At 38.6% G+C, this 72,089-nt stretch overlaps 3 protein-coding genes and 1 long non-coding RNA gene across 10 annotated transcripts in view; 2 read left to right on the top strand and 2 right to left on the bottom strand.

Annotated features, from left to right (window-relative positions):
• Positions 1–19,456: 19,456 nt before the first annotated feature.
• On the bottom strand, positions 19,457–41,758 carry CRY1 (cryptochrome circadian regulator 1). The gene is made up of 13 exons (XM_014053731.2): positions 41,107–41,758; positions 29,700–29,808; positions 28,694–28,836; positions 26,013–26,197; positions 24,919–25,007; positions 24,372–24,512; positions 23,972–24,283; positions 22,725–22,876; positions 22,423–22,625; positions 22,160–22,267; positions 20,902–20,997; positions 19,928–20,002; positions 19,457–19,836 (listed from the first exon to the last, which is right to left on the bottom strand). Exons 1-13 carry the CDS (start codon positions 41,262–41,264, stop codon positions 19,733–19,735), a joined length of 1,875 nt encoding a protein of 624 aa, XP_013909206.2. The 5' UTR covers positions 41,265–41,758; the 3' UTR covers positions 19,457–19,732.
• Positions 41,759–44,371: 2,613 nt separating this feature from the next.
• Positions 44,372–55,113, top strand: MTERF2 (mitochondrial transcription termination factor 2). 3 transcript variants are annotated; one of them, XM_087723102.1, is made up of 2 exons: positions 44,372–44,556; positions 53,789–55,113. In XM_087723102.1, the coding sequence occupies exon 2, from the start codon at positions 53,824–53,826 to the stop codon at positions 55,003–55,005; it is 1,182 nt and encodes a 393-aa protein (XP_087579228.1). In that variant the 5' UTR covers positions 44,372–44,556; positions 53,789–53,823; the 3' UTR covers positions 55,006–55,113. The 3 variants fall into 3 exon arrangements, with proteins under 3 accessions (XP_087579228.1, XP_013909197.2, XP_013909198.2); XM_014053722.2 differs by lacking the exon at positions 44,372–44,556 and adding an exon at positions 51,313–51,426; XM_014053723.2 differs by lacking the exon at positions 44,372–44,556 and adding an exon at positions 52,141–52,220.
• A 3,686-nt stretch (positions 55,114–58,799) lies between these two features.
• On the bottom strand, positions 58,800–71,078 carry TMEM263 (transmembrane protein 263). 5 transcript variants are annotated; one of them, XM_087723101.1, is made up of 4 exons: positions 70,972–71,078; positions 67,860–67,896; positions 63,273–63,342; positions 58,800–60,665 (listed from the first exon to the last, which is right to left on the bottom strand). In XM_087723101.1, exons 3-4 carry the CDS (start codon positions 63,334–63,336, stop codon positions 60,379–60,381), a joined length of 351 nt encoding a protein of 116 aa, XP_087579227.1. In that variant the 5' UTR covers positions 63,337–63,342; positions 67,860–67,896; positions 70,972–71,078; the 3' UTR covers positions 58,800–60,378. The 5 variants fall into 5 exon arrangements, with proteins under 5 accessions (XP_087579227.1, XP_013909201.2, XP_013909202.2 ...); XM_014053726.2 differs by lacking the exon at positions 70,972–71,078 and adding an exon at positions 70,607–70,758; XM_014053727.2 differs by lacking the exon at positions 70,972–71,078 and adding an exon at positions 70,389–70,497.
• Positions 70,565–72,089, top strand: part of LOC148044066 (uncharacterized) — a 9,453-nt gene continuing 7,928 nt past the window's right edge. Inside the window, exon 1 of the long non-coding RNA XR_015697711.1 lies at positions 70,565–70,658. This is a non-coding gene — a long non-coding RNA (uncharacterized LOC148044066). The remainder of the gene's footprint in view (positions 70,659–72,089) is intronic.

Genomic DNA, 72,089 nt, shown 5'->3' with positions numbered 1-72,089 from the left:
CAGGTGGCCTGTATGACTTTTGATGCCCTCCCAGCAAGATAAGGAGCAGAAGAAGAGATTCTAAGGGAGCTTGGGAGAAGACCTGAGGAAATACCTGGAGGGAAAACTACTGTCTGACTGAGGAAAATGGTGCCAGGAAAGGGTTCAGAGGCAACGATAAAGCAAATCGCTCTTTTTCTGGATCAAAGGAATCAAGAGGCTCAGAATCAATCTTAGCTCAATTATAGAGGACGTGGCATTTTCATTCCAAATGAAATGAAGAGATTTCATGAAGGCCCAATGGTCTAAAAAGCCAATAGTTTGACTCTGTAAATGTCAAGAGGAAATATTTTATTTTACCTATCTATATTGTAACACATAGCAGATTAATCTTAACACTGAAGGCTAATCCAACTTTATAGCCCACTGTAATGTTTCTCACGATGGCCACACATCCCTATGCCTGTACTGATGTCTCATGTCATATTCCATACAGATAGACCTCAACTTGCAAACGTTCATTTAGTGACCATTCAAAGTTACAACAGCACTGAAAAAAGTGACTTCTGACCATTTTTCACAATTACAGCCTTTACAGCCTCCCCATGATCATGTGACCAAAATTCATATGCTTGACAACTGGTTCATGCTTATGACTTTTGCAGTGTCCCAGGGTCACGTGATCCTCTTTTCTGACCTCCTGACAAGCAATGTCAATGGGGAAGCCAGATTCACTTACCAACCAGGTAACTAACTTGTCAACTGCAGTGATTCTCTCAACAACGGTGGCAAGAAATGTCGTAAAATGGGGCAAAACTCACTTGACAACATAAATGTTGGGCTCAACTGTGGTCGTAAGTTGAAGACTTCCTTTATAGAGGTTATTTCTAGTAGTTTCACTCAGATCCTAAATTAAATCTATAGTTTCCCAAAATTCATAACTGGAATGTACTATGAAATCTTGGAGAGAAAATATATCAACAAGGGATATTGAAATTAAATTTTCATTTAATTTCTGCTTCTTTTCTCAGTTTTTCTTGCAATCAAATGTGTGTGTGAATCTGCCAAATTTTCTTTTTCAAGGGACTCTTTTGCCCCCAAAGAGCTATGAAAATCCTTTTGTGTCAGAATATTTGAAGGTTTATTCCCGATGCACAGAGAGATCGTACAGGCCATCTTATACCTCCATATATGAATTAGTAAGTCAACCCTATATCTTTGAAAAAGACATACAAAAACTTGTAAACCAGGGGTGTAAAACTCACGTTGTCAGATTGTCACATGACATATAGCAACTTTTCCCCCCTTCACTAAACTGGGAGTGGCCATGGCCAGCAGGTGACACATCCAGCCTGTCGGGTGCGAGTTTGACACCCCCCTGATGTAGACTATTTTTTTGGTAAAGGTATCTGTCACATTTGTGCTTTGACAGAGCAACTCCTGGGTCCTTCATAACACAGTTTGGAAATCACCAAAGTAAAAGAACAACTGGTTTAACTGCCTCTCCTGACTTTCTCTAAAAGGTCATTAGGAAAGTTTCTACAAATTGGCAGTGTGCCTAAGTACAGCGGGAACTGCTGTGAGGGGAATAGGAAGGTAGAGTCAGAATATTTCTATTTCTTTTATATTTCCAGCTGCCCGGGATGTTCCCAGAAGCTATGGACCATCAGACACAAGCAGGTGCAACGTAAACGATCCTTTAATTTATACTAGAGAGTGAATAGCTCTCCAGAGAATTGTCACATTCCAGTATTTCTGTGTGCAGGTTTTTTTTTTCATTTTGCTCACCTTTGAACACCACTTAAAGCAACTCAGTCTTATAATGACAGAAGCTGAAAGTATAGACTCACTTTAGCAATACTACAACTGTCTCTTTAATCATAATGCACATATACCAGTCTTTCTTGGTTGCTACGACAAACAGATAAATGAGTTTTATAGACTGAACCTCATCCCTCTAGGTAAGATGTTCAAGATTTATTCCACACTTTGCATTACGTGTGAGCCTAAAAATGTGGATGCGACAACAAAGAACAAAATAAACTACTGGCGATTAACAAGGGAGCTAAGACCGGCCTTTCTAGGGCATATGTAATTGCAAACCCGTTTTAATTTCACTCTCATGGAAGTTCTTCATTAGAGTAAGGAGAAAAGAACATCTTTTCAACAGAAGGCTGAAACTAACAAGGGCAATATATCAGCAATGCCCAACTTTTTTGGCATCAGGGACTATTTATGTGGAAGTCCATTTTTCCATGGACCGGAGTAGTGGTGGGATTCAAAATTTTTACTACCGGTTCTGTGGGCATGGCTTGGTGGGCGTGACATTACTTGATGGGCGTGGTTTGGTGGGCGTGGCAGGGGAAGGATACTGTAAAGTCTCCATTCCCACCCCACTCCAGGGGAAGGATACTGTAGAGTCTCCATTCTCTCCCCACTCAAGGGGAAGGTTACTGCAAAATCCCCCTCCCCTCCCAATCAGCTAGGACTCAGGAGGCAAAGAATAGATGGGGGCAGGGCCAGTCAGAGGTGGTATTACCGATTCTACAAACTACTCAAAATTTCTGCTGCTGGTTCTCCAGAATTGGTCAGAACCTGCTGAATAGCACCTCTGGACCAGAGTAGTGGTTGTTTCAGTTTTACCTGCTCATCTGCTGCTCACCTTCAGATGTGTAGCTCTGTTGCTAACAGGCCTTGGACTGGTACTAGTTTGTGATCCAGAGGTCGGGGACCCCTGCTCTATACATTCAGAGTCAACCTAAACATTACTCCCTCGTCCATCTGTCCCCCATGTTGAATAGGTCTGCATGCTTGCTGTGGTCAGCTTCTTGGAATTATCTCAGATATATCTTTATGAATGATTGTCTCTGTTGGATATTTTAATCTATCCATCTAATTAAAACTGGGTGAGGAGGATAAGTCAGAATTTCCTTGTAATTAAGCTCTTGGACATTGCACTCTCATCTTTGCTTGGAAACATTTAAAAAAAATCCAGAGAAACTCAACCAATGATTGACTGCTCATGAGTTATTGTCCTAGGGCCATGATGGCGACCCTATTGCATGTATGCATGCCTCTATAAAAAAGCAGGATATTCGGAAGAGTTTTAATATTTTGAACTTTGTGTTCAGCAAAACTGTTGCGAATACTGTGGACAACCAACCCACCCACCCCAAACGATTGGAACCTTGAACAAACCAACTTAGAGTTCCCACTCAAAGCACAAATAACTAGCCTCAAATTATTCTACTTTAAACACCTTAACCAAAGACCTAGCTCCTTGGAGTTAGGTAAGCTCCAATGCTTGGTACAAAAGGAAAGAAAGAGAAATAAGAAAAGAAAGAAAGAGAAAACGATGGCTAGCAACAATGATATATTTAGTTAAAGTGGTAATAAGTGTGCCATTGGAAAACCTGAAAATCTGAAAGATTAGGTTTAGGGACTGATTGTCATCAAGAAAATCTATATGTTTGCTTAGAATTGACAGAGACATGGTGGCACATAATCAATAAAATCATTTACAAGGAAAATAAAGTTTTTGCTCATATTATTGCATTCTAATCTAGCTAGCTTGTGTTATACACTTTCAATAATTTAGTACTCCTAAGTGTTGGGAAACTAATGTGAATATGCCCTTCCATGTGGAATATGGTAAGCTACAGATCTCAAGATTCTTCATTTACTATTTAATACATATGTTTACTCAGAAGCAAATTAACTGTGGCTTTTTTTTTTAGGCAAATGATCTACAAATCTATATTGCCTTAATTGAAAAAAGCCCATCAAACTCTGACTTGATCTTGATTATGGTGTTATTGATATGCAATAAACAGAGACAGAAAGAAATACAGGTGAAGGGATTTTGTAATATTATATCCCAATTTTCAGTGTGAGTGTCTTTTCAGGACAAATGCTCAGCATCAGCATTTAAACCAATCGTCACTTGGGACATTGAATTGCTTTTTTGCTAGATGTAAAAATAACAAAATAAACATTTAGTGAGTCTTCCTAGTAAAATATGTTATAAATGGGCCATTTTCACTCAGAAGGGTCTTTCTCCAGCTACAAATGCCTTATTTAAACTTTTTTTAAAAACTGAAACTTGTAATTTAAGCTGATGGCTGCCTGGAGTAGTCCCTGAAGAACTGGTAGAAGTAAAAATATTAGTCTTTTAATATCAACTGCATGGTTTCTTCACTACTGTGTACTGTAGGGTTTCTGTTATTGCCATATTCACCTCAAATTCTTTAGTTCTCACTGGACTGAGGCTATTGACTTCCTCCAATTTTTTACAAGGGAAAGTTTATGGTTTTATTTTATTTATAGACCCATAAAACCCGCCATCCTGGGCCCAACTTTTGGGAAGCCAGGCTCTGCCTGTCACAAGCCAGGACAAAGGGTATGTGATGGAGGAGTAATACCTCCTTAAAAAACCTTGGTCCAGCTGGCCTGGCTGGTAGCTCCTCGTAAGGGCCCTTTCTAGGGTTATAGGAGAAGACAGTCAACAGTTTTGAAGGTGGAAGAGGGCTTTATGCCCCAATGGCAGATAAAGCGGCAGAACCATCTTCTAGGAGAAGGGAAACTCTGATTACAAACCTCCACTGCCTTGTAGCTATATCCACTACTGAAAAAAGCTTCAGGAGTCAACCTCGAGGCAAAATCCAGAGCTGGAATCCCGGAAGCAGTTTGTGACTGTGTACAATCATGTTCTGGTAACTCCTGCAATGCAGCTGGAACCAATTGTATTGACTCTGCTGGTCCATTGGACTATTTCAGCAACGTGGAGAGGGGAGATCTGCTGCTTGGCTAACAGTCTATCCTCCATATTAATCTACCCAGGCCTCGTGCTCTGGAGATGACACTCCAGCTTTGCATACAGCCAGAGCACAATACCATAGTCTTTTGAGACTGAAGGATGCCAATGAAGACCCCATATTATTGGCAATGCCAGTATTAAATGAAATTATCCTAACTGGCTTTTTTTCAATTATTACATTTCAGTAACATTTAACTATACTTCTTAAAGCTTTAGGCTTTATTGCCTATCCTTTTCAGCCAGAATATAAATTACAGTATTTGTTTAAAGATACTTTAGAACCACAATAGTTCAGCAAAGAGAAAGTAGAACTGTATTTGGATTTCAGGTGATATTCATAAGTGTTCCAACAATTTATTCTAGGCTTAATCAAGGTTTGTACATCTTTGTCTGGATCTTTTCTTCTAAGCCTGTTATTGGCTTGTTTTATTCAAGTTTTTGACTCAAGATCTTAACTTTGGGAATCCCCACACAGGCAAATCCTTGAGGGTAGGATCACAGACTTGATTTCCAGATATTGCATCTCATCCTACAATATGTGTAACTTTTGAATGCACTGTTTACAGTCAGCAGCTGCACAAGTGATGGACATTCCATTCAAGACTTTAGTGCAGTGTTTCTCAACCTTGGCAACTTGAAGATGTCCGGACTTCAACTCCCAGAATTCCCCAGCCAGCATTCGCTGGCTGGGGAATTCTGGGAGTTGAAGTCCGGACATCTTCAAGTTGCCAAGGTTGAGAAACACTGCTTTAGCGGCACTAAAAAAAAGTGCTTCAGAGTTTCCAAGTAATTTAACCTGAAGAAATGAAATGTACCAGAAATCTAAAAATGCTTTTTCTATTCAGCGTTTTGGACTTTTTCATCATCATTTTGTTCTGTCCTGTTTCTGATTGCTGACATAGAAATGTCCCAGTTTGCCAATCTATTTCAGTAATAAAGCTTTTCTTCTAAAGAAGCCCAGGTTTCATTTGCTCGTTATTTATTTGAAGATTTTTGTCCTGCTTTTGACTAAAACGGTTTTGCAATATGACCTAGAAATGTGAATAAGACAACCATTCCTTAGAATCTTGCGGTTACAAAACAAACGGAAAAAGGATTGGAAAGGAGAAAAAAAAACCCACCAAAGCTTTATCTCTTGGTTATGAAGTTCCTACATAAATCAGTTTTCCTGATACAATGTATAGCTGTGCAAGTTGGACCAGAAGAAAGGCTGAGCACCAAAGAATTGAGGCCTTTGAACTATGGTGCTGGAGAAGACTCCTGAGAGTCCCTTGGACTGCAAGGCAATCAAACCGGTTAGTCCTAGAAAAGATCAACCCTGACTGCTCTTTAAAAGGCCAGATTCTGAAGATGAAACTCAAATACTCATTAGGCCACCTAATGAGAAGGAAGGACTCACTGGAGAAGAGCTTAATGCTGGGAAAGATTGAGGGCAAAAGAAGAACAGGACGACGGAGAAGGAGGTGGCTGGCTGGAGTCACCAAAACAGTAGGCGTGAGCTTAAATGGACTCCAGAGGATGGTAGAGGACAGGAAGGCCTGGAGGAACATTGTCCATGGAATCACGATGGGTTGGACACAACTTTGCAACTAACAACAAAGGAATCAGATAAAATGAAAAGTACTTCAAGAAGAGAAGGATCCAAACACTGCAGTTCCTTTAGCACAGCCATCAGTAAGTTTTCCTCTCTTTTTCTTTATAACCCAAATGGTAAGGGTATTTCAAACTACAGGTATTTAATTTTGACAAAGAAATAATTAAACAGTAGCAAGAAGGCTTCCTAGCCTCCAATTTTCAGTCATGAATTGGGTGTAATTTAATGGTGCCACACTTGCTTTTCATGCAGGAAGCCCCAGGGTGAGTTTTTAAGATCTCTTACGTACCATCAAGATGGGAATACAGAGGACTCAGTGTGGACAAAACTAGCAAGGACAGTCCAAGACTTTACTGCCTGATGCTACAGCAAATAGCTCTCCCTCTTTCTCCAGACAAATCATTTGAAGATACGAAAGCAATTTCCACACACATTTTCCCCAGTTTTGAGTAAAGATGTAATAACATAAAAAAAGAGTGCCAATTTGCTTGCTTTATTATTACTAAACTTTGCTCCTTACGGCCCTAGATGAGTGTTTTTCAACCTTGTCAACTTGAAAATATTTGAACTTCAATTTCCACAATTCTGTTTGGGGAGCATGCTGACAAGGGGATTCTGAGTGTTGAAGTCCACTCAAATCTTCAAGTTGACAAGGTTGCAAAATACTGTTTTTTAGCCAGATGAACAGATAGAACATGGTGGAGGAATTGGCCCCTCTGTTTATTCCAATAAACTGAACTTGATGCATCTCATCTTAACAAAGCCACTGGCACCAGTGGTGGGATGCAAATAATTTAACAACCGGTTCTCTGCCCTAATGACCAGCTGGGTAGGTGTGGCTCGATGATCATGTGACTGTATGGGCGTGGCCAATTCAATGTCTCTTAGGTCGATGGGCGCTTCACCTTAGCTGTTATAATGTAATAACCAGAGAGGCAATTTCCGTAAGCAGGGCAATAAAGATTACACTAGAAACAACACCAGACTGTTTCCTTCCTGCCTTCCTTACAGGATTAGCCTTATAAAGTGGGGGGAAAACAAAAGGAGATTTCTTCCAAGAACTGGTTCTCCGAACTGCTTGGAAAGTTAATAAGCAGTTCTCCCGATAGGTGCAAACTGGCTGAATTCCACCACTGACTGGCACCAACTGCCTTGTCAAGGAGCTGGCTTCTTTCTCTGGGTATCATCTGGTTTCCTACCAATGGTTAGAGAAGGAAACAAACAGATCCAATGAGGACCTAGAAGACCCAGGCTCCATTTGGTTTTCCCTGTGTCAAGGTGACATTTCTTGCTGCAAGAAGTTAAATCCTTAGTGAAATCTAGTCTGCTTTGATTAAAAATTGATCACCTTTTTTCCTGGGAGAGTGTTAGAGGGACAATGTGTTTCTTATTGATCTGCAAGCCTCAAGTAAATGATACTTATGGCTCTCCCTCTCTCTTAAACACACAGACATTAATTTTCAGCTGTCATTATTTTTCAATCCATATTCTAATTTCACTGCTCAATTATATTTCTATATTTTCAAAAGAATTACTAGAGCTTCATCACCTTCCCGAAAGTCCTCTAATTAGCAAAATGAAAGTAATACTTTGCTGTGGAGAAACTGATAAGCAATAAGATCAGAAACTCTAGAGTCACAATTGTTTTTACGTATTTGGAGATGAGTTTTTTGGCATTAAAACTTTTGAGGATTCTGTAATTAACGACATCTGCATTGCTTTTAAGTAGGCTCTTAAAGATTTTGTTTTGGCCAGAGGGGCCCATAAGGATTATTCAGTCTCCTTCATCTAAATTAAAGAGTAATTTAGCACTTGCTACAGATAATGATGGAAGAAAGATGGCCAGGGACTTCTCTATATAAGTGCTTATTCACTGGTTCTTTTCTATGAGCATTAGCCAATAACTATATTCCCAAGGTGCTGACACATGTAGGGAGATATCTGTGGTTGGGGGTTTCATTTTAGGAGCTGCTACCAATAAATATACATGTACATAAATACATGAAAGAGGCCAATATAGATTTCTATGCATCTGTGCATCTACACACATACACACGTGTGTGTGTGTGTGTGTGTATGTATGTATGTATGTATATACATACATACACACACACACACACACACACACATACATAAAGACTGAACATTAAACTATTATACTAGTACATTTTAATGAGATAGCTAAACTCTGATTCCAAGTCTGCTTTGAAAGCATAACTTGCCTATAGCTTTGTTTGCTTCAAGAACTAGTGTTTTTTTTTTCTTTGCCAAAGATGCACATTGTATCCTGGGAAGCAGGTGAAAAGCCACAGCTTTAATAGAACCCTTCAATATAAGGGAAGATTAAAACAAAATATCCATTATTCCAAACTTGACATATGTTGGTTTCATGGGACAGTTCTGCAACAATATAGAACAGGCTTCCCATTATCTTCTGCCAGGAAGCCCCTACTCCCCATCCCACCTTCCAGTCTAGCATACAGCTCTGGGATTTCCCATCCAAGTACTAACCAAATCCAGATTGTTTAGCAGTTAGAAATCAAAGTTGGCTGGCTGCTGCCACCTAGCATGTTCCAAGAGGAAAAACCCTGTCTGCTGAGTAATCACTGCAAAAAGGAGATCAATCTAGCAGACTTGACATTCTAAGTACCATATTTTTTGTACTATAAGATGCGTTCCCCCCCATACAAAAAAGTGGGTGGAAATGTCTGTGCATCTTATGGAGTGAATATTGTCTATCGCTGCCACCACCTATTGCTGCTCGCCGCCACCACTGCTCGCCGCCACCCATTTGCCGCCTCCTATCACCTTGGATTGGCCTCCTGAAACATTGCTGATCAGCTGTTTCAGGCAGCAGGGATTGCCACCGCCTATCACCTATCTTGTTTTCCTCCCTAAAAACTAGGTGCGTCTTATGGTACAGAGTGTCTTATGGAGCAAAAAATGCGGTCATTTTCCCCAAGTGATTTATAATTGCCTTCTTTCTAGAGTTGAGTGCGACTGCTCAGTTAGGTTTTGTGTCCAGAACAGGACTACATCTCTGTCTCTCATATTCTAACCCAGTGCTTTAAACCACCATAACCAACTGTCACTCAGGCCTCTTTTTTATGAACATAAAATAATTGAATTGGGAATCTTTTAGATCATCCAGGCTGATCCTCAGGAAGGGAAGGAGGGAGGGAGGAGGGGAAGCAAGGTAGGACTAATCTAGTTCACGAATTTACTTACTTTGGCATTGTGTAGAAAGTCAGGGACACAGATAGGAACTTTATTACAATTACTGACCAATAAAGCACATTTACTAAAATGAACAACACAAAACTACCCTCTAAAAGATGTCTGTTTGTCTGTCTGAGTCAGGAATATGGCCATGAAGCAAATATTCATTATTGGTTATGTGAACAAAAAAGGGGATAGTATTCCATAAATTCTGGGGAGAGAGAAACTAGGCTGACTCCTCCCTGCCAAAGAAAAAGAAATTTTCAAGATTCTGCTACTAGAGCTTATCTCAATAAAATATAGTTACAGTCTTCCGGGAGAGTTAATTTCCTGGCCCAGCCCAACACATAGGGATGACAGATTATCATTATTTGCATCATTTAGACACTACAAACTGACCTGCTGAAGAAATGTTGGGATTCTGGTTTCCTTACTCATACCGTTATTCCAGCAAATAAATCCATATAAAGAAATAAAATGTTTCACAAAACTCAACTTACAAATAAGCAATGCTTTGGACTTCAGTTTTATCTTGATGTTCTTACTAAATCTGCATAAGTTGACTTCTACAACTGACACCAATCCATATTAAATGGTCATTTGCCCTCTAATAAAAGTTCAGATTTAAGAAATAGTTTTCCAAACATTGTTGACTAGAAATATAGCATACTCAGACGGAATTGAAAAAAAGAACCATAATTACCATGTTTCCCTGAAAATAAGACCTCCCTAGATAATAAGCCCAATTGGACTTTTGAGGGCATGTGCTAAAATAAGCCCTCCCCGAAAATATTGCAACACAGCAGCAGCCATGAGGTGACCACGCTTGCTGCCTCCTGCACCTCAAAAATAATAAGGCTGCCCAAAAAATAAGGCCAGGTGCTTATTTGGGGGGGAGGAGAAAGAAAATAAGACCCTGTCTTATTTTGGGGAAACACGGTACAGAGAAAACAATAGTTACAAAAGTGCTTAGAGAAAGAGGTCATTCACTAATGTTTCCTAGATGGATCAGTTTCTATTGTACGCTGGTCTCTAATGTTCAACCACAAGTATGTTCCATACTGCTTTCAATCAACTTAAGTAAAGTATCAAAATTGGTTTTTTACTTATAAAAATATTCTGTCTATAATTTAGAATACATTTCCTAAACTGAATACAGTAGCTCATTCAGAAAAGTGGATAATCAGAAATGTTAATTTTTTTAACTTTGTATTTGTTCAAGAAGCACAAATGTGAGTATGTTCATTTTCAGCATGGATTGTCCCATATCCTTTGCACTAAGCTGGTGTCCAAGCCTCATTAAATACTGTGGCAACTGGAAATTAGCATACACTAATTATATTAACTATACTAGTCTTGAAACAGTATCATACAACAGAGACCTGTACTGTGCTTCAGCTTTAGAAGTATTCCAGATTAAGGTAGTAGGATAGTACTCTAATTCCCAATTAGAACAGATGTGATTATTAAACATGAGTCCATCCTGTTGCAGTGACTGAGGTATATATACAAACTTTGGATTATATATTGAATTTATATATACTTCTATCTGCAGTGTACTAGATAAACAGGGTACAACAGCCTCTTGAAGTTTTAAAGAAGCCTCATCCTCTGGAAAGCTTGCATGTGACTTCAAAGGCAATTCAACTACTCTAATTCTTTAAAGACAGGTTCATTTTACTGTTAAACACCTCTTCAAAATACTTGTATAGTCCTAATAAAGAAGAGCAACACTGACTCTCCGAAAATTGAATTATGAATTTACACAAATGCCAGGTAACATTTGTGTGCAGCTGCTAAACTCATCATTTTTAGGATCTTAAAAGCATTTTAGTACCCCTTTTTATATATGATTGCTCACTATCACTAAATCTTGTTTATTTATTTATTTATTTATTTATTTATTTATTTATTTATTTATTTAGTTAGTTAGTTTGTATACCGCCCACTCTCAAAGAGACTCAGGGCGGCTTACAGGTAAAAAAAGGGAGGGGGGGATATACACAAAATAAAAAAAAACATTAAAAATTCCACAACATTCATAACTTAGGATGGGGCTGGATAAATCAACAGCCCCAGGCCTGCCTGAATAGCCAGGTCTTGGTCGCTTTGCGGAAGGCCGGAAGGGTAGTAAGGATCCGGATAATAATCCAGAATAATCCAGAATAATCCAGAATTACAACAATGGAAGAATAACTTTGAGATATAAGTAGGTAAAATCCGCATGATCATTTACTGTCATAACAAAAATAACTAGTTGATTACATGTCATAACTGTAGATTTGTAATTCTTCTGTCAGAAGAATGTAGAATTGCGAAAGAATAAATTAATGCATTAATCAGGATTTTCTCCAGGTATGCTATTTTCAAATATTTAGGCTATATTTAAGGAAAGTGTGACAGAAAAAAAAGATCACCACCTACAGGCCAAATAGTTGTCAGCAAGTTTCTTCTTTCATAATACTTGGAATAAGAAGTTGAAGCGCTTTATGTTTGAAATACTGCATGTCCTTTCCAAAATAATGCATCTGCAGTATATGGGTGGTTTTGAGCATTTTGAGCAACTTCAAGCTTGAAACAGCTCTGTTCAGAGTGCAAGACTCTTTACACTTAAAAACATTTACAAATGCTGAGAGGTTTTGCATTCCAAAAAACTGTATCATGTTCAAGAAATTTAAAGTTCAAAACCATTCATTCTTAATTGTTTGTGTATTATGTGGGCGTGTTTTTATCACTCTATTCTGTAGATTTATAGGGTTAGGAATTAATGTTAGAGTACTTTCACATAAGCATTTTTTTGTAGCCAACATTGGTGTGTTTGTGTATGTGTGTATGTTGGAAAATACAAACAAAACTGCAACACAATTCAGTCCCAGTGCTTCCTTTTCTGTCCTTAATCTTAAAAGCCTTACAGCAAGCTTTGTAGCTGTAGCTCCAGACTTTCACACATGGTGTGGTGAAGCACCACTTTCTGTAGAGCTGTCTATCCATCCCCCAAAACTGCTTGCCACACATTTCCTGGTAGCAGTATCATCTTATGCATCCCACCACATTGCAGCTGTTTAATGTCATACATCAACTATTTAAGCACAATATAGGCTCCTCCATTACATAGCATAAACCTGTCCTAGATTGATGTGTCCATAATCCTCAATAAATTCAAATTCTGACTTTTCCCCTTGAAATTCAAAGAGAATCTGTCAATTCTTATGTTAAACGTATATGTACTTAACAACTATTACATTTTTCACATGACTGCTATAGAAAGGACACTGTCCATTTCAACTATTCCTGTGGAAATAAACATTATAGGATTGTGTTGCAACTACAGTATATAATACCATAGTATGGTTTTTTGATTAGCATAATTTTTGGGCATTATTAGGGGGCTATTATGCATGAAGATAGGAATCTAAAAGTAATGTTGTAGAAAACTTCAGCAACAGGTGGAAGAAATAAACTTCGAAGCGTTTACTGGGACTTTATCTCTAGAAGTCACATTGCGTGTGTGTACATAATATATAGGAATATGGCAAAAATATGTGTGACATAAGCAGTAAAAATAATTACCATGTGAGATTTTATTTCAGAGAATAGTATGGACCTACCTAACCAACCTAATAGAAGCTGATTCTCCTTATAGCATGGTATAAGAAATAATAGTTATTCACACAAGAAAATAAGTGGTGTTAGTTCTGTTGATTAAGCCAGAACGATTCTGCTGCAAATGTCTGGAAATCTGTTTTATGCGAATGCACTCTATGCGCTCTACATGGGGCTACCCTTGAAAAGCGGAGACTGCAGTTAGTTCAGAATGCGGCCGCGCGAGCGATATTGGGTGTGCCGAGGTACACCCACGTTACACCTGTCCTCCGTGAGCTGCACTGGCTACCAATTGGTCTCCGGACTCAATTCAAGGTGTTGGTTATCACCTTTAAAAACCTACATGCCTTAGGGCAGTGGTCCCCAACCTTTTTATCGCCGCGGACCAGTCAGCCTTTGATAATTTTACCGTGGCCCGCTGAGCGCGCGCAGGGGTGGGGGGGCGTTGTTCACGACGACACATTGATTGTCGTGGGGGAAATAGGGGGTGGGAGTATTAGGTATCTTCACTACCATATATAAAAGGAGATACTATCTTAAATAACAAAGTGGGCCCCCACCTCCAAAATATACTAAAAGAAAAAAGATTCCATGTGCTCAACTAATTTTTTTTTAAATCATCACTATATTATGGACTACAGACATATATATATATATATATATATATATATATATATATATATATATATATATATATATATATATATATATATATATATATATACATACATGTATATATACATACATGTATATATACATACCGTACGTATGTACGTACGTATATATATAATGTCCAAATAACAGGAAAAGCGCTTCAAGGACCAAAGTATATTCCTTTTTTGCAGCCTTAAGAGAACTCTCGTTTTTTGAGGCTCAGAACCAGGCATTCTCGTGGGCTGCAAAAAGGAAACGCGACCCGGGAGCGCAGCCTCCAAGAGTCCATATCGCCAATAACTACGCGTGGGGGGAAAGGAAATGTGTTTTGTGAGGAAGAGAAAGAGCGCCCTTCACCGATGCCCGTTGGCGAAATTTTGGAAGAGAGGCAAGAGACTTCAGGCACCGAGCCCCCACCCCTGGCTGCGGCAACTGGAGTGGGCGGGAGGCAGGGAAGGGGTGGGCAAGACCGCCGCTTTTCCACCGTGCGCTGCCCCCCATCTCCCCTCAAAAGACCCCCACCGCCCTCGGCTGCCCGACGTTCTCTCTCTCTCTTTCTCTCTACCTCTCCCGACGTTCCTTCTCACAAGCCAAGGCCGGGCGGGGAAGCCGCCAGGGCCTCCAAGGGCTCCGCTTCCAGCGCATGGTCCGCCCCCTCCTCGCCTCGCTTCCAGGCGAGCCGACTGAGGCGAGAAAGGAGAAAGAGGCGGAGGCGTTCACTGAGGGGACGGCTGACTCGGGGAGGGGGCGGAGGTGGTGTAGTAGCGGGGGATTCTTCCTCCTTGCCTCACTTGCTCCTGTGCTTCCGCGCAACTCCCCCCCTCCGGCGACAGCGCTGCATGAGTGAAGAGTCGGCCGTTGCATGGCCCCCGGCCGCTGCGCGGCCCGGTGCCAGGTACTCCACGGCCCGGCACCGGTCCGTGGACCGGGGGTTGGGGACCACTGCCTTAGGGCCAGGTTACCTTCAAGACCGCCTGCTGCCACATACCTCCCAGCGGCCAGTAAGATCCCACAGATTGGGCCTCCTTCAGATGCCATCAGCCAAACAGTGTCGGCTGGCGGGCCCTCAGAGGAGAGCCTTCTCTGTGGCTGCTCCAACTCTCTGGAACCAGCTACCCCCGGAGATCCGGACCATACCCACTCTCATGGCCTTCAGGAAAGCTGTAAAAACTTGGCTGTTCCGGCAGGCCTGGGGCTGTTGACCTCACTGTTGAGGTCCAGCCCCAATTAGAATGAATGTATCAGGGTGTTTGCTGTTTTTAAACTGTTTTCTTTTATTGTTATGTGGTTTTTTTATATTTTTTGTAAGCCGCCCGGAGTCCTCCGGGATTGGGCAGCATATAAATATTAAAAAAAAAAAAAACTATTTCAAGAATGTAAGAAAAGATAAATTTAACAAAATGGAGGTGGCATCCTTTTTCTTCTTTTGGAAACGATATGGCTCTTGGCTCTTCTCTTTACCAACTGGATCTTCCCTGCCCACTTCCCCCAAAGCTCCTTGCCATCCCATCTAAACCACAGAAACTTCCTCACTAGCTCACAGTACAGCCAGAGAGCAGCTCTAGTAAGAGAATAGCAGCATAGTAACAAGATGAGAATCCATCAGCCTAATTATCTCAACATTGTATCTCAACAGAGGAGTTCAATTTCCCCAGCTCTGCTGCCATCTGCTAAAGGGCCACTCTACCGAACAATAGGAATAACCCAGGTCAAAGACAAGGAAACTGGCCAGTAAATCAGATCCTCAGGGGATCCCCATACAGTCCTCTCAGCCTTCAACTTCTGTATAAATCTTTGCCTTAGCACTGTTCAGCATCGGTCTTTCTTGTAAAGCAGGCACCGTTATTGAAATTGTTGCAAACAACATGGGTCCTAGTCCCAAGTGTTGTGCTCTGTACTTCTGAATTTTCCATGATGGAAAATTCAAATCATAAGCATTGTGTCAGGTCAACTCGAGCAGGCCAGGAATGCTTTGCGAATTGACACACTGCTTAGAGTTCAGCCTTTTTTAAAGTAACAAAGGCTGTAAAGAAATCCACTGTACAAGCTCCTTTTATAAAAACAATTGATTCAGACAATGACTCTACTCTCTAACATGAGGGTATAGGTGAAATAATCTGTATATATACATTTTTTTATTAATCAGAGCAGTGGGAAACACAAGGATGGAATACATTTCATGACCATTTTGTTCTTTTAACAAAAATATTGGCATAAAAGGTTTTATATACAGATGGTTTTCAAAAAGTAAAATCTTTACTATATTTTATACACTGGGAAATAAAACATTTGAAAAACGAGAGCCTGGAGCATGAAGTAGTCAAAAATTCTGTTCCAGGTTTTAAAAACTAATGTAAAGAGGACCAACATTGTAGTTCAGACATATTCTATTTTCTATCCAGCCATGTAATTTTGAAATCCGTACATGAAATATCAAAAATAGATGAATATCACTAATCGTGAATGCTTGCATTTACACCGCAACTAAACTAATTATTAACTCTTTTATTTACAAATCTCTATTTTTTTCTCCTTGGTGAACATCATTTAAAATTTTAAAAACCATAGAAAGGTCAGTTAGAAACCACACAGTCCAAAAATACTAGTTTAGAACCATTCAGATTGTGTGAAAATAAATGTATGAAAATGCATATTTCAATACAAGCACTCACAAAAACTGAAACTTTTTAGGGTGCGGATCCTTCTTTTCAGCAATGTTGTAAGACAAAAATAAATAAATCCATTAGAAAATAATTTAAGAAACCTTTTAATATATTTTGCTAATTAGTACTGAAACTCATTGCTATTCTTGTTGAGTGGGAAAGGTTATCCAGTAGTTAGCAAAGTGTATTTTTATTTTTAATTATATACTTTTAACTAAAAATATGAACACTCTTTGGAATAATACCTGACTGGCAGATGGTAAAAGTGGCTTGTAAGGTACTACAAGACTCTAAAACATAGTATCTTTAACAATGAAAAATCCAAAGATGGCAGGGAGAAAGGGGGAAGCAGAAGACAAAAAGAAGCAGAAAACAGGCATAGGAAATAGATTCAGGGATTTCAGTAAGCAGTTAACAGAATGTTAAATAGAAACAAAAGGCAAGAATGAAAAGGAGCCCAAACACAATCCCGCGTTAAAAATATCATAATTCTATGTACATCTATACATAAACTCACAATGAGTTTAACTACATTTACGTATATTAAGTATGAGTAAGATTGCAGCTGAATATTTGCTATGAAAGCTGAGCACAGGAAAAATTTGGGGATAAACTTATCAGTTATAAGTAGGAAAAGAAACTGTTTCTAAAAAGGCATTAACGTCAAGTACTTGAACTTTCAACTTAAAATTTACTGGTTTCATGCAATGCTGAATCAAAATAATTTCCGTAACTAAACTTTTAAAATCTGTATGTTTGCAGCAACCAAAAGATTAATCTTTTTGGCTTAAAAAAATGCAAATACTAATGTATTTCAAATACAGAAACCAAAGATTAAGTATATCCACAGGTAAGGGGGAAAAGAGAAATAGCAATGGACAAGTGGATGCTATTGACTGGATAACGGGGAGTAAACATGAGAACCTGAATTTGTAGAAGCAATGATCAGTGACGTCTGATGACATATTAAACCACTAATATTTGGTTCATGGTACATTACAGGTAATACTCAACTTACATCAATTCATTTAGTGACCGTTCAAAGTTATGACGGCACTGAACAAAGGGAGATGATCGGTACCTGAACATATGGCTTTTGCAGTGTCCCCCTCCCCAAGTCACACAATCCAAATTTAGATTCACTTGCACTCAAATGCAAGGGCACTTCAACTGTCCCACCCACCTCCTCCCATCTGTGCGCTTTTGGGTGCTCTACATTCTATCACATATCCCTACTGTCCCCCCCCCCTCCCGATCAGAGGTGACCATTGCTGTCTCCTTCCTCTCCCTGGTGGCCAAGACCCAGGCACAAGGCAAGGGTATATCCCTGGATGTGTGCAGTGAGGGCGGCAGGAGGGTGGAGCTTCATTTGCTGGTCAGGCCCAAGCAGGACCAGCTGGGGAGGAGGAAGCTGGACAGCAAGGCACAGCACTCTCTATACCCAAATGAGTCATGAGAGTCAGCGGCAGTTCCCCAGGGGAAGGTGGAGGCTATAGGGGAATTGCTGTTTGCGGCAGCTGCAGAACTGGAACAAGGGTAGGGAGGCAGGCTTCTAAGAACTATAGCATGCAGTTTACAGTTCATGGTACAGGTGAAGCTGGAAAGGGGGCTTGTGGGCTTCAGGGATGGAGGAAAAGTCCAGAATTGACAGAATCTATTTTCAGGTCCTCTCTTCTCTTAGACCAGCCTTCTTATGGCAAAGGCAGCGACATTTGTAGGATAGGGGGAATGCCTGCCTAATCAGCATTTGCAGACATTCCGACCAATTAGTTACAATTATAGTATGGTAATCAGAAGGTATCCATATACCAAAAAGTAACGAAGCAATGCATTGTAGCCATCGATTATTTTATTGGTGAAGCATGCCTTTGTATATCAAGCAGACACAGAAATTATGCTTGAAGGTGTTGTTCTGCAACATGCGTCTCCCGCGCCCCCCCCCTTTATTTATGTTTTAATTAGATGGTATGCTTTGTAGGCATCTTGCACCCTGCTGAGGACCTAGAAAATAGGTTACTCCATCATTGCGTGCCACAGGGTAAAAAAAAAACCTCAACAATAAATATTTCATTAATTTTTCTTGATATTTATCCAAAAGAGGAAGCTCTTCAATAATCTAAGTCAGGGGTGTCAAACTCTATTTCATTGAGGGCCGCATTAGGATTTTGTTTGACCTCAAAGGAGGGGCATGGCCAGCTCGAAATCACTCGTGTCAGGGGTGCCTGTGGTAGCCAGAGCCAGAGCGGGCTTCGCAAGCTCCATTTTCAGCTGTGATGGCCTCTTGTAAACCTCTGCCAGTAAGCAGGCAGAGGCACCTTAGGCCAGTCCTTCATATTTCCAGATTGGCCCTGCAGGCTGGATCCAACCCCAGAGTTTGACAGCCCTGATCTAAGTTCTTCATCTTTTCTAAGATGCTGTTAGTTCAAAATGCTTTAGGAATCACATGCCTTCCCAAGCTTTAAGAAGGAAAGGGTAGCCTACGTTTTTTCTGAGCAAAATATGTTTGGGAATATGCATGGCTAATTATTATAAACCGATTGGTAAGTCTGCTGCTGATGCACAGAAGAAGGAATACAAGAATTTAAAAGTCCTAAGAGAAAAATGTTCCAAGTTACATGGGCAAATCCATGTGCTACGCATACATTAGCCTGAATGCATCTGGACAGTCTATTTTAAAGAGGGGGGGGGGGTTTGAATATAAAATGGAAAAATATTAAGCTGCTTAGGGAAAAGTATCTGTAGAAAATGACAACAGATGAAATTTCTTTTTTAAACTTCCCACTATAAAAATAAATTGGGATGCATAAAAATTAACAAATAATTTCAAGAAAAAATAAATACTGCCCATTACCCAAGATGATACGCAAATGACTGGTGGGTTTCAAGTGAATATTTTTACCTCGCAACAAATTCAAAGAAACAAAACCATATTAATTCACAATTTAATGGAAAAATAGAAACTAGGTGTAGTTAAATGACAAGACAAGTCACACTTAGGATAAGATTATGACCGCTCAAAGTATGAAATTAATGTCAGGGCGTTCTTGACCACCGCCAAATAGGATTTTAGATGCAATGGTGTTTGGTCCACTTCTTCCAAGAAAGTTATGCTCCAAAAATATGCAGCAGGCACGCTTAGTTTCCTCTTTGTGAGACTAGAATGTAGTTTATCAATCATTTTCTTCACAACTCAGTTTTACCCCATTAATTACTGCTCTGTCGCTGGACTTTTGGACCAATGCTTTGAATTCTTTCTTCTGGATTTGGCCGCTTCCCAGGGCACACTCCATTGTTAAGTGATGTTCTTCCTAGATTGAAGACAATTGAAAACAAACATGTAATTTAATGTTGTCTTTGAGTTTCACTTAACTCAAAATCACAAATGTGCAGAAATCATACCTTGTTGCCCTAAGTGTGTTTTTTTACTGTCCCCATGAGCATAATGTAAAATTCCACTGTTCCCTTGAGCGTAACCTGTAAAAAAAAGTGTATTAATTTCTGAACAAAAGTATTTAGAAATCAACATTAAACTTTCCCCCATAGATGTAATAAGTATTAATAAGTAATATTTACAGTAAGCATTACTAATTTTTCTGTTGGACATAGTTTGAAATATTGTACTGAATTTATTAGAGGTCACATTTTCTGTCACAAACACCATCCTCAAATTATGACATCTTTGAATGTGAAATCTAACCTTATCCCTAATCATAAGTACAAATAAAACAACAATTATCTGAAAGGGCACCAATAAGATATTCACTATAATTTCTTTTTTTTGTTTCCTTGCTTAATAATGCCCCATTCTGTATCTTTATTTAATATTGTTAGAAAGCAAAGGCTCCCCACTTTGTATACTTAAGCTTAGTTTTTACTTGATTTATCACATATCCTCTACAGACAATAAGTAAATCCTAGTATAAAAATCAGAGTGTATTAAGCGCTACTATCTGGATACTGTTTCTATTTTTTAAAACAAGTACCTCTTTGAATGATTCAGTTACCCAATAAACATTCCTCTTGGCTGCCATAAAACAATAAAGAGCAATTAATTAATTAATTAAACTGCCTAACTAGTTCTTCCTTAACTCCTTTATTTGGGGGTCCATTTAGAGGTCATAGTAAAGAGTTGTTGTCATGCCTACTTCACTTCCATGGAGATCAGTTGGACTTTAGTGTTTTAGGTATATTAGTTATTTAGTCTATACTATTAATATAATGGTTTCCCCAGAGCAATTCCTATTTTTAACTCACTATCCTTAAACACACGTATGCAGAAACTACATTGCTGAAATCAATATATCTTGATTTGAGTATCACACTTTATTATTTAAGAATGAAGGAATAGTGAATGGAGTTTTGAGTTATCCCACCTTGCTGATGAATTCCACTTTTTCCTTTATGAGTCTCTCCATGGGTACATGATTGAACATTCCCTGTATGTCCTTCACTGGTTCCCATTTGAGTGCCTGAAAGAAAGCAAATCTGAATTGTTTTTGGGATTTAGAATTACACAAAAGTGATATATTTAATATCATGCACAATTTATATGGTATAATATAAATAAATCTAAATGAGAAATTTCATATGTGGAAAAAGTAAGTACACCCCTACGTTTATCACTACCTCAAATACCTATAATTAAAAACAGGTGTACCAGATCAGATGCAAATGTTTACTACATTGTTAGAGAGGATCTGGGAGGTACCTGTGTTATTACCTATTTAGTTGGCTGGCAGCATCACTATACCTGGATTGAAAGAGCTCCCTGAGGCCTGCATAAAGATGATTTTAAAAGATTGCCAATCATTTGGACATCAATCCACTGTCCAGATTATCTACAAGTGAAGACTGCCAACCTGTCCAGTCCATCCCAGCAAGTTTAGCCTCAGAACAGAAAGGAAACTGCTGAAAAAAATCCCTAAGAACGCCAGAATTTCATCACATGACCTAAGCATAGCTCTCATGAGTGATGTCAAAGTATATGGATCTAACATTGGAAAGGAATTGTACCAGGAGGAAACCTTTGATGTTCAGAAAGAACATCAGGGCAAGAACCTAAGTTTGCTCATTAACATCCAGATAAACACTAGGACAGTGATGGCAAACCTTTTGGGCATCCAGTGCCCAAACTGTAACGTGTGCATGTGTGTGAATGTGCGCATGCCAGAGCACTGGAAATATGAAGACCAGCTGGCCATCAGGCGCATGCTGGAAACCAGAAGAGCAGCTGGCAATGGTGCACGTGCCCACAGAGAGGGCTCTGTATTCCACCTTTGGCATGCATGCCATAGGTTCGTCATCACAGCACTAGGACTTCTGGAACAATGTGCACAGGACAGAAGAGGCAGCGTTATTTGAACACAGCACCAGAAAACATGCACTGTCAAACAATTAGACCCTTGTCCCTCCTGGCTGGTGAAAGCTTCCAAGATGGTGACCATCAGATGAGCTCATGCAGTGATAAATTCCTCATTGCAAGAGAAGCCATACCTAGGACCTTTTAAGGAGGCCTTGGTTTTTCCTCTCCTTAAAAAACCATCACTTGTCTTTGGCTTATTATTATAATGTTGGTAGACAAATAGATTGTTATTTATGCTTCTTATTTTTTCTAACATAGGAGCAACTTACCATTTGTACCAACACAACCAAAGAGATTTTCGTTTGAAGAATATCCCATTAGGCCACCATTTCCGTTTCCATTTCCATTTCCATTAGAAGGCACTGAAGCAAGGAGACCTAATCAAAATAAAATGCAGTGGCGTCAAAAACAGAGTTAATTTTCTCAATAAGAATTAGAGCATTATTTTTAAAGAATCAATCCCATGCAAACACAGACTAACGTCTGTGAAAGTCATGAAAGTAAAAAGTGAAATCAAAGCTTTCCATCATACCTAATCCTCTGTATCGGGATAATTGTTGGTAGATTTGTTTCATCCTTTCTATATTCAATCGACTCGCCTCAGCATGATTTACCATTGGCTTGGGGTAATTTACTCCTATTATACATTTTGCAGCTTTCTGGACTCCCTCGGGGGCATTCCAAGGATCATATATATACTTTGCAGGAAAACCTCTGAGTATAGGTAGATACCGTCTTAATTAAAGAAAAAGAAAAGAAATTTTCTATCATTTTTATGGTTCATCATAATAATCCAGTATAATGTTTCATTTTAAACTGATAATGGTTTTTTACCTGATGTAGTCCCCGTTAGGATCAGTTCTCCTGCCAAAACCCACAGGACAGTAACAGTGGAAAAATTGCTGGAAAAATGAGCTACAAGACAGCCACATCCAACTGCCTGCATTCACACTCCAGTCTGCATCAAGAAGCAATTCTTCAAATACCTACCCAAAAAAACAAAACAAAACCACTGAATTAATATAACCCTGTATTTACTCTTCCTCCCCCCCCCCCTGGAATACAGTTTTAAGTGGCAATTTGTTGGCATGCTTGCTTTTAAAATGTCCATATCTAAGCACATAAGGAGAAATTGGAGGAGAAATACATACTCTATACAGTAAACTTTTGAAATGTGCAAAGTCAGCAGACAACTCATTTATCTGCAGAAAGGACTCAAGGTAGCTTACAAATTTATAAAAACAGATAGCAATAGCAATAGCAGTTAGACTTATATACCGCTTCATAGGGCTTTCAGCCCTCTCTAAGCGGTTTACAGAGTCAGCATATTGCCCCCACAATCTGGGTCCTCATTTCACCCACCTCGGAAGGATGGAAGGCTGAGTCAACCTTGAGCCGGTGAGATTTGAACTGCTGAACTGCAGATAACAGTCAGCTGAAGTGGCCTGCAGTACTGCACCCTAACCACTGCACCACCTCGGCTCTTGATAATGCACATACACTGCTGGAAACAGAATATTTAAAACCACTAGCATAAGCAATTAGTCACAGTACTACAGGACACTCTAATCCCCCAGATCAGCCTGTTTGTATTCTATCTAACACTATCTAACACATGTTTTAATGTGTTAAAGAGTGAGTATGGGACAGATGAGAGAAAACAAGGACATATTCTGAATGCTCATTATAATGCATAAAGTGTTGACTTACCACTAGGAGTTGCTACTGAGCTAAATTACTTTATATTATACAACATTTATAATGGTGACATCAGTTATATGCATTTACCCCACTGGTTCTGCATTAACTACGCAGCATACTACAAAACTATATTTTCTGACGACAAGTCTTCAATGTGGCTTCAGAATTGCAAGTAAAGGATAGTAGGGTTTTTTTTAATAAAGAGGCAAATATGTCAAGACTTTAATAATAATTAAAAAAAATTACATACATTATGTTCTGCAAAAGAATCAATCACAAACTGGGTATGCAATACAACTTTTCTTAACATTATTTAGAAACAAACTGGAATAACAAATCCTAAGAACAGTATCAACGTGTTGATTAGAAGAAAACTGTACCTTCATTCCTTCTTCCCAGCTAATCCACAGATCACCTCGCGTTAGGAAGCAAGCCACAGCATGTCTGGCAAGATGATGAATCCAGCCTTCCTGACGCAGCTGGGTCATAATAGCATCAATCCAAGGGAACCCTGTCCGACCCTCTGCCCACTTGGCCAAAGCCTCCGGATTTTTGTCCCAAGGAATCTGCACACATATGGGATTGCCTTCCATTTTATCAAATCGTGGATTACTAGTGGCTGCCGTGTAAAAGAATTCACGCCACAACAATTGGCCATAGAGGGAAAGAGGAGGAGAACTGTTCTTTTTCACCTGTAAATCATAAGATAGGGTTTAAAAACTCACTTTTTAAATACATGTCTTAAATACATGCAGATAAATCCCAGTGATCAATTCGTACCTTTTTGTACAAATCTGTTAATTTGAAGTAAAATAGACGGCATGATAAACAGCCAAAACGCAGATAAGGACTAAGTCCTGTTGGACTTGCAAGAAGGGAATTTGCATTCATTCGAGGTCGTTCAAAGTTTGCAACCCAAGCCTTAAAAAGAAAAAGGAAAAAAAAGGGGGGGGGGAGACTTATATTTATTATTTATTGATATTTTCTTAACAGCATTTTAAAAACCAAGCTTGCAATGGCTTTGTATCAGCTTCTCAAAATCTTATGCATATCATTTTTAACTCATTGAGTGTCACATTGCAAGACCGGGCTAAAGCGGCTGTGACTTTGAATTGTATTGCAGGACACATCTTCTACCACCGGAGGAACCCCTGTGCTCCATTTAATGACTGCAACTATGAATGCCAGGATTGTGGTTGTTGAGGAAGCGGTCATGTGGGCATCTCACTTAACAACCAGAACTTATGACTGATATTCCGGTCTCAACTGTGCTCATCAAAAAAGGATTACCCTTATATTTGGCAAACAACAAAGGTGAACAACATACCTTTCTTTCCAAATGTCTTTCCAATCTTGTGAGTGCTTCTGTTTCTCCTCCAGGCCAAACGGCAGAAGGCAATCCATCTGTATCAAAACCTATAGTACGGACACCAAAGTAAAATATTTTAGTCAAATGCTATTAGTCAGCTACCATCTGTATGAGTTATAAAACTTTGGTACATTAAACAATTGTTACACATATTTTCAAAGCACTGAACTGACCCAATGCTAAATTTGCAGGTTTTGATTACTTTGAATGATTTATTGAAATTTATTATTGAATACTGTATTATTCTTCAAATAATTTATTGCTCCTCAGTGCAATGACAAATATACTGAAATCTCTGTCAACTATTATAAATCCATGGTGAGTTATCAACACCCAATCTAGGAGCAAGTCTTCAAAATTTAACAACCAGGAACTTGCTCTTTTTTTCCTCACAATAAAGCAAAAATTTTCTATAAACTACATGGTTATTTGGAAATTCTACTTAATTATGTTATACACATATTCTAGAATAATGCCTATGCAGAAGCAAGCATTAATAGACAGTATCAGTTTCTTATAGAGAGTTTTAAGCAAAATTTTAAATGACAAGATCAGGTAGTCCTCAATTTACGACCATTCATCTAGTGATCATTCGAAGTTACAATAGTACTGTCAAACGTGACTTACTGACTTACAACTGTTCCAGCATCCCCGTGGTGACATGATCAATACACTTGGCAACTGGCATTTTAATTCATGATTGTTGCAATGTCCCTGGTCATGTGATCACCTTTTGCAACCTTCTAACAAGCAAAGTCAATTAGGAAGCCAGATTTACTTAACCATGTTACAAGCTTAATAATGGCAGTGATTTAGCTAACTGTGGCAAGAAAAGTCATAAAATGGAGCAAAACCCACTTAAGAACTGTCTTGCTTAGCAACAGAAATTTGGGGCTCAATTGTGATCGTAAGTTGAGAACTACCTTTTTTGTCTTCCAGATCCTTCTATTAGATTTATTATCTTCTATATGCAAACTAAGCAAAGTCTCCTACTTATGACCACATATTTTTTAATAATGCTCAAGAAATGGGGATGATATATCTTGGCTTACCTAGTTCTTCAAGTGATGGAACTCCGTATTTTTCATCATGATCGTCAGAAACTGGAGTGGCACATTTTGACATGACTTCTGCAGTGATAGTTTCCACAGGCATCTCCAATGGTTCCATTCTACTTATTAGAGTTTGGAATCTCTTATAAGTAAGAGGTGGCTGGCCTCCATTTAATTCTATAATCCTACATACAAAGAATTCAATGCCAGTTTATACTTTCAGAAACACTTTATGTTTATTATGCAACTCTATAGTATATTTCTTACCTTACCAGTACATTATGACATTTGCTTCATATTATGAATAAAGTTAGTAATTTCTCATTAGAAATATAGAAAACCCTAAGGGGCAGAACTAATATAGTAAATCCAATCATCTTAATACAAATGATTAATAAAATGGTCAATGACAATTTGGTTATTCTGCAAATGAATGAATAGATCCCTAGAAAAGTTACTTAACAATTGGTTACAAAGAAATTAGTAAAAATGAATCTAAACCACTTACAAATATTACAATTTACAAATAGCAATAGAACTTAGGCTTATATACTGCTTCAAAGTGCTTTTACAGCCCTTTCTATGCAGTTTACAGAGTCAGCATATTGCCCCCAACAATCTGGGTCCTCATATACTTTAACATATGACAATTCAATATTTAAAAAAACAAGTCTCTGGAAACTAGCGTACAAATTGGACGGGTATAGAAACCATTAACTTTCCACATTCGACATCTCATCAACCAAAGTAACAGAACAGCAAAAAATGATGGGTCGAGATGGGGATGAGCTGTCCATAGGGTTTCATGTTGTTTTTAAACAGAGGAGAAAGGAAGGAAAAGGAGATCTTAGGTGATGGTGTCAGTATTTGATTTAAAATTCCCTTTGAATTGTTCAAGTGGGAACTGCTATTTCCCTGGTTGAATTGTCTGTTTCAATTGATCTACCTACCTACCTACCTACCTACCTACCTACCTACCCATCCAATTTATTGGTTGCCCATCTTTCCCACAAAGTATTGCTTTGATGATGGGTACAAGTGAATTGAAGGATAGGTGGTCAGGGAGGGGATAGATGAGTATTGGGGAGGAAGTGATTAGCAAACATACCCCACTTTTGTTGGAAGAAGGGAGGTATGGCAGGTAAGGTTGAATAAGCTATTCCAAGACATGGATAATCACCAAATTAGTAGTAATCTGCACTTCTAATTGTCAACTTAAGCCAACTTAATACCTAGTAGAGAGGGGTGTAGTCATACTTAAAGATGTCATACTTGTACAGGGCCAAGGATCTGCTCTGGAAATTTTGGGGTGTAAATGTCTGTATCTGAAACTGGGCCACAGAGACAAACTGGAAGTTCTACCAGTGTACCTAGTTGCCAAATGGAATCCCTTTCTAGACTCTTGGAAGTGATTTCAGGACTAGTATGGTAAACCTAGATATTTATATCCTGGGGAACACAAGAATCCATGAATTCATGGCCTTCATAAAACTTGGGTCTGGCACAGACACTTTTAACCTCACATTCCTTTCAGAGCAGTTGAAAATTTATCTAGATTAGAATGAGATTATCCCCAAATGTTTCTGCATAGGGTGGCAAACTCCCTTTCAGGAAATGACAAGGTCCTCCTTTTAGCTGTTGTCATCAATTTACCTAGGATTTTGCTGACAGTCAACTGTCTCAGTCTTGATGCCTCATTAACAGAGTTCAACTGACCACAGGGGCATCTGACTGTATTATCTAGGATTTCATCCAGCCTGTGAATTCCAAGGAAATAGAGGGTGCTTTCTAGTATGATCTCCATCACCGTTTTAGACATGACCGGGCCGGGGAGGGGGGGGGATTAACTAACTGGATCTGAAAGCTGATCAAAATTTCTCTTGAGAGGGTTTTTTCCAACAGCCTCAAAAGAAGCTATATGCAACCTTTTCTGGAGACGCTCTTTGAATCCGGTTATTTTTGACAATTATTACTTTTAAAGTACTGGTTTTAACTTACGAAGTACCTCATGGCTTGCATCTAGATATATCCAGGGCTACATTATCTAGTCAGAATTGTCCTGAACAGCAAGACTGCACTGAAAGAAGCCCCTGCTGATAACCTAATTTGTCTGGCTGTTAGCAGGAGGGGTTCTTCCCTGTTACAGCGTCAGTTCTCTGAAACAGCTGGTTTCAGGCTTGCCTCCTCTCTGATAACAGTCAAGGAATTAATTAAAGACAGCTTTTCCATAGGGATTTTCCCTATCATACAAATATCACCCAATTTTCTACTATGGTTTCACATCTCCAATGTTTAAAATATTTTTATTTTTAAACCTCTCATGACCATTTTAATGTTACATTTGTCTGAATCCTGTTACTAAGGATATTTTATTGATCTTTATCATGGATGTTTTATGTTTTTACTGTACCATGAGTCAATTTGTTGAATTCAGCAGTATACAAGTTTCGTATGTAAATATAAATGTTTCATAGTAGTTAAATTAAACTGCTAAATTTGATTGGCATCGAAACCATCCATTATGCTACTAAATAATTTTTAAAATTGATATACTACAAGAAACTACTGTAATAAAAAACGTTGACTCAGAATTATTTTCTATCCTCTATCGGTATCAGTATCTATTCATACTACATGAAAGATTATTTTTCCCTTTTACACTTAAGAAATTGGTATCTTACTTGTCTAAGTCATATAAGGTATGTGATATCCGTACAATGACTTCCAATCCTGCTTCAATGGCCAATTTCTTAATTGCTGCATCTCTCTCCTTTCCAAATGGTTCAGAGTCATATTCAATAGAAAGTTTTGAAATATTCCATTCCTATAATTTCAAATAATAATGTGATTTTTAAAACAGCAATTGTCCCACGTCAACAAACAAGAAAGAATAATAAATATCCTGAATGCATGAAAACAAATGGCTAGATTCAATAGCAAATGCAGAAAAAAATATTCTCCATATATAAGCCAAGGATTCTGCTTCAGAAGATTTTAAGCAAACTAGAGAAAAGACCGTAGCCCTCCTTTTTCAAATATAACAGAACTAAACCTATAAAATGAATATTACATTAAATTATATAGTAATTTGAAAACCCTTAGAGAGGTTTAGCCCCACTTTCCTAGAACTGAACAGACTTTACCATTCATAATTCAGTATCAATATAGGATCTTCCTAAGATTCCAAAATATATTTTTATTACTCCCCTCTTAAAATGTCTATATTCATAAAACTGGATTATATGCAATTAAGGCTTTCCTTCCCTCTTTTATAGGTGTGTGCTCTTACAGTATGCTATTTTTGTCTTATTTGAATAGATTTTACCAAGAGATAACAAGCTGAAAGAATGAAGATAGAACAAAAATCCTCATGAATACATTCTTGCAACAAGGTACAAAAGTTTAGATGTTTGCTTCATCTTTATAGATGGTCGCCTCATATTTATATCTAATATATCGAACCACATTATAATATGAAACAGTAAGAAAAAAATTAAAAAGTAAGCAATCTGACTAGGTTTTTATTTTTAAATCCCAATGTTGTGATGCAAATCTTAGCCAAGTTATGCCCATTAAATATGGTCAATAAATATTGCACAGATTACTTTTAAGTATAATCATAGTATTCAAGTAAGTTGAAATACTTTTGTACTTGCTTCAAATCATCTTCAAATAATCAAAATTTACCTTGAAAAGCCTAGGAAATACATCTGCAGGCTGTCCTCTAATCACAAATAAACGAGAGTTTAGTTTTCTTAAGTTGGCATCCAAGTCCTCAAGACATTGAAGGAGAAATCTGAAAGGAGGATGACATAAAGGAAGTTTTTTTTTAAAAAAAAAGTTTGCTGCAAAGGCAAGATTTGTGCAGAAAGAGTTATAACCAATCATAATATATTATCTTGGTCCTAGAGATTACAGCCACCATATAAAAATATATTGTAGTGTAAGTTTGTGTATGTAGCTTCTATAATATATTCAGAAATCCTTACAGACACTGTCAGAGATGATGTAATAATGCTGTCATTATACAAATAGAGGACTACAGCTGAAAATGTGCAAACTTTGATAATGATGTACAGCTATTTCAAGTATTTCAGGTCAATGTTCATTAAAACCCAATATAGAAACTCTTACAATTCTGCTATAGCAATAGCAATAGCAATAGCAGTTAAACTTATATACCGCTTCATAGGGCTTTCAGCCCTCTCTAAGTGGTTTACAGAGTCAGCATATCGCCCTCACAGTCTGGGTCCTCATTTCACCCACCTCGGAAGGATGGAAGGCTGAGTCAACCGGTGAGATTAGAACCGCTGAACTGCAGATAACAGTCAGCTGAAGTGGCCTACAGTACTGCACCCTAACCACTGCACCACCTTGGCTCCTCTAACAAATAAAAATAAAAAGTTAATTGGAAATTTCTTACTGTATACTGATACTGCACCATGTCCAACCCCGCCCGAACTAGTGCCCGCGGGGTTCTGTACTCCAGTGGGGGACATTCTGCATCTCCATCTACAACCTTTTTGGACTCTCTTTCGTTTTTTGAAACTGAGCCTCTCAGGAGAGCAGGAGGCGGGGCTACAAAAATATTAAACTCAGTCCTTGGGCAGCAAGCTGATGTTTCTCTTCTCTTCTATCTCCCTTCATCCCATCCCTAAAACAAGGTGCTCCCTATTCATAGTATGTTGCTGTTCACACTAATTCAACTATTGTTTTTCAAACATTCTTCAATTGCACTAATAATAGTTATGCTATTTTAAAGTGACTTTAAACTGATACTGTACAAAAATACTGGTTCTAAAGGGTTACACACAGTAAACATTGGTTATCATGTAAAAAAAATATTTAAAGAAAAAGGCAACAGCAGTCTCTTAAAATGCTAAATACTCCTTATGTCCTGTGCTGCTGGTCTTCTTGAACCACCCCTCCTGCCCCACCTCAGTAACAGGTTGTTTACCAAAGCTGTAGAAACCTGAAATCCCTGCAAGGATTTCTAATTTGATCATGAAGGGAAATGTGTCCCCACCATTCTCAATAACTACCGGCGTCAAACAAGGCTGTATTATTTCACCAATGCTCTTCAATATAACCATGGATTGGATCCTCAGACAAACTTTTAAAGACACACCAGGCGTTCAAATCGGGGCTCAGCTGTCTCTCACGGACTTGGTGTATGCTGATGACATCGTCTTCTTTGCTGAAACAGCCCAAACCGCCCAAAATACCCTGGATGCATTACAAGCAAATGCTAACGAACTCGGTCTGGTAATAAATGGTGCAAAAACCAAATTCATTTTCACAGGCACTCAACCAGCTCAACTGCACCTCGAAGGCAACCCTATCGAAAGAGTAGACACGTTTAAATATTTGGGGTCGATCATCGACAGCCAACGTGTAGTGGCTACAAATGACATCAAAAGCCGCATTGGCAATGCTACAGCCGCATTCGCCTCTTTAAGGAAGTGCCTGTGGAGCCAAAATGACGTGACGATTGCGACCAAGATGAGGATATTTAATGCTTCCATCCGCACAATCTTACTGTACGGCTCGGAATCGTGGACTTTACTTAAAAGCGACCTGAACCTATTAGAACGATTCCAGCTAAGATGCCTGCGCAACATTCTGCACATAACTCTACGGGACCGATGGAAAAACGAAACGGTATTGCAGCTGTGTAAAAACCAAACTACAATCGAACTTTACCTAAGAAGACAACGACTTAGATGGTTTGGACACGTTTGCCGTATGGACAATAGCCGATTACCTTACTGATCGATTAACTCGCTGCGACCGGATGGGTGGAAAATCGCACGAAATGCCCCAAAGAAAACGTGGATATCCCAAGTGGCTCACAATCTTCAACCACTCCATTTCTCGATAACCGATGCCCAACAAGCCGCCCTAAATCGGAATCAATGGCGTGCTGTAATCCGTGACGTCCTGCCCCTGGCCTTCACAATGCAACGGTCACTGCCTTATGGACGTTGACATTTACGAAGATTAAGTCCAAGTCCAAGTCCATGGTCAAATGGGTTATCAGACAGCAAAAAACAGAAAACCAAGTTCTGTTAATTTTTTTGCAATTTGATTATTGATAAGGGGTGAGACATGGGAAAAGGTTTTTCAATTGAAGCAGTAGAGAAGGTGTCAAATTACATTATGTATAACAATCATTTTTTTCTATACATGTCCTTAGCTTGCTACCACAATTGAGTCCCAAATTTCTGTTGCTAAACAAGACGTTAAGTGAGTTTTGCTCCATTTGACCTTTCTTATCACAGTTGTTAAGTGAATCACTGCAGTTAGGCCAGTTACACAGGTTCAGTTAATCTTTTCCCATTGACTTTACTTGTCAGGTTTCAAAAGGTGATCAAATGATCCTGGGACACTGCAATAATCCTAAATATGAACCAGTTGCTGAAGCATCCGAATTTTGATCACATGATCCTGGGGGAAGTTGCAAGGGCCATAACTCTGAAAAATGGCCATGACACTTTTTTCAGTAATTTCAAATGGTCCCTAAATTAATGGTTGCAAGTTGAGGATTACCTACATCTTTTTCTTTTTTTCTTTTATAAATTAATTTTACTTTTACTTTTTATATTTTCTTTAGTTTGCATTAGTTTTTTTATCTTTGCATTTGTAAACTTTAATAAAATTATTCTAAAAATACAATCTGTATGGCAATACCTTCACTATTATGACAGGAATCAAACAACTCTATATAACGAAATATATAACTGGCACTAATTATCCCTCTGTCTGAACTAACGTGCAATTCTAAAGTTCAGAGGATAGTAAAAAAAAAGTCCAGAAAACTATTACGTGTCCAACATAAGCTATTGGACACAAAATCTACCTTAACAGCACAACAGATCTGGAAAAAATTGAAGAATTCTAATACGATATTAACCAAAATGAAATAAATCTCTATGTATAAGATTCTGCTTCAATAACTCACTTTCCTCTTGACATAATGGTTATTTTAAGCACTATAAAAAGTTTTAAAAGTTTAATTCCTCAAACTTCATTTTTTCAAGATGTTAATAACATCATTCATTTGAAAATATAATGATGGCCAAAATAAAGAAAAACAGTCACTTGTAAAGATTGGAAAAGCCAGGAACATCTTGTAGCTGAATACAGTATGTATGATTGGAATTTCAGCTGTACTTTAAATCTGTTGATTCACAAACTTACAAATTTTGAATGATTATCAAAATTCAATATAATGCAATACTATTTAAATACAAAAATACATGAACAAGTACAGTATTGTCTTGTTTATGTCTTATAACATTTTTAGACTATTGAACAGAACTGGCAGGTTTTTTATTTTTCAAAACTACACATAGCTATTGATGAACTTTAGCTTGCAGATTATAGTTTAATGACTGTATTAAAGAGTTTCACTTAAAAGTTTTTTTAAGTGTCTAAAACAATTATTTCCCCCCATTTCTCAAATTTGAGCACAGAAAATTTTTGAAAGAAAAGTGACAGCTATGAGCAAAATATTCTAGTCTATCTTTACAACTATTGTAGCAATAGTTCTGGCCAAACACCATGAACCAATGCTTTAAACCATGGGTGTCAAATCTGTGGTGTTACATTGCTGTCACGTGACATTTTGTGACGTTTTCCCCATTTGCGAAGCTAGGGTAGGCATCACCTGTGTGCAAGTGTAGGTTCTAGTTGCTGCTACTGTGGTTCGCTCAGGGACGCGCTGCACACATGCATGCACAGTACTAAAAAATTGCTTCTGTTCATGTGCAGAAGCAAAAAACAAAATGACGGCACCTATAGTGCTGCCGAGAGAACCGGTTCAGGCGCGTGGCAGGCTGAGTTATTACCTACTTGGTCGAACTAGTAGAAACCCACCTCTGCCTGCGCATGACACATCCAGCCCACAGGCCGCCAGTTGACACCCTTGCTTTAAACCAAGTGTAAGAAAAAAACTGGTGCTACTGTAAATCATTTGCACACAACAAGTAACCAGAATCTATATGAAGATTTGTAAAGCTTTTCTATTATTAACTATCAAAGGACATAACAGTTCAAACATTATAGTTATACAGGTTTGATAACATTTTCAAATGTATATATGCTGATTCAAATGCAACAAATGAATCATGCTTTTTTTCCTGCCGTTTCCAATAATTTGGTGTAAATACTCAAAACTGACTTTTGTAACATACTCAGGAACATGATGATGTATACCTAACCTGTCTTTCAGATATAGAATCCATATTAGAAAGCACTTACATTTTAATAAATGCCTATGTTTTGGGGATATAGTGTGCTGGCTCTGAGAGAACCACAGAGAAACCTTAATTTTAAATACTAATCTGTATTGTTTTAAAAATTAGCCCTTCGTTTGTTATGTCAGAATTAGCATTGTTTTGCTATAGAAAAGTATTTTTAAATTAGAAAAAAGAAAACAAGCCCCTATGATTAATTTTTTTTTTAATGGATCCTATGGGGAGCATAACCAGTTGTAGAGGATCATTCCCCATTGAATTTGCTTGTCAGAATCTCAAAAGGTGATCACATGGCCCCAGGACACAGCAATGGTCATAAGTGTGAATCAGTTGCCAAGCATTTGTATTTTGATCACATGATCATGGGAATGCTGGAAAGGTCGTAACTGTGAAAAATATTCACAAGTCATTTCTTTCTGTGCTGTAGTAACTTTGAACAGTCACTAAATGAACTGTTGTAAGTCGAGGATTGCCTGTATTATGTAAAGGAAGGAATTAGATTATAGTCAAAGCTAGGAATAGTTACTTAGAATCTAAAGCGAGTACTTATGTTATAGTGATAACTTTTCTTCATGTATCACATAACTATGCTTTTTACTGGTCCACAAAGAAAGATAACATCTACTGTAATAAGATAAAGATATATCATTTCATCCTTCAAGTCCCTTAAACATTCTAAAGAAAGACAGCCAGTTTAATAAATCTTTGCTAGTATTACCTTTGGTGTGTCTCTCTTATCCAGTTTTTTTACATGATTTCTAAAGGCTTACTTCAATATGAATCAACAAGAACGGTTTTTTAAATAGGCCATTGCTCTAGCAACCAGGCAAGGCTGCTTGGACTACTCCCGTCACAATGACCTACTTTAGAGATCATGCTACGACACAGTTTCATAACTTGAATTTCAAGTTCACCACAGTGTTTTGAAGAGATCAGGCTGTACTTTTAAAGAAAATCAGATGTTTGTTAGAAAGTAAATAAAAACTTACTAAACTAGTCTACAGTATTTCATACAACTGCATCTTTAAAGCTTAACCAATTTAAATGCCAAATAATACAGGTGATATGAATTATTGTACTACTGATAGAAATGTACTATGAAGCTTTTCCATTCATTGTTCCTCCATTCTTACTAACATGTAATCAAAATATTTACTGACAAAGATAGAAGACGTCTATGAAGATACATACTGATTGTAGCCAAACTTGGTTAACATCGGAATATCTACCCAGACATCCCTTTAAAAACAAAACCTTCTCAAAGCTAGAAAAGATCATGGATCCCTAAATAACTCTTCTCTGACACAATTCTGCTCTGTCAACCTAACATAGGGCTGGATAATATTCTAGGCCTAAGAGATTTACCATGTGCTAGTATAGACCATCAGAAATATACATATTCGACTCACTAAAATACATTGTGGAAAGAAAAATCTGGCTCCTTTCACAGAGCAAAAATGGGAATCCCTTATCAATGCAAATGCAGCTATTTTTACTTCTTTTACAGCCCTTTGGTGGCTAAATAACAAGGAATTTCAAAGATCACAAAAGCTATGGATTAAATGTTACAGACTTACATTTACTACAAAAAGTCAAGATGCAATAAAACAAAAATCTTTTATTTTTATTGGAGGAAAGCTCAGGATTTAGAAAGTTTTGTCCCAAAGCAAAATTTTTAGGGCTGGTTATGAATTATTAAAGACTGATTCTTAAAATCAGCCAAGTCGCAACATAACTTTTAATTATGAAAATATGGCACAAAAATATATATCATATATATAACTGACTTTCAAATAATTGAATAAAAGGTTAATTTCCTCCCAGTTTGCATCAATCTTAGCAAGAGTAAACCTACTCTGTATAAATAACCTAAATTAAAATCCTATTCTACCCAGACTTGTATGGTTCTAATCCTGCTGTTGAAAGGCATGTTTCACCTGCATAATGATTTTTAAGTCAGCAGCACAATCAAAGCAATAATACATTTTTTTCTTTGTCAAAATACTTTAAACCTAGGAAACTCACCTCCTTCCCAGAAAGCACTTTTTAATTATAACATGGGATATATAGTAGTTGGGCAAGTATAAACATTTGTGAGCAGCGTAATTTATTTTGCAAGCTGTGCCAGGCAAAACAAAATTCTACATTGCTGAATAAAGGGCATTTAAAAAAAATGTTTAAACAAAGTTCTAATTAAAATAATATAAACAAAAAATTCCTAAAATGTACCAATAATATTTCACAAATAAATTTATTTGCAGCATAGTTTTTCTAATTTAATAGAGACCTATATTGAGAGAAACGTTTAATCTGGTAAGAGAATCAGCAACAATTAAATAAACCATTCTACATATTTTGATTTTCATTATTAACGTTAAGATTTATGCATTTGTATCTCGACTTTAGAAAGTAGATAACTGACAGACAAAGATACTGATGACAGATGGCTATCTCAATTCTTCCTAAATGTTGCATGTCGCTTCAAAAACAACTCTTGGTATCAAAGTCCCTCAGGAAGTGACTTTGTCTATAAGCTCATTCCTGTTCATTTTCCTCAAGATAAAATTTTCATTTTTGACATTCTGAAAACAAATACCCTAATGCACTTTCTTACAAAGCTAACCAGAAGGTAGGTAGATAGAGAGATAGAGAGAGAGAAATACAATAAATAGGTAGGGATAGAGAGAGAGTAGGTAGGTAGGTAGAGGCATAGAGAGAGCGAGAAATACAGTAGGTAGGTAGGGAGAGAGTGAGTAGGTAGGTAGATGTTGCCAGGTGATTTATCCATGTGCTGGAGAAGGAAATCACTGACAAACCTTAAAACTTAGTTTCTGCTGGTACAGCATTTGATCAATGTAATTCTCATCAGTTAGAGATTTCCAAAAAGGGTGGGGGGGTTGCATTCTGCAAACCTCCCAAAAATGACCCATTTTTTGCAAAAACGGGCCTCTTCTGTCAAAAAATTGCATGCATAGGTTTATAGGGGCTTATAGAGTGCTGCTGAGGGCTCAGAGGGCAAAAACCAGCCTATTTTTGCTCATTTCTGCCCTCCCCAGCCCCCAGGAGCTCTCTGAAAGCCTTCCTAAGGCTATGCACGGCCATTTTGGTGAAGGGGACGGGGCTTTGGGAGGCAAAAAATGCTGTATTCGATGTATAAGACACACCCAGATTTTCACACTATTTTTTGAGGAAAAAAAGGTCCATTTTATACTCCGAAAAATATGGTACTTACTATGCACAAATGCTATATGACAGATATATAATTGATGACATATTTTAAGACAAGAGTTTCCCAAACTTTTCAGCTTTGTGTACTGGCAGGTGGGCAGGAGATGGCATGTGGTCGCCCATTCCTTCTGCAGCCTGGTTCCAAAAAGCTGAGGGCCCAGTAGTGGGCCCTGGCTGGGGGTTGGAGACTGAATTAAGAACCAGGAGAACTGTGTACCTTAATACTGTATTTATCATTTTTGTGCCTAAGCAGGATGCATTACTATTTCAATTAATTAACTTCTTCTAACCCTCAACACATAGCACACCTGCAATTATTTAACTATTGGTTGGTTCCATGCCAATAACATGACATGCTAGGAAAAAGCAAAAGTTCCCTAAATTCCTGAAGATCTGGCTCTGTCCCTGGCATTAGAGTTTTAGAGCTCATTGTGATCTTTTGATTTTTATTTGTATCAAATTGTTTTCTTTTATATTATATGTTGTTTTAAAAAAGCTTTTTTATTGGACATGTAATATTTTACAGGAATAACCCTCAATAAATTGTTAGTTGTGAGGATATCCCTAATTCCATGCCAGTTGTATATGAATATGAAATAAACCTTAAGACAAAAGAGCACAATTTCACATAGATTAAAACAGATTAAAATGTATTTATCACTTCTAGGCAAGCTGAGGTTACAACCCACCTGAAGTGTTGAACATAATTTTGTGCCCCCTGAAGGATTCTATCACAATTGTGAAAACTGGTTGCAATTTCCCACTTACATTTTCGGGGTGAATCATACAACTTGCAGTTCCAGAGCTCAACTATCCCAAGATCACTTAAAAATCACAATTCTTCTCACCATTTTAAATTGGGACAAAAACTCCTAAAATATAATTAGCCTTACTTTTGAAAAACTACTATTTTGGTACAGAAAATACTAATTTTACTTATATCAAATTTCTGCCTTTGTATGGTCAACTTGCTTGTTTTTGTGACTAGCCAGATCCACATGGCAACCATTTCTTCAAATTCTGAAATACATGGGACTGGATGACTCCTGTTTTATAACAATAAGATAAAATACTTAATGGATATTTTATTGTACCTGGGGAACTCTGTATTTTTAGATCAAAAAATAGAACAATGCTTTATACAGCATTTAGTAAATAAAAGATATTTTACACAAGAGTCACAGAAACCTTAACAGAACATTTAACAAAGATTTCAAGGAGGCAACTTGCTACAAATGTATTTTTCTTAATTTGTTAATAAAGAAATAAAGCACATTCAGAAAAAAAAAGGAATTACACAGTAAGACTTCTGAATACTGTACTAGTTTTTCACAATATGAATACCACCGCCTATGCTACAGGAAAATAATGAAGAGAAAAGAGGTTAATGATTGCTATATGTCACAGCAGGCTAACAATTATGCACAGCATGTCAGTAGGTCAGTTGTAATGAAATTCATTCATAAGTTTAATATGAATTTTGCACACAACTTACTACATCACAAACTAATGTTTCCAGTATACCTCACTTCATCAGGCCCAGAATTTTCTGTACATTCTAAGCATTTCCTCTTCATTTACTTCTTTCTCTAGGATACCTTCAACAGCCTATGGTAACATGCAGAAGAAAAGTGAAATACAATTCTTGCTAACCTGTGAATAGACCTATTGAATAGACCTATGAAAGTAACCCATGCATGCATGCTCATTCTAAAGCAAGGATCAAGGCATAAAATCATTTTCAAATATTTATTAAGGCTCAGTGTTTTTAGGATACAGTATTTTTTAAAGTCTGAATACAATGTTATGTTTGTCTTTGTTTTGACCTAACAATAATCAGAGTTATAGCACTGTTTTATAATGGCAAGAGCAGTAGTAGCTACTAGGCAAGAAAAATTGAATGAAAAATAAGGCTATTTTTCATAATATGGATAGTGCAGCTTCTTGTGTGACTAACAGTAATTGCCTGGTTGTGGTATCCAGAAATTTTTTCAGGCCTTTGTAAATCCAGTGTTAAGCACTTAAATGTCATTTATTTGAAATGCAGTTCTCCAAGGATTCTGATTTTTCTAGAAACAAGTAAGCATGCTAATACTACAATTTGATTCACTGTTGATTTAGCATTTCATGCAGATAATGTTCTTGGTTTGTAAGTTACAGTAAGTTGTGGATGGAATTGCCTGGGTTTGTTAGACCTCTCACTATTAGGGAGACCAAGAGAAAGAGATTGTTAAAATGCTCTATTGAAACTGTACCAATTATACCCATATCAGTTACACCTCAAAAGATGCCTTGCATGTTTGGAAAAATTGTCTATTGCTGACTGAGAATGGCTTTCTCCCATAACACTTTCATGAGATTGGCAAGGATTAAACTTCTGCATGCAAAGTAGATGCTCTATTGCTCTACTGTTGAACAATAGCCACATTCTACACTTCTGCTATGGCTGAGTATCTGCTTTCCATACCCCCAAGGGAGTACAAAGTTTACATTCACCATGCTAAATTAAATCCATAGCACAGCATATTCTAATTGTACTGCTTTTTTAAAAGTAAGAAACAAAACCAAATACGGTAGCTAAAAATACTACTAAGGAATTTAGCAGAATCGGTTCCAACTAACAAATGATGTTGAAAGGCATGAGCCTTTGTGATAAGGAATAGGCTTCTGAAGCTTCCACTTGATCTAATTTTGATGCAGCTCACAAAAGCTTATATGTCTATTCAATACACTTCCGTTAAGCACTGTATTCAAACAGGCACATCCAACATTCTACTCTAACTGGAGAATTTTGGGCATATCTTTCACAAATTTTATGAACACAGTACTGGTTATGATTGGAATGCAAGTGTGTGCATAGCAACAGGAGGGATTGCATATGTCATTGTTTCTTTGCTGACAGCACAGGGAAAGAGACTGGAAAAGATCCAATTAGGAAAATTACAGGTCAGGGTAAGCAAAAGTAGGGATAGCAGCCTGACCATTATACATAAAACCAAGCAATAAAACTAAGTGTCTTTTACAGTGCAAGGAAAATAATGTGGAAATCAAAAAAACACGCACACGTGTGTCTTATACAATTTTCATCTGATGAAGCCTTAACAGAGGTTACCCCGCTCTACTCTTTCAAGAAATGTGATTACAAACATCCATTTTGGATCAGCTATAAAAACACTAGGATTTAACAGAGCCATCTGACGTTTTGACATCGCCAACACCAGCTACCTAACACCAATGATTTGGTATTAACTTCCCAAGCTTTTCCCCCACTCCATGCCATAAGAAAAAGGCAGCGTACCCTTTGGGGGTTTATGCAACCTTTTAGGCCTTTCCTAGGAAGCAAGGGCTGAATTCAGAAGGAAATAAGCGCCACTTATCGAGCCCCGTTTCACCCCAAACAGGCGGGAGAGTCGCCACCCCCTCCCTCCCTTCCCTCCTGAACGCTGAGACGTCAGAAACGATTCCGAAGAGGCCGCGGAGACCCGAGGTTGTATAACGAAGCGCCAGTGCGCGTGCGCAGCGATTCCGAATTATTTGGGGGGGGGGGGTGTTTGAAAAGCGATCAGCTCCCTCCAAGGAGCCGGAGCCGTCGCCTCATGCCCACTCACCTCCACCGGTTGATCCCCACGTTGGAGGACCCCGCGAACCAGGGGTCCAGGATGTAGACGCAGCGCACCGTATCGGCCCCCTCGATGACCTCCCTCAGCGCTGGGTTGTCGTGGAGTCGAAGCCCCTTGCGGAACCAGTGCACCGAGTTCACCCCCATCTCCGGCAGTCGGACGGATTTCGCCGGGGTGGGTAAGTGGTTGGGGCGGCGGGCGGCGGGGTCGGCTTGTCGGGTGGAAGAGCGTCGCTGGGCGTTCAGACTTCGCGGCTCATGTCGGGATAGAGATCCCGCTTACAAAAAGGCCCGTTCTCCGGTCGAGGGCGGAAGATTCCGCTCGAGCTGCGTCTCTCTTAAGCCCCGGTGGACGCAGCGGCTGCGGCGGTGGAAGCAGCGGCTTCGGTGGAGATGGCCGCCAGCGGGAAACGCATCACCCCTCTTTTTCCTCTGCCTCGCACACCCACTCGCAGCTGGGGAAGGAGCCCCACAGCGTTCCCTAAACGCGGCGGCAAAGAGAGAGCGAGGGAGAGAACTAGGTAGGGAGCGGCTCGGTCGCGAGTCTCCTTCTTCCTTCTCGCCTTTTTCCTCCCAATTAAAGCGCTGCCTCGCCTCACCAGTTGAACGCCCTTCCTCTCCTCTCCTCGCCGTTCGCCCTGTGACTCTATGCAGCCCGGCTGAATGACGGGGTAGGTGAGCCCCACCCTCTTCTCCTCATTGGCCCGGCGGATCCACGTGATCGCCGCCGCCTCACGTTTCTCAAACGTGTTTTGCCTGGTGGGGGAAGGGACGGTGGGCCTCGTCGCCGCGGCGTCAGGCAAGACGCGGTCCGAAAAGGAAGAGGCGGCAGCGAGGGGTGGCCGTCCTTTCGGAGGCAGCCCAAAACAAGCGAGGATAAAGAACGGGGGGAGGGGGCTGAGTGGCTCTTCTCACCCACACCCTCTGTCACCTCCCCCACCCTCCCCCAAAAAGTGAGGTGAAGCGTGGAGGTTTCTATGACGAATCCGGCGAGGATCCGTGTAGAGCACGCACCGGGAACCCGTGTATCTCCCTTAAGTGCTCCCCTTCCCCCGCGCTTCTTTCTGGATTGGGGTGTGTGGATTCTGCGTGTGCCCGCTTGCAAGGTTGCAATAGGCAACTGAAGCCAAGAATCGGAGTCTTCAAAGATCTGTGCGCGTGTTAACGTGCATCTTCTTGGCTGTGGTTGATCATTACATAATATCATTATGAAATGGCCCGTTGTAAATGATACTGTGTGTGTATGTGTGTTTGCAGACTGTACCACGCTAACTGCCCCGCAGTTGATGGCACGTGATACCTTAAAGGCGACTTTCACCGATTAAAAAAGAATAATGCAACAACAAAAGTGCGTCTGTTACTTGTAAAGAATCACACTTGGAAACTCCTTTGGACAGGGAGGGGTTTGTGTGAACATACATAGGGACAATACAATAAATGTCTCATAACTGAAGCGTGATTTAATATAGCAATGGACTTAGTTCTTATGGAGAAACTAACGAATATTGCTTAATGTGCACCAGGAGTCCATAATCTCAATCTAAATAATGAAGATATTAATAATATTAGATCTAAATCTGTAGTAATCCTAAGGGGTTACAAAACACAAAAGCATTTTCCTGCCCTGTGTTGGAGAGTTTTTTGAGCCATATAGGATATTATTTTAAATCAGATGCAGCCTACAAGCCATCCCTAGTTTAAAGGATGTAAGACAGGTAATGTAGCATAATCAGTTTTGTTTTTCAATCAAGAATGCGTAATAAGTTCAGGGGAAATGACTAGGAAGGAGGTACTGTAAAATGTTTGTGAACTGCAGCATCAGCTGCCTGTGACAGTTGCCTCGCTCCCTGATGGTAGGGATTAATTTAACTAGAGGTATTCAGACTAAGAAAAAGGGAAGAGTAAAATGAAGGCACCTTAACATTTGTATGATATAGCTCTGGATTTATTGATAAGAATAGCAAATGTATATCAGGGATTCTTTATTTTTAGAATAAAATCAAGAAAGACATTTTAGAATTAACCACAATGATGTCATTTAAAATGGAGGATAAATAATTCCCTTGTTAACTTTTGAACGTTTAAATTGCATAAGGGGTTTAATGGGTTTTTTGGGGGGGGGGGGCAGATAATACCATTAGTACTAGGAAGCTATTAAGGAAGATACTTTGAATAAGCTTTTAAAAGATGAACAAGTCTTAGAACAATAGATTTCAGATGGATTCTGCATATTCTTTGACTATCATAATCTCAGATTAGTGTTTCAGCAAAGTTTTTTTTTCTGCACAGGGTTGAATTTTTAAAATGGATTTGGCTTTATGGTGTATAATTTTCAATGTATAATGCTATTCTGTACAAAGAAATTATATTTTAAAATTTAAATACAAAATAAAGACAGTTATGTGGTTTTCTACAATGCACATTTATCCTTGGGTTGGAATGATACATTTTAACTAGTGAGCATTTTACATAAATACTTCTGTTTTTCAGTTAAAATTTTATGGATGATTAAAATTAGGTTATATGCCTGGACACTCCTACAACAGATTAACATTGCTTCTTTTCTGCATTCATCTGTTTCTTTTTTCTGAAGCCCCTTAAAAAAAATAGAGTATTTGGTTCAGCTGCAATAAATAATATTGTTTGTGAATTCCATTTTTATATAGATATGGCAGCATTTTTCTGGCTACAGCATATATTGCTAACTGGATTTGTCCAATAGGCTGTGTATTCAACCTGGAGAGTAAATTATTCCAGAGTATATTGCTGTCTCTCTCCACTCTCACTCAGTTTTCCATGTGTGAGGACATAGACAACTTGGGGAAAGCTTCAAGTGCTTTCCTTCTGTTACACAAGATGAATGGCAGGTAAACCAGCAATAATTGTGAGCCACCCCAATTCTGGAATTGGAGAAAGCATGAGGGCTTCCAGCTGATTTTTTGCTTTGTTTACATTGAGCATTTTCCCCTCATAAGGAAAAGGGAACAGGAAAGCATTGGGCTTCTCCTGGACTCGTACTTAAACTAGAAGGCTAGTTGACATGGATTCAGGAATATAATTCTTAATCAGATAGTTTTTATTTCAGGTAGTATAAAGGCCCTCTAGTGCAAAGAACATCAGAAACTGCAAATGGTTACTATTCAAGATAGATAGATAAAACCTGAAGTTTGAAACTTACATATGTCTCCTCCCATCATCATTCTCCCATAAGTAAATATGTCCCGTAAGTAAATATGATTGGTTGATACTCTTCCATTTTTCTGCAGAGAACTAGTCTAAGTTTCAAGCCCTTTATTTATTATTTTGCTCAATCTAAACTGCTCAGCAAAGTGGACACCATCTCTACAAGGCAGTGTTGGCTCTTGCTCTACCCTGCTTTTCCCATAGAGGTTGCCATCTGAAAGAAGGCTTAAGATTTGAAGAATCTACAGCAATGATGGTAGGTGTGGGGAGGGAGGAATGTATTTCAACCTTCTGTAGGTCAAAATGCTTAGCTGAATAGAGTTCATCTTTCTCACAGTTGATGCATTGCCTACTATTTTTAAAGTCTTTGTTTAAACAATAACCAAATATTTTTCTCATAAGCTGGCACCTTAACTATATTTTTCTTTTGTGATCTTACTTTACATGTTAGCCTCATGATAACCTTATGAGATAGCTGGAAATGGGAAAACAATCAGAATAAATATAAATTAGTCCTTATATTGTATCTGCAAAAATTATCATCTTTTTAATCAAACCTTTAATACTTTATAAATAACTCAAGGCAGTGAATCCTCATAATACTCTTCCTTCCTTCTTTTTTCCCCACAACAGCTATCCTATGAGTTGAGTTGGGCTGAGAGCATGTCACTGGCCCAAAGTCATCCATCCAGCGTAAGGTGGGACTGGAATTCATAGTCTTCTGGTTTCTTAACTATTATAGCAGGCATATTATAATATAATATATACCAGGGATCGACAACCCATGGCTCTGGAGCCACGTTAGAGGTGGGTTCCTACAGTTTTGGATGAGTAGGTAGTAACTCGGCCAGCCACAACCCTGAACTGGTTCTATCGGCAGTGCCTATCTTGTTTTTTGCTTCTGCGCATGCACAGAAGCATTTTTTACCTACTGTGCATTTGTGCATAGTGTGTGCATCAAGTGCTCACTATGCCCGAAACGCGGCCCTGAGTGAACTGGCAGTAGAAGAAGCTGGAACCTACACCTGAGCCACATGTGGCTCTTTCATCCCTCTGCTGTGGCTCTCTGTTGCCCATCAGCTCCACAATTGATAAGGCTTTCAGTTAGCACAGGCAGAGGAAAAATGACACCGTGCTAGGAAAAGACTTTTTTGAGGAAACAAAGAAACCTTCAAAATCTATGCTTCAGAAGTATTTGAACCCTTGGTCCATGAGCTGCCTTGCCCATAAAGAATCACCTTTACATTTAGCAAAAGTGGTGCTTAGTATTATGCTAATAGGCTGAGTGTAATATTCCAAGCATTGTTTGATCTGTGTTTTTATGGTAAAACTGCTTCAGGCTTAGAAAGCCAGATTCTTCCTAAACAAACAAAAATGAGAGACAAAGATGAAAAGAAGAGCACATCATTGACTGACAAAGTAGATGTATTTCAAGCCTCTGCAGCACACTTAGTAATTATCTGCCTGCTGAGATTCTTGTATGGAGTTATGTTAGCAGACACTGATAGACCTTTGTGGTAAATTTCCTCATTTTTGCTCCTCATCACATGTGTAGCATTGCTATACAACCACAAGTCCCTATGAGATAATATTTTCATATTTTTGGTATTACTATGCATAAACCTGGTGTAAATGTTTTACATAAATTACACAAATTATAAATAGTAAAAAGTATTTTACAAAAGTATTTTTCATTTGTAATTATGTATCAATTTAATCGTACAGTTATGTATAGTCCAATGCACACCATTGCAAATGCAGGTAGTCCACAACTTACAATTCATTTAGTGATCATTCAAAGTTACAATGGCATTGAAAAAAGTGACTTGTGACCATTTTCCAGAGTTTTGACCTTTGCCACATTTGATCATGGGATCAAAATTCAGATCCTTAGCAACTGGTTCATATTTATGACCATTGCAATGTCTCGGGGACATGTGATCATCTTTTGTGACCTGACAAGAAAAGTCAATGGAGTAGCCAGATTCACTGAACAATTGGGTTAGTAACTTATCAATTACAAGGATTCACTTAACTGTGGCAAGAAAGGTCGTAAAGTGAGGCAAAACTCACTTTACAAATGTCTCATTTAAAAGCAGAAATGTTGGGCTCAATTGTGTTCGTAAGTCGAGAGCTACCTGTGCTGTAGAATGCTACTAAAATCCATTTTATTTATGTATTCTAAACAACCAAATAATTCTGAAAAAAACACCTTCTAGGTTGGTTTAAAATAAATATTTGCAACAAAAATAATTATAATCAAAAAAAATCATTGCATACATAGCTTTTTGATTTGCAAGCCTGATCCCATACAAATCATAAGAACAAAACCATAGAGTTAAAAAGAGTTACATATTCTCACTAAAGTTTAAATCATTAAACTATATCTTTGCTGGATGGAATAAGTGATGGCCTTGATCCTGCTCTTAAGTAAAGGTAGACAATAACAGGAAGTACTTGATGTGGCAAACATCATTAGATTAGGCAAGGCCAGTCTGCCTTCATTTATTTTCCACAAAAATAAGCCTACACCCAATAATTCCTGACTACTGCAATCAATTTGTAGTGGTTTCTTTAAAAAAAAATCTGTGTCATGCTTGAGAAAAGAAATGAAAACAAATATTTCAACACGTCATTTTAGCATACATTTAGTATCACCTTTGTAACATGATTTAATGACTAAATCTATTGATTTTTGACAATTGTGAAGACTAGAGATCATTCAGGTGTAACAGATTTCTTATATGAAGCTAGCTCTCCATGGATTTGTACGATGATGATATTATCCATTAAGTCATGTCCAACTCTTGGTAATTCTATGGGCCAGGTCTCTCCACATCTTCTGATCTTGCACTGTTTCTTTGGATTTTTCTGGCTGGTGTCAGCTTTTATGGTATCCAGCCATTATGTTCTTTGGTGGCCTGCTTTCCTTTTACCCCTAACTCTTCCCAATACAATAGCATTATTCACTGAATTCCCCTGAATGACATAGCCAAAATAATTGGACACAGTTTCGTGATTTTTCCTTCTAGTGACATGTCTGGTGTTATGCACTCTAGTACTTCTTGTTGGTCACCTTTGCTGAATTGATTTGTATAGTATGACAATATATTTTAGATATGCATATATGGGATCAATTTCCTACTTTTTGGAAATCAGCCCCATTTGGAAAACTGTCGCAATAGCACTGAAAAAAACAGTGCTAAGAGTTGTGTTATGCAAAGAATATGACAGCAAATCTGATATTACCCCAATACTTTACTTTGCACTTTATGTAATTCTGCATAGCCACTTCATTTGAAATGTAATTAATAATTATAAAGCCACCTTAAAATCCTAGTACTTTCCACTTTCAAAGGGAAATTGATCCAAGATTAATTTAAGGAAAGGACACCATGAAATAGCTTCCCATATTTTCCACTGAATGCTTTCAACTGAGTAGTTTCAATTATATATTCAACCTGCAGAATCATGAGGGGCAAGATAAATACATAGGAATGCGCAGCCAGAAAACCATATTGTATGTCTACTTGTACATAGCTTACATATGTGGGTTTGTTCCATTTTTATTATTTCCAATTTAATAGAACATTTTATATATATAATTATCCCACCCTACTCCCAAATCAGATCAACAATCTCAAACTTCTCTGGGCAGCCATAAGACATGAGCATTCAACATTTTCATTTTTTGTGGAATTCTTTATTTGAAGACATACAACATCCAATTTTCAGGAAGTCTTCCCTTCTTGAAATAAAATGAGATAGCGCTATGGCCTCTTTTTGCACTGCATTTACGGGGGAAAAACTTGGGTAAAGAACAATATTGTAAAAATAGTTTTTAAAGTATTTATTTAAAATCTGCCAATTTCATTCGGTAGCTTTTAAGTTGTAATTGTAATGGTAGGGTCTTCACTTCCAGCTCAGAGAAGTGGATTTTGTAGAATTAAATTCAGATAATTTCTGTGCAAACTGCATGAAGTAGACACAGATTCAACTACTAGTCCTGTTGTCTTTAGTACATGAAAAAGGTGGACTCTATTGTGCTCTATAACTAAGCAATCAAAATGTCTTAGATGACTCTGCTCAAGATATAGTAATAATTTCCAATTTTACATAGGATAGATAAAATACTAATAAGAATATGCTCCGTCCCATAATTGTGTAGACCAGGTTGCCCTGGTAGACCAGTCCCACTGGAGAAAAACCACTTAATATTTCCCCTGGTATAGTTAACAAAAGAAGGAGAACTTGTGGCTCAGAGGTTAATACATCTACCTAATATGCAAGTAGCCTGGGTTCGAATCTCAGAAGGATATGACTAGCTGATGAGAGCTAAATAGCTTGAAATAGATCTATACTAGTCTCCCTTTATTTCTTTGTCAAGCGACTGCCTGTGAAGGCCCCTGGATTGGGGCTAAAAGGCAAAAACGGAAGCAGTGTATTCTGTTCCATAATTAGGTAGACCAAGTTGCCCTGGTAGACTGATCCCACTGGTGAAAAAAATAATTCTGAAGCTTCTTTCTATTTATGGATTTCCAGTCAAGTTCTAGGAATAAGAGATCTCAATATTTGGCTGCGCAAGTAACAAATAGCAAGAATGTTAATTAAATTCTACATCTATTGGCCAGTCACAGATATCAAGAACTGACTAAGTACAATGATACCAAACAGCTAACATTATTTAAAGAACATGAAGGGAGAAATATCTAAACATGAAATTATCTTAAAGTTGGAAGTATAATAAAACCTATAATTTTCTTATCTTGATTGTGTTATGACGTTAGTGCAAGGTGGTGCTAGCATTCTGTGGGTTTTTTAATTATGTGCTTTATACCTTTATACGTGTGCTTTTTAAGTTTCTCAATAGTCTTAATACTTTTTGCATCTCCTATACAATTAAGTTTTATGATAATTAGGATCTCTACATCTAGTATTGGGACTATTACATTGGCTTAAAAGTATATTAGTTACTTTTAAATTGGGAAGCTATATACAAAGCTGTATGTTTGATGGATTCAGAAAGGAAACTTTCCTTTTGTTTTAATGCAAAATAAAAATGAGGCTCCAATGAATATTTTTACAGTATCAATGAAATGAGCCAACTGAAGCCAGTTTTAAGTTGCTATCTACAGAGCAACTATTTTGCCGTGAGATGGAGGATATTGTGGAAACTTGCACCAAGTTTTTACGAGCCACCTATCCCCCCAGTGGTGTTCCATTGGTGTCAGGGCCAAAATTGGGCATTTTTGATGTGTTTGCAATGGAATATTGGTGGCTCCATTGGATCACTATGACACAAACATTTCTTATTTCCTTTGCCAGACAATGCCTTATGCTACTTTCAGGCCAGTTCCCCAAAGATTCAAATAAAATTTAGCACATTCGGAAAGCTATGGAGCTGAGTAAAACTTCCAGCCATGTGTAAAAAATATCTGTATACTCCTATAGTAAATTTATTTGAAATTAAAATGTACATGTGCAAATATACTAGATCAGTGATGGCAAACCTTTTCCGCCTGGGGTGCCAAAAGCACATGCATACGCACTATCGCGTGTGTGTGCGGCCACCCCCATAATTTAATCCCCTGCGTCGTCCCCCTGTACATGCATGCATGCCTCCGCCACGCTGCCCCACGCATGCGCACACAGCTTTCTTGAAGCCTGGGGAGGGCGAAAATGGCCTCCCCTCCTGGAGGCCAGAAACGATTTCCGGGAGGCATGGTAGGTCCATCCCCCCCAGACTCCAGAGGCTTTCTAAGAGCTTGGGGAGGGCGTTGGGCTATTTTTTCTCCCTCCGGAGGGGCAAAAAACCAGCTGAAAATCAAGGCTGAAAATCAGCTGGCCAGTGTGCTGGAGCTGACAGGGCAATGCCTCGGTGTGCCCTCAGAAATTGTCTGCATGCCACAGGTTCGCCATCAAGGCACTAGATGAAAATAAATGGGTAAATGAAACTTTAAAGTTGAAGCGCTTCTGAGGTGGACAGGTTCATTATGGATATTGCCTTAGTGAATCCCATTCTATTTTTCTGTCTGTTATGACCAAAACATTAAAATCTGCATTCCTAAATTATAATAAACTGCAGCATTGGTTTATGAAATTTTGCCAAGTGTCCAAACTGTATCAAATAAACCAGCATGGAATAAATTCCTGTATAGAAATTCTAATTAGAACTGATTCTTATTGAGAAATCCTGGCATGCTGCTATTTCTTCAGTCATGGAAAGCCACCCTCGATTTCAAATGGCATCCTCACTACAAAAAAAAATCCAAAGCAAAACAACTTCTAATAACCTCATGCTCCTTTTCTACATTATTTTTCTGATTGTATACATTTTGGTAGCAAAGTTCTCTTCACTTTTGCTCCTCAGATATTCCAATCATTACTGTGTAGATAGATATCACAACGTAAGCAGTAAGTAACTTAACAATAGGAAGTGCATCTGATTAAATTATTAGCAAAATTTATGTTGCAATCCGAATGTACGTCTGTGAAGTTATTCTTCCGCATAAACAAAGTAACCCACAATACAGTCCAGCTGCTTGACAAACATCCTAAGGCTTGTTGAGATCATTTTTGAAAAGTATAGACAAGCCTTTGTGGGAGTGACACCACGCTTTGCTAGTTCCGCTTCAACAACAATACAGAATGAATGAGGTAAAAACTTGTATTGGGAGCAAGGAATTTTGCTAATGAGAAAGTCCTGATTCCTTCCTTCCGGGGAGGAGAAGGAGAAGGAGAGTTGGGTGGAGACAATGCACATTCATACAACACAAAAATAAAAGTTTTTTTTTTTTAAGTCTTATTTGGTCTGCGGCTCTAGAAAAGGGGAAAGATTTCAATGCGTCTATTCATTTTTGTAAAAAACCCAAAACCCTACTTTTTTAAATACAAAAACTAGTATTTTTATAAAACTAGTATTAGAATAAATCGTTTAAAAAGTTCAAAAAAATTAGTCTGACTAGGTTTCGTAGAATATACGATTTAAAAGCACTGGAAGACAGCCACTAAGCTGAATCAGAGATGGTTTGTTCCACCATCATAACTCCCCCACCTCGACCATTGGTATGGCTCAGGAACACGGCCTGTGATGCCAGCAGCCTAGTTTCTGCAGCTGGCACCCCGGGTAAGACGTAATGGTGGCTGGGGAACGTCTGCAATTGTCCAGGGGAGGACGACGGTGCTGGGTCCAAAGAGCAAGCGGGACAGGGCGTGCTAGTTTGCCTGGGGCAGGATCAGGGTCGGCTTCTCCTAGGCAGCGGGAGCCGATCCTATTGCATTTTCATCAAGGGTAGATGCGCTCTATTGCGTGGATTTCGTTTCCCCGAATGTTTGTGCGCGCTTGCCCCAAAAGCTCGCGCAGACTTTGCCAAGGAAGGCAAGACTCGGTCCTGCTGTCGTCGAGTTCCTGCTGGGACTTTTGACGCATTGCAACCACAAACAATCCTGCCTCCCTTCAGTCCCCATTTCGGGATCCCTGGCTGCGTGATTTAAACACTTCGCTAGTCAGGTTGAATTAACGCAGGGTTGAGTTAAACGTGCTCGGGGTTGCGATGCACATGTAATCGTTGTCATTTGTTTATTATCTGCGGCTGCCATTTTAAACTGAAATCAATGTTTTGACGGGCAAAATTGAAATGCTTTAAATGAATAAAAACGGGAAGGAGGAAATCCCAGACCTATTGATGTATTTTATTAGCGATTGCTATTAAATGCTCCCAATGACTCAGTGGAATGGGTGGGTTCATTAGTTGGTATCTGAACAGGAAATCCCCAGGAACCTCCAGAAATGTAGATATTAAAAATATGTTTTTTAAAAAAATCTACTTTTATTATTACAGCGTTAACAAATTCATATTAGCCTGCGCACATAGGCACCAGTAACAGTCTGATTTGAGGAAAGTTTTACTTTTTAAAAATGTAAGTCTTCCCACTTATAGATTGCATAATGCCACTATGTGAAATAAAGGTTTAAAAACTCTGAAAATGCCTTTAAAAATTGGCAAAAAGAAGAAACCTGCTTTACATATAATCAGAAAAGATATATTTTCTATTATTCCTATGGTAATGGCTGCTTCTATTCTTTTATTTGTTTTCATATTCTTTTCTCAGTTTCCCTGGCATGCAGGAGCCAGAAGAGCTGTGTGATCAGAGAGGAAAGAAGGCAGGAAATAAAAGTACAGGGGTGTTATTTTGTTTAAATCTGTTTAATACCCACAGCGGAGGTGGTATTCAGCAGGTTCTGACCAGTTCTGGAGAACTGGTATTGAAATTTTTGAGTAGTTCCGGAAACCAGTAAATACCTCTGACTGGCCTGTCCCCATCTATTCTCTGCCTCCCAAATCCCAGTTGATTGGGAGGAAATGGGGATTTTGCAGTAACCTTCCCTGGAGTGAGGAGGAAATGGGGATTTTGTAGTAACCTTCCCCTGGAGTGGGGTGGGAATGGAGATTTTACAGTATCCTTCCCCTGCCACGCCCACCAAGCCATGCCACATCCAAAGAACTGGTAGTAATTTTCTTTGAATTCTACCACTGACCCACATGTATTACAACAAAAGAAATATGTCTATTTCAACCTTTGCTCTATTTAACATTTACGGTAGTTACTATCTGTATATCTTTGCAATCCAAAGCGAGTTTTCACATAATTTAATTTGAATGGAATGGGGAGTTCAGGATTTTTATTAAATAGGCAAAACTATTTTAATAGACAATGAGGGAGGAACTCATCAATCAACTGTGTCACACTCACAAAAATTTATTTGAAGAAAAAGGGTGTAGATGACACTAGATAACCCATGCCTCATTGTGTCATCATTTTAGAGATATTTTCTTAAGCAGAGAAACAGAATGACCAAAGATGGGCAAAAAAGCAGTTGTAGCAGAAGTGACTTCCGACTTCCTGCGAGCTTCCCCATTGAGTTTCCTTGTGGGGATTTGATAGAGAACATTGGAAATCTCCCCAGCAGGCAGTTAAGTGGCTGCTGCAGGGGAGAGGACGGAGTGAGGGATTGCCAGACTGGCTGGGAAACTGTCATGGGATGTTCTAAATGAAGATCTTGTGACCATATTAGTAGTAGTGCAGCAGCAGTCAGTAGCAATGAAGCAGCCATACCTTACACAGATTTTATTCCCTTAGGAATAATTGGTCCTGAATTTTAGACACATTCTGTAAGTTAGCCCATTTGAGATGTCTTGGTTCAAAAATTGTTGCTCTATGATGCACCCTTCCACTCAATTAAAGGTCATGATGAGATTTAATAGTATATATAGTTTTCCAGTTAAGTTCTGCCTGCTACATTATTATATTACCATTTTTGCTTCCATAAAGGTAAATTGAGAAAAAAAGAATAGTTGCATAACGTTGCATACTATAGTCATGTATCTGGGATTATTAAGATTACTGTGAGCTGTTTTTCTTGCTCCCCCCCCCCCCCAAGTTTGAATTTGACATGGCATTAATATCTTATGCTTTGGTTCTTACAGGCCTTTCCTGATGTGGTGCTTGACCATAGAATGAAATGGCTTATATTGTCCCAAATTTCTATATGCATTTTTTGGCTAGATCTCAGCCCTGCCTAATATTGGCAGCTCCATCAGTCTTCTGGTATCAAAGAAATAACGGACACCATTTACAGCATTTGAGATATGCCACTGATACTTCTTTAGGAGAGGAGAATAAAGCCACCGTGGAAAATCTGTTCGAATTATCAGTGGATATAAAGAAAATCCGTAGGTTGAAGCCAAGAGTTCTATCAAAAGAGGTGTCATATGTCAAGGAAATAGCTAATATTTTGCAAACAATTGGCGCTGATGGACCTTCAGTAGCACATATGTTTGAATGTTGTCCTGAAGCCATTCTTTGTAGTCCTACTAACATCACTTGCCAAAGAGATCTGTGGTTATCTGTCTGTCAAAATGAAAAGCAGTTAGTGGAGTTAATAAAACGGTTTCCAGATGCTTTTTTTAATGTTGAACATTATGAAAATCAGAAGGCCAACATTAGTTTCTTCAAAGCACTGGGGCTGAAGAATGCTATCATCCGTCGGTTTTTAACAAGTGCATCAAATATTTTTTACAACCCTGTTGAAAAGAATAAGCATGTGATAGAAACTCTGCAAATAAACTATTTAAGGCTAGGTGGTTCACAGGAAAATTGGAAAAACTGGCTATTGAAATTATTGAGTCAAAATCCATTTGTTTTATTAAATACTTCTACTACTGTCCAAGAAAACCTGGAGTTTCTTCAGAACAATCAATTCACCGATTCCGAAGTTTTAAGCCTGTTGTCCAAGCTCAAAGGATTTATTTTTCAACTTAATCCTAGCAATATGCAGAGTAGCCTCTTGTTTTCAAAGACCATCTTCAATTGCAGTGATCAAGAATTAAAAGAGCTAATATTACAGTGTCCTGCCCTTCTCTATTATTCAGCTCCAGTTTTGAAGGAAAGACTAGATGAACTATTGAAGGAGGGAATTTCTATAGAACAAATTAAAGAATCACCCACTGTGTTAGAATTATCAACAGAGATAATTCAGTATCGGATTAAAAAATTAGATGCCCTGGGATACAGTCTGAAGAATGGAACTATAAAATATCTCAGTGGAACGAAAAAAGATTTTGAAACTACCTATGGAAAGATACAAGCAAAAAGTGAGAGACCCATATATAATCCAGTGGCTCCTTTGAATATTGAAGATTAGTTTCCAGAACCTGCTTAATAAAAAGACAGGACTGATTTGTCTTTCATAATTCAAATAAATTGCACATAACTGTACTTAGAAATTGAATTTTTTACACAGGCCTTTTTCCCCCCTGAATCAGTGTTTTTAAACATGCAATTCTCTCATGGAATTCGTAGGATCAGACTGAAAGGCTGTCTGATCCAATATATAGTTCCTTCAGTAGCCAACCACATTTGTGTGTGAAAGCTACAGCTAGACACTAGTCCAATAAGCATCCACTGCTCATATCCTTTAGGAACTAATATTAAAAGGCATTTTTCTGATATGGAAGTAATGCATAGCAATTATGCCTAGAAACTACTGATAGTCGTATATTCCACGGATTCAATTTCCCTTCAGACATGTGAGATAGTATCCTGTAGTGTCATGGTGCATGAAATACATTTACCGGGTATTTGCATCTAAAGGTCTTTCACTTAAGAGTTAGGAAATAAATATTTTCTTTATTTTCTGCATATCTTGTGTAAGTAGGCTTTTTTAAAAAATCATATAGAGGTGATTTTGTAAATCTCAGCATTTTAACTTTTCATAAAACCTATTATTTATTAAATTTCTATGCCATTCATTTCCCTTCCAAGGTGGCTCTGGGTGGCTCCAGTCTTTCAATAATTACAATTGTCCCTCTTTTTTTTGCCCCCTCTCTAAGAGGTAAGCACCAGAATAGGAAATAGTACTCTAATATAGTTTGTATAGAAGTATAGGATTGTCAGCAGAATATATAGGAAAGGGAATGGCATTTTAAACTTATGTCCTGATAGACAAAATGCACCCAGCATTGGTTTAAGTTATAATATCCATGCTTTGTGCAATATTTAAAATAAAATTAAAACATATTGAGAATATATTCAATATATTGTTTATTTAACAAATTCGGTTAATCCTGCATAATTGAGTGATATGTAATCCCTGCTAATTAGAAATACCTACTTGACTATTACATGCCATCAAGCCAGTGTCAAATCTTAGTAACCACATAAATTTTTCTTTCACTGATCTCGAGTATATGCACGATCAATTTTAGCAATATACTCTGGCATTTTAAATTATTTAGAGTCATTAAGATGGTACATATGCATTCAATGATTTCAGGATTGAAGACACAAGGAACAGAATGGCACATCTGACAATTACATAGAAGCCTGGCTTTAAATTTGCATGTAGCACGTTTATTTAACTATGTTATTTTTCTTCCTATATATCAAGCATGACAAGTTAGTATTTAAAACTGCATGAAAATTCATGCATTCAAAAATAAACCCATGTATAGAAATGGGATGAGGTCCTGGAGTTTAATATTCTTTATTACATATGTTCTACTCGATTGTCCCCAAATAGTTTCTACAGGTCATTGCTGAATGATATTAAATCAAGAATCAATACAAAAAAAGAGGATGATATTTATTATGTCATTCTGTCCATTAGTAAAAAGATACTTTATGGGATCAATGAGCGTGTCTGGAAAGCATCTCACAAAGTAGTTGGCATGGGAATGTTACAAGGCACCAGGGATGAAATGCTACCAATTCAGACCGGTTCGCCCGAACTGGTAGCAAAGATGCCAACTGTTCACCCAAACTGGTAGTAAAAAAAATGCTACCGGTTTGGGAGAATGTTTTTCTGACAATTAGCTAGAAAGCAGGAAATCCAGCTTTCTAGCTAATATAAATCGTGCAGCACAGCTGATTCCCCCCCCCCCCCGCTGTTCACTTACCTTGCTGTTCACTTACTCGCTTGCTCGGTAGCAGGCTCTGCCCACCTGCCTGGACATCATTTTGATACTCTACGCATTCGTGGAAGGTGCAATGCATGCACTCACATTGCTACTGAATCAGATTTCACCCCTGCAGGGCACCCATTTATCAGAAGGCACAATGAGATTTGCTTCAATGAAAAATACAGTTTTCCAAATAAGTTTGAAACGAACAGGAGGGATAAGGTATCTGATCGATACTAAGAGAGATGCCTGCTGGGGCATATTGTCATTGCCAGCTGATACTAGATTTCTCTATTCCTTATTCTAACAGTGACATGCGGTGAGGATTATGGTTGGTGAGGCAAGAGTGCGGCAGTGGCGAGAAGCAACGTCCCTGCCACTGTATCCGACAGGCATCTCGCGTTTATGTCCACCATAAACATGAGATGCCTGTCAGCCACAGTAGCAGAGGCGGGGGGGGGGCGAAGCAGCAGAGCGCAGCAGCGGCGAGAAGCAACGTCCCCACTGCTGTGTCCGACAGGTGTCTCACGTTTATGGCAGATATAAACGCAAGACGCCTGTCGGACACAGCGGCAGGGATGGAGGAGGCAGGGGGCAAGGCAGCAGCCGGCGAAGAAAGAGGAGAGGAGGAGGAGGAGAGGGAGAGGGGAACAGGATGGGGCTCCCGGTGGGGGGGAGGGGAGAAAGGGAAGGGGGGTACAGCAGGCAAAAGAAAGTGCCAGCCCACCAGCAGAGGTGAGTAAAAGACCCGCTTCTGCTGGCGGGCTGCCCCTCTCTTCTCAAACAAGGCTGCCCTCCCTGCCTCTGCCCCTTCCCTCTCTTCTCAAACAAACTCTGTCTCAAATTGAGAGTGTTTGTTTGAGTAGAGTGAAGAAAGAAACACACGCACACGTGCGCACACACACAAATTACTCACAATAAAAAATTACTTACAAATTAAATTATAATAATTTTGAATTCCCCCTCTCCCTCCGTCCGACCCACATACCTTTTCCAGATGTGTCACAGAGGATTTTAACTCTCCTCTTGTCCGCCATGATAAAAATGTAAAAAATGTAAAAAGAAAAAGGAAGGCAAGAGCTGCTGCTGCCAGAGCAGGAGGCAAGAGAACCACGTGCCTCCTTTGCATAAGGAATTTTTCGCCTTTTAACCCTTGCTTAACTCTGTTCAAGTGATCATAAAGCTAGAGTAAAGGAGGCACGTGGTTCTCTCGCCTCCCCCTGCAGTTAAGCACTAACCAGAGTCATCCACTGTGACTCTGGCAGCAACTACCTCTGCCTTTTTCCTTTTAATTTTGTTTTTCTTTTCATCATGATAGTTGTGAGGCCCTGCCTCCCCTGATTGCACGTCCCTGTATTCTAAGCATATGAATCTAGACACTACCTTAAGATTTCATTTCCCATTAAATGTCAACATCAAAGAAATATCAAATGTCAGTTCTTAGTACATCAATATGTTTGCAATTTTTACGCTGTGGTTAATCCTTCTATAAATATACATTCCATATGCAAACCATTCTGTGTTTAAAACACAAAGCTCTAGTATGTTTCTAAAAATAACACATACACATTTTATTCTTTTTATATATGTTTTAAGATACACATTTATTAGGGAATTGGTTGAGTAGTAAAATGACAAATGTCTAAATGCTAGCTAAGGTTTCCAATATGAAGATTGTCTGATAAACTCTCTAATCTAGGCACATTGTTAATCCAGTCACCTAATTAAATACTATTAACAAACAAACTCCTAATTTATATAGTATCATTGAGAAAACCTCTTGCAATAAAGTTTTTTTAATTGAAGTTTTAATTATGCCTTTGGGACAAAAATATTCTTTATGTTCTGGTGAGCATATGAAGTTGCTATCATCAAGCTAGCAAATTCTGGTCTGATACCAACAGCACATTTTTGATCATTCTTTTCAACTAGTAATGCCAAGAATTAAATATAAATCCTTTCCATGCACAGTATATGCGTTTATCACTGAGCTATGGATCTTTGGCAGCTGAAATACAAATTGCAGCAATACAATAAATTATATCAGATTAATTTAATTTATGAATATGTAATTTTAGACAAGGGACAGCTTTTGGTCATTACTTTTACAAGACACTATGTGTTTTAAACCATTGTTTATAATCACAACTATTCCAACCAGGTTTGTGTGTTTTTAACACATATTTTAAATAAAAATTGCATACAGAATAGTCATGTGAACTTCAGTCTTTTTTTAAGGACTACCAAAAAGCTACAAATTCAACAGAAACATGCTAAAGAGATTCTAAAGATATCAATCCAATAAATCCACGATATAGCCCACTGAGCACAAAGGACTACCAATCCTGATTTAATTTATTAGGGATTAGGAACAAGACAGGAAGAGACATATCTGTGTCTTGCTCAGAAAACTTTGAAAATGTATGCACGAAATACATTTCTCTACAAATCACTTGTTTCTATCATTATTGGTCATGGGTGCCATTCAGCAAACCTACCTGCTGAGGTATTATTTGTAGAAAATATTTTATGTTAATAATCATTGAAAATATCAAGCATAATTCATCAAACTCTACAAAATTTCTAGCGATAATGGGTGATACTCAGGTAAACAGATTATACACAGCAACAGCAATTGCTGTATTTGTATTACTCTAGAAATAAGATTGTACAAATTTGTACCTTGAGGCTAGAAACCACAGAAATGATTTTATTTTACAGCTAAAAGTTACCTCAATATTGTCTTAATGTAAACTTGGAATTAATTTTCAGTTAAGCAACCTAACAACATAAAGGGCTTTTCATTTTGCAGGTGAGAACATCAGTACGCTACACCTGAGATTTAGCAGTCTTTCTTTGACAGTATCAACAGATAAAAAAAGTGTAGTACTCCTACAGACTGCTTTGAAATGTCAGACATTACAAAAACTTTAAAAGATTCTCTAAGTAAAAAATATTGTTTTTCACCATAAGGCATGATTTGACTCAATATACTATACACACATATACATGCGTGTGCGCACACAAACACATCCTTGCGACAGTTGACGTCTAAAGAATTTAGTGTTTATAAAAATAGTTTGAAAAAGCAAAGATAGACAAGGACTCTATAGGGAGTTCAAGGACTGTTTTCCAAAAAATATAGACACCATAGGCTTGAAGCTAGAACATCAATGTATCTGTGTATGGCAGAGGCAACAAATTAAGGGCATAATCAGGCTAATATTTAAGCACTTTAATGCTGAAATTATTTTAAAGGGAGCTATTATCATCAGAACCATGAAGTGCTTAACTTTTTGCCAAGTCATTCCTTCCACTTCTATTTTCACATTTTTAATTCAAGATTTCGAAAAGTGAATTAATGTTCAAATGTAAGCCATTCCTTCAGATCCATGTACTTGATTCCTTTTTTTTAAAATCAAGTGTAACATTTCACCAGACAAGTTCCTGAAGAAATCTAAAGTTTCTGTGATACCAGGCTGCTAATGTTCCTTGCAGAAGAAAGTTAATTCTTTCAGTTCATTAGATATTCCTCCAGAATGGTGACCTTACAGTATTCCAAATCGTGTAAGTCCCATAGCCACGTAAGTTCCTCAACGAAACAGTACTGAATTTCTTTAATCAGATTTATCCTTTTTCTTTCCAGTTAAAGGCACTTTGCTTGAGATAGCAGATCCTACAGCTGTAACACTTCCTGTCACAACTGAAACACTTCCTTTAACTAATCCTACTCCCATGGAAGGCACAGCTGTTACTGCTGATTTGGTCACTTCAAAGCTTTTCCCTCCTATCCATGCTACGCCACCAATTGTGGCACCGACAGCTCCTTTGGTTATGCTGAAGAGGCCGCCAGTCACCCGGGAGAGCATGCCAGGCTGTTGTTGCGGATGATCTTTTACTGAATCTAAAAGAAGAGAAACAGTGTCAGTATTCAGAATTAGTTTAAATGCGGTGGAAAGAAAAATCCCAGTAAAATTTTGCTCTACAACAGGGGTGTCAAACTTGATTTCATTGAGGGCAGCATCAGGGTTGTGTTTGACCTCGGGGGCTGGGGCAGCTCAACATCACTTGTGTTGGGAGCGTCTGTGGTAGCCTGAGCGCTGTGCCAGTAAAAATGGGCTCCCAAGCTCCGTTTTCGGCTGTAACAACCTCCTGCAACCCTCTGGCAACCCTCTGCCAACAAAAACGAAGCTCAGGAAAGCTGTGTGCAGCCCTCCCAAGCTCAGTTTTTGCTAGCAGAGCATGGGCCAGTCTTTCACTGTTTCCAGGGTGGCCTCGCGGGCCAGATCTAAGCACCTTATGGGCCGAATCCAGTCCCCGGGCCTTGAATTTAACACCCTGCTCTACAACAACTCTTTCCTATGACATATCACCAGCAGAAGAGCATTGAGGGAGAATAGCAAAGACTCTCAATATTTTCTAAGAATGCAAAAGAAAGTTCTGAATGGGTTTTGGTTCTTTAATTATCATCATTATTAATAAAGGGATTCAGCATTTTTGTGTACTAATTACAGGATAGAAAATTGTTTCAGGGCAGAATCAGGGCTTTTTTGAGATATCAATAGAGGAACTGATTACCATTTGCTGGGTTGAAATAAGTTTGAAATGATTGTTTTAATTATGGTATGTTGACCAATAAAATGGCAATTATAAATCATTATCTAGCTTGTCAGTGTTCCAAGTAATGCACCCATAGAAAACAGAACTCCACAATGAATATATTCATACATCAGGAAATTACACTGTCATTTGTTAATTCCAGTCAGGGACCATTTAGATACCTGACATCATATTAAAACTTATTCCTAGAAGGTGAACACAGTATTATAACCATTTTCTACATCTTACTGGGTTCAAAAAGTCAACATATTATGCTTTCTAGCACTAATAGAACCAAGCACCTTCCCGGGATAGTAGATAAAACCCACTTCATTCACTTCCTTCATCACTCCTGTTTCATAATTGAACTTGTAGTTCAATTTATTTCAAAAGTTAGAGGTAAATTTAAGAAATCTGAATTTCTGATTCTTTACAAAATATATTATCATGCAATTTAAACAAAAGAGGCTGATTTTTCACAAAATCACATCTATTGAATATTTTCTAATGAAACATACTTTTTTCTGTTCAGACATTATTTAAACTACATTGACCATCACAATCAGCATAGCTAGAAACATGCATGTGTACAGTAGTGGCCAAAATTGTGGAAACCTTTTGGAAAAAGTGTATTTTTGCGGTTTGATGGCTAATAACACCACTTTGTTTGGGAATAGTACCATAAAATTACATATCAATGGAAAGATAATTTAATCAAGAATGTAATACAACAAGGTTTGTTCAATTATCTGTATTCTATGAAAAGCTATAGCCCAATATAGCCAGCAAAACCCATAATAGAAGCAATCATTCAATCTTGGTTTCACATTATAACAGCTGAAGAACTAAAAGACTTGGTTCACTCCATGGGAAGACATTGTAAGGCCATAATAATTCATGCTAAAGGTTACCCAACTAAGTATTAACTGACATGGTGATAATTTTTGTATATCTCATTTTTTCAATGGTGATAATTTTTGTGTACATTTTTTCTACGTGTTTCACTTTTTTTCTTTATAACTGCTATTCTAATAGCAAATCCTTCATAAAACCTATTGCATTACATTCTTGATTAAATTATCTTTCCATTGATATATAATTTTATGGTACTACTCCAAAAACAAAGTGGCATTATTAGACATCAAACCTCAAAAATACTGTACATTTTCCCCAAAAGGTGTCCACAATTTTGGCCACTACTGTATGTATGTGCACACAATACACACATATATACACATACAGTCTATATATCCAAAAGGAAAGAAAGAAAACATAATTTGACAAACGTATCCACCTTATGTGTTAACCTCTCTTAATCAATAACAAAACCATTCTCTGAGCATGGAAAGCAGGTATACAATTATCCTCCATGTGAATGGAAAGCCAATGGTGGCAGAGATTCTGGAAAAAACAAGACTGCCTTGGAAGACTGAATAGGACAGGTTTCATTTGTGCAAGTAAATCATCTACTTGCAATTATAAATTAACAAGTCATTTGGTTCCAAACCAAGCTGCATAGCTTTTCAAAGTAGTGCTCCCTTCTTAGCAGCAATATCACACGTCATAAGCTATTTTAAAAAGACACTATATTAGCAGAGCAACATATTAATATAACAAGATTCTGCATAACCTTAGGTTATTTTAACTATTGGCTGGATATTTAATCACGAGAAAAGCAGACTAGTAATTTTAGTGTGTTGCCATGAAATAGTGATTGAAGGTCTTGGGTGACCAAATTATCCTGCAGCAAGCAAAATACCACAAACATATCTTTAAAAGTAATTTTGTTTGTAATTTAAGACAGCTTTGATCATGAAATTAAAATCTGCTTATGGAGAATAGAATAGCAATTTGAAAAGAACAATTTACTGCATCATATTTGAGCAAACAGCACTGTTATTGTAAAATATACCTTCTGGGGGTTCACTGTTAAGATAGGGAGGAACATCTTGCTCATCCTTCTCTGTCTGGTTCATTATTGCCTGAAAATATAGAAATGTATAGTTTCTAGGTTAGTCCAGCTCTTCTCAATGTTCTTTTGAAAAGTTACTCACTAGCAAGTCAATGAAAGCATATGCTGGGACCTGTTTTCCATGGCAGTCAAATCAACAATACAATACTTTATGGATGAGGATGGAGGTTCATTGTGTGAGCTTGTGGGTTGGTTTCTGAATGTTAAGTAACATCTAGTAATGAAATGTGCGGAAACCAACCCACAAGTTCGGCGAACGAACTTCCACCCTCATCCTACATCCAAGCTATAGATATTTGCAACCATCGCATAAATTATGAGTGTTAAGAATTAATATTCTAGAGCAGTGATGGCTAATCTTTTTCCCATCGCATGTCAAAAGGAGGAGTGCAGGGAGATTGTGCGCGGGTGTGCCCACACCCATATTTCTATGACCCCTCTCCCTCCCCCCCCCGCTTTTGGCGTGCAATGCTCCAGAGGTTTTCTAGGAGCCTGGGGAGGGCGAAGATGGCCTCCCCCTCCCTTGGAGGCCCTCCTGAGGCTTCAGGAGGTTTCTCTACAGCCCTACAGGCAAACCGGAATTTCCCTTCCCAAACCTTTGGTTTGCGCGTTGGGTTGTTTTTCGGGCGAAAAATGGCCAAAAATGAAGGCCGAAGTCAGCAGACCAGTGCGCGCATGCATGCTGGATCTGACAGGGCAATGCCTCTTGTATCCTAACAAATGGCTGTGTGCCACCTGTGGCACAGGTGCCATAGATTCGCCATCACGGTTGTAGAGCATTGATGGTGAATGTATAACACCCCATATCTCACATGCCATAAAGTTTTGGATGACACACCAGTGTTTACACCAACATTCACCAACATCCAACAACTGTTCTCAAAAGCACATCTTGCTATCATTTGATTTTCTGAGACTGGGCAAAAATGGGATATGCTCTTGGGTGGCCTCTGGAGTCTCCAAAAATCCTGTGAGAAAATGATATGCTTTCACAGAGTTTCCTGAGGCTGCAGAAGAGCATTCTCCGAAGCCGCTTCAAAAATGAAGACTCGAAGAAGTCCTGGGTAGGCTGCAGGGGCCTGTTAGCAGAAAGAGGACATTGCCTGAAGGTAAGCAGCACATGGCTTATCCTGGGGAACAGTGCAAGGGCACCAATGAGGAAGGAATTGTTTCTCTGTTGTTTAGTGTATATGGATATGATATGTCAGCAGAGTCATGTTATGCATTTTATGAATTTTTGGAACACCAAGCCCAAAAGATTCACCATGACTGTACTAGAGACACTTATGCTATGTAACAATATGCAACTTCCAATGTTTCCTTCAGGTCCTAGGACCTTGATGGTGAACCTATGGCACGTGAGCCAGAGACGGCACACAGAGCCCTCTCTGTGGGCACGAGCACCACCGCCAACTGCTCTCTTCTGGGTTCTGGCATCCACATGCACCCTGGCCAGAATACCAGCAGTCCGGCGTACATATGCATGACGGAACCTGGAAGAGCAGCTGGCTACTTTGTGCATGCGCACCAGCCAGCTGCTCTCATCCTGGTTCTGGTGTTCTGGCACGCGCGTGTGCCTACTCGTTTTGGCACTCGATGCCGAAAAGGTTAGCCGTCACTGTCCTAGGATATAAGCTTTTAATTTGAAAAAGGAAAATATTATCTAATTCAGAGTCAGGATAATTTGCATTCTTGTTTCAAGCAGGTTGTCAGTTGAAAAATTTCTTAAAGCCTGCCTTAGTAGAAGTAAGGAAATAATAATTCTGTATTTTCAGCTGTGCTGCAATAGGGAAAAGCTGTAAATTGGGCCACAAATATAACTGCTTGAATCAATATCTTTTACAGTAAGTCCTAATGTAATAATTTAACAAGTTCTAAATTTAGGACTTATTTTTTCTTTTAAACAAGAAAAATAAATAGGCTAAGCCTCATTCTCAACCCGTGTTATTTTAATAATTAGAGAAAAGTTGAGCCTCAATTAACTTGAGTATTAAGTGAGTAGAATATGAAAAAGTTAAGACTGCGATCATGTCATTTATTAATCTGTCACCACAATAAATTGAAATGTGCCCATTAAGAATACTGAAGTAATGTTGGCGTTGGAATTAGGACTTTGACATATTTGTGTCAAATTTAAAAGCAGCATGATAAATTCAGTATCAAGGTGAAAATAGGTTCAGTGAATAATGTATCATTAAAGTTATTATAATAACCATGTAATACTTTAAAATAACAAAAGGATTTGCATCTAAATATGACTCAACTATTCAACCTAGAAAATTTCAATTTCATAGAAAAGTAAAGATGCCAGCAATCTGAAATGGCCTATCCTTATACAAATCAGATTGCCACATGAAAGCATTGCACAAGCAATGCTGTTAAGTAACATCTGATTACAGAGGCAATTCATTAAGGCTGAGGAGGGAAGTACTACCCTGGAGTAATCTTTCATCAACCTTATTCAGGATTATCAAGATCATATGGAATTTCGCCAAGTAACGTGGTATTAACATAACTTTCAACATGGAAAATAGAATTCAATAGGAATAACTGTATACTGTCTACAGGTTAACCGGACAGAAGAATAGTTTCCACTTCCTGTCTTTAAATTAGAACACAATACCTTGCTTTTTGAGCTATTTTAAAAGATCACATGATTTAGCTGATGCTAACAGGTGAATTGTTTTATGTGCTTCCCTTTGCTGTCTCAACATGAGTTTTTCTTTAACATACTCTGAAGAATTAAATAGACAGCATTATAAAGGTCTTTTACAGAGTTATACACATTCCTTCCTTCTGTAAAAAGATAGCAAGAACTGAACAAGAAAGTGTTTTTTAAAGCTTCTTTTGGCTTTTTAAAACCAAGTGTCAATTAAACACTGAACTCTAAAATCTAGAAAGTAGCCAACTGTCCTTAGAATAGTTTCAAAATCATTTCTATAGATGTATAAACCAAAATTATATTTCATGTGATTTACATACCTATATAATAACTTGCCACATAGTTTCAGAATGACAAGTTCCTATCTTGTTTTCTTCTAATTAAATAACATTACCACTATAAAATAATTTTAAATTGCCCAACCACCCCTGAAAGATTAACCTAACTCAACAAAAACACACTATCTAAAAAGATATACACTATATTGCCAAAAATATTCGCTCACAACTGATTCTGATTATATGGATGGGTGAGCGAATACTTTTGGCAATATAGTATATTTTCTAAAAAAACTGCTGAGCCAATTCAACAACTACAGCTTAGACAATGTGATATCTGATAATGTGTTCCTTTAGCGACAGTTGTTCAGCTGCTATTTTTAGCCTACACGCTTAATGAACAAGCTTCTTCCCCCTTGGGACATTTTGCTGTAACTGTAAAAACAGGCAGCTGTGCAATGCTTTAATATATATCTCATTATTGCTATGCAACCCAATAATGCAATGGAAATTACAAATAACAAATTATAAAAAATTGCTAAATATTCCTATTTATTATAGCAAATAACAGTCTCTTGGAAGAATTAATGTTGTTTAATAGTTTGCAATAACACAAAAATCTTGTAGCATAAATAAGAAACAACAATATGAACTCTTCAGATTGCCCAAACCCTTTGGACTTAGATAGCTAATAAATTAATGTAACCTATAAAACCCAAAATATGATTTTGTTTCATTTTTCGTTTCTAGGAGATGTTTCCTATCCAAACTTTTGCAAAAGAAGTCTTCATATTCGTAGGTTGGATGAGTATTACGCTATGCAAAAATAAAATATTTGACTCGAGTTTTATCTTTTTTTTTTGTAAATATCTGTATTGTATCTTTTAATCGCTTTTAACTGTATTCTTTGAATATTCTTTTTGTGCAGCAAAACGTTTGAAGTAATCTGATACCACAGTTGAAATACAGTTCTCCTTTATACAGATTACTCCTAACCATGCCAACTAAAATACAGGTAGTCCTCAGTTTATGACCACAATTGAACCCAAAATTTATGTTGCTAAGTGAGAAATTTGTTAAATGAATGTTGTCCCATTTTACAACTTTTCTTGCCTGATTTGTTAAATTCATAACATTGTTGTCAAGTGAATCCGGTTTCTCCACTGACTTTGCCAAGGTTGCAAAAGGGGATCACATGACCCTGGGACACTGCAACCATCATAAATGTGAGTCAGTTGTCAAGCATCTGAATGTAAATCACATGGCTGTAGGGATGCTGCAACAGTCATAAGTATGAGAAATGGTCGTCATTTTTTCAGTGGTGTTGTAACTTTGAATGATCACTACGTGAACTGTTGTAAGTCGAGGACTACCTGTATGTCCTTAAAGTATCCAGTATGAATGTAACATACATGTGAATGCTCGTAGTAGCTTGATTTTTAAACTGGATGAGGTAGAGAGGAAGTTGTTATTTTCCCCAAGGTATTTCTGGAAACATTTTTTTTCTGCCTTGTCCTTTACTCCTAAGATTTAGGCTTTCTCAATAGACACAAACAATAAACACACTTTATCAGTATCCATACTTACCAAATATTACTGTATTCAAATGTCCCAATGTGATTTTCTATATAAAATCAAAGAAACGTATATACTTAAAATTTTGTAATAGTTTTTAAAAAATGATTTATCAAAATGTTACTGTACAAGAAATCCAAGAAATATAACACAGACTAATATCTGCAACTCAAATTATGTGAAAGGTGAGCATATCTTCCAGAAAAATATTTGCAGCAACCATTGAACTACTGATAAAGGAGAATATTTGTAGCTCAGAGTAGAAATGAGGGGTCCTTGGCTCTCTCTGAGCTTGCTAATAAGGACCCCTCACCATTGAACTAGCTTGGGAATCAAGATTCTGGATTCATGAAAATATGATATTCTAAGCAAAATACTAGATAATGATTTTTAATTGTTTTAATCACTGCATGTCATTCTATAGTGCTTCATTTTTTTAAAGCAGCAAACAAACATTTTAAATATTTGCTCAGAATTATATGGCTGTCCAGATTCTCCACAGTACTCCTGTTTAGATTGTGTAATAAACAAATTCAATTAATGTTGTTTCCACAAAATCTGAAAAACAGATTCAGACCTGGTTGACTCTTTATTGTGCAGAGATCTGCAGATCTATCATTATTTTTAGAATCCTTATTATTGTGTTCATTCTTACTAAAATAGAATATTCAAAAAAGATAGATTCGCATTTCCAAGATCAATAAAATGTGGATCCAGATTGTTGGGGGAAATATGCTGACTCTATAAACAGCGCGTAGAGAGGTCTATAAAGTACGTGAAGTGGTATATAAGTCTAAGTGCTATTGCCATTTCATTTCTTGGGGGGGGGGGGAAGGTTTGCAGTCATAGCAGCTGATATTTGGGGACAATTAAAGCATTACTGCTATCATTATACCACCTTTTCCAATTTGGTGGTAGCCAGATGTTTTGAATTACAACCTTTATAATTACCAGTAATTGTTGAATGGCAATTCCAGAAATTGTAATCCAAGATATTTTAGGCATAAGTTGGAGAAAGCTGCATTATACAATGAAGACCCTTTGATTGGAAAAGCAGTTTTAAATTCAATACCAAGAGTCCAATGCAATTTTTTTTCATTTCACTATTTTATCAGTGAAATTAGAAAAGTGAAATTAGAAAAGATATTATTAAAATATAAAATGAAAGCCATTTTGTTTTTCTTTAGAAATTTGTCAGACTTAATTCAAAGAACCATTTTAAAATTCCTCAACATTCCCACAAGGGAAAGCAATGTTCCCAAAGAGGTTGGAGAATTCCTTATTTCATCTTTTTGTAGGCTTTACCTAGCTGCTAATTTAACTTTATGATACAGGGTGGCTGTTACCCAGCAACATGGGGTTCCAGAGTACTTTTAAAGAAGAAAATTCCCAATCTTTTCTGTCAAACACATCCATTTCAATTTAAAATTGAGGCATTTTATTTTCCTGGAAGAGTTTTGAAAAGGCATACTATGGACGCAAAAGTTGACTTGCATCCTAAATAACCTTACAATTTCGGCCCTGTAAAAGCAGAAATATACTTACACGCATATAGTAAACTATCTAATGAAGGCGCAGTATTAATTTTCAGAGCATCCAATGAGCTGTTTGACAATCTGCGGACATGCATTATACCCAACCCTGTTTTCCACCGAGAGTAATAACAATGTTCCCCACCGGGATCAAGCCTGAAAAAACACCCGGGAACAGAAGCGTAAACAGCAGCCTCCCCATCGCAAAAGGGCTCTAAATGGGAGCCCAGCAAACACAAAGGGCTGATGGATGGCACGCAGCAGTGACGTGGCAGAGGAGGCAGGCGCAGTACCCGGAGCCATACTGCTGTTGACGTGCAGCCGGGCTTCTTTTCCCCACCTCCCCGCGGGCCCTTCCACGTTGAACCCCCTCCCTCCCTTTTCCTCCAATCTAAATATCCGCTGCCAGAACATACTGGCCACACTTTTGCCTTTTCTCCTGCGTAATCTATTTTTACCTCCTTTTGCACCCGCACCGCTGAGTGTGCCTTGCTCTCTTTCCCGGGGGGGAGAAAACCCTCTAGAGACGCTGCATTATTTTTCCTCCAAACCACCCCCCCCCCCCAATTCTCTCTCCTCGCTTTCCAATCAAAGCAACAGCCAAACTGGCTCTGCAGGGAAGGCTGGTGGACGTCTAAAACGGTGAAGACCTACCGACAACGCCATTAAAGGGGAGCTGGAAAGCGGCAATCCGAGGAAATTTGCGCCCGGGAGACTGTTCTCACCGAACGCTGCGACGCTAACCTCGGGAAGCGCAAGGCTGCTCGGAGAAGCTCAGGGAAGAAACACAACTCCTTGTTGGAGGCTTTCCTTTTCCCCCAACACCAAGTTCGGTCCCCTTGTCCTCGCTATGCTTCTCCGGTTCCCCACCCCCTTGCTACGGGATGGCACCTAGCGGGAAGCCCTTCCTTCCACGCTCAGAACAGTTCTCGGGGCAATTTTGCACGGGCGGCGTTTGGGCTCCCTTGCCTACCTCCCTACCTGCGCCCCCTTCCCGTCTCGTTCCCACCTTTGCAGCCCCAGAGAGGCGAGAGAACCCGGCCACGGCAAGCATGGAGGGGGGCAGGCGGACACCCCTCATCCTCCCCTCAATCCCATTCTTCTTCTTCTTCTTCTTCCACCCCGGAAGGAAAGGGGTGGAGAAGATGCCCCAGGCAACTCCACCCCGCATTTTCTGCGCAAAGCGCAGAGAAGGCTGGAGGCGAGGAGGCCACCTTCCAAACTCACCTCGCGGGGATGTCCGCGCCGTTCGGTTCAGCGCGGCGGAGGACTCAACCAGGCAAGCCCGAACCCGACTCCGACCCCTTTGGCGGCTGCCTCTTCAGCGCTTGCCGACGTGGCGCCCTACGCACCTCGCCCGTCCCCGCCCGCAGAACCCGCCCCAGACCGGCCCCCGGCGCCCCTCGGCGCGGCTCTGGAGGGGCGCGCAGGCGCTTGAGCCCGACCGGGCCGTCTCGGAACTTGGGCTGCCTCTCTTCCCCTTCCACCTCCTCTTCCTCCCCCTCTTCCGAGAGCGATGCTAAGGCGCCAACGGGAGAATGAAGTCCATAGCAGCGATCAATAATTCCTCTTCTCTCTACTTCTTGTTTTACCTTGAGCGCCTTGCCGCGGCTGGAAGTTACGGCAAGGATGTTGAATAGCCACCTGAGACTCCTTGCAAATTGTTAGCCCTTCTCTCAAGTAGGCTCCTGACAGCTGCGTGTCAGGCAGAAGTTCAGAACTGCAACTGGGTCCGTTAATGAATGATGATCTCAGTTTTGCCTGAAGCTGCTAAAGGCTTGCCAGTAAAACCCCGTCCCCAAGGGAGAGACCCGAAGGAAGAAAAGATTGTGTCAAGGAGCTTTTTGACAGGCCTATAGCCAGCGCTTGGAAATGGGGATAAGTCCTGGATATGGATGCTTTGAAACTGTTACTTAAAGACCCTGGAAAGTAGGAATAAATACTGGATAATTTTAGATTAGATTCTGCATTGAAGAATACAGGTGACCGATAGGTGTGTTGTTATTTACATATATAAAATATATATGTAACTAAACAAAAAAGATGTGGAGACTCTAGAAAGAGTGCAGAAAAGAACAGCAGAGATGATTAGGGGACTGGAGTCTAACACATATGAAGAATGGTTGCAGGAAATGGCTAGGTCTAGTTTAATGAAAATAAGGACTAGGGGGAGACATGATAACAGTGTTCCAATATCTCAGGGGCTGCCATAAAAAAGAGGAAGTCAAGCTATTCTCCAAAGCACCTGAGGGCAGAACAAGAAGCAATGGGTGGAAACTAATCAAGGAGAGAAGCAATTTAGAACTGAGGAGAAATTTCCTGACAGTTAGAACAATTACTCAGCGGAACAACTTGTCTCCAGAAGTTGTGAATGCTCCAACACTGGATGTTTTTAAGAAAACATCCATTGGATAACCATTTGTCTGAAATAGGGTTTCCTGCCTAAGCAGGGGGTTGGACTAGAAGACCTCCAAGGTCCCTTCCAACTCTGTTATTCTATTCTAAAGCACAAATGCATCCAATATATTCAATTAGTGTTTGTTGACGAGTGTAGCAGTAGCCAGTAGAGTTTATGGGGTGGGATGTCTTTGAGGAGAGGCAATCTTTTTGACCAGTAAGAACTGACAATTTCAGCACCAGTGCTCTCCCAGATTCCCAGCTGCTTGATTGCAACTTTCTGACCAATTGGTTTTCCTTTCCTCTCTCCATC

This window comes from Thamnophis sirtalis, unplaced genomic scaffold (genome assembly GCF_051295495.1).
Source record: "Thamnophis sirtalis isolate CommonGarterSnake01/CBP01778 unplaced genomic scaffold, rThaSir2_p1.2 scaffold_9, whole genome shotgun sequence".
NCBI lineage: Eukaryota > Metazoa > Chordata > Lepidosauria > Squamata > Natricidae > Thamnophis > Thamnophis sirtalis.
This window is presented reverse-complemented; position numbering and strand designations above follow the sequence as displayed.

Bases quoted from the DNA above. Each gene is read 5' to 3' on its own strand.
- CRY1 (XM_014053731.2), bottom strand. From the start codon at position 41,264: ATGGGGGTGAACTCGGTGCACTGGTTCCGCAAGGGGCTTCGACTCCAC. The intron at 22,877-23,971 runs GTACAGTTTTCT...TTTTTTGGGTAG, and splicing joins GCTGGGAAGAAGGAATGAAG to GTATTTGAAGAATTGCTTCT. The intron at 20,998-22,159 runs GTAAGTTGCTCC...GCTTTCTTTCAG, and splicing joins TGGTTGTGTTGGTACAAATG to GCACTCAAATGGGAACCAGT.
- MTERF2 (XM_087723102.1), top strand. From the start codon at position 53,824: ATGGCTTATATTGTCCCAAATTTCTATATGCATTTTTTGGCTAGATCT.
- TMEM263 (XM_087723101.1), bottom strand. From the start codon at position 63,336: ATGAACCAGACAGAGAAGGATGAGCAAGATGTTCCTCCCTATCTTAAC. The intron at 60,666-63,272 runs GTATATTTTACA...CTCTTCTTTTAG, and splicing joins TAACAGTGAACCCCCAGAAG to ATTCAGTAAAAGATCATCCG.